The 72,089-nt window shown below is 40.1% G+C and overlaps 1 protein-coding gene across 3 annotated transcripts; it reads right to left on the reverse strand.

Moving 5' to 3' along the window:
- Window positions 1-1,966: 1,966 nt before the first annotated feature.
- Window positions 1,967-29,583, reverse strand: USP38 (ubiquitin specific peptidase 38). Of its 3 annotated transcripts, none has more exons than XM_068402829.1 (10): window positions 28,822-29,583; window positions 27,660-27,795; window positions 23,008-23,137; window positions 22,653-22,754; window positions 19,640-19,798; window positions 18,346-18,539; window positions 17,684-17,771; window positions 16,764-16,870; window positions 14,308-15,658; window positions 1,967-4,849 (listed from the first exon to the last, which is right to left on the reverse strand). In XM_068402829.1, exons 1-10 carry the CDS (start codon window positions 29,504-29,506, stop codon window positions 4,688-4,690), a joined length of 3,114 nt encoding a protein of 1,037 aa, XP_068258930.1. In that variant the 5' UTR covers window positions 29,507-29,583; the 3' UTR covers window positions 1,967-4,687. The 3 variants fall into 3 exon arrangements, with proteins under 3 accessions (XP_068258930.1, XP_068258929.1, XP_068258931.1); XM_068402828.1 differs by having other exon boundaries at window positions 17,684-17,777; XM_068402830.1 differs by lacking the exons at window positions 27,660-27,795; window positions 28,822-29,583 and having other exon boundaries at window positions 4,504-4,849; window positions 17,684-17,777; window positions 22,653-22,726; window positions 23,008-23,095.
- Between the last annotated feature and the right edge of the window lie 42,506 nt (window positions 29,584-72,089).

Below are 72,089 nucleotides of genomic sequence, written 5' to 3' on the forward strand. Positions count from 1 at the left end.
CAAGGCACGGTTCACAGGTGGCAACTGGTCTTCCAAGTTAGTGTCTGGGGAAGCCAGCCAGCGAGTATCCCAGCATTTCAGTGCACATGGTAGCATGCTGTTTACCAAGGCGGCAGTGGCAGGTTGTGCATTCTGACATGCCTATTTCAGCACTTTTACAACTGATTCCTAAAAATATTACCCGCACTGGAAAAAAAAAAAAAGGAACAAGAAATGTGTATCCTGAATCCACATACCTGCCTAGAATCCAGCAGATGCCAAAAAAAATACTTCCATTTTAAATAAGACAGCAGCATATTGTATTTAAAAACCTCCATCTCTGCTTCATTCTGGCTAGTTTTGTTTTCCCTTTGATCTGGATACTTTCATTCAAGCAAAAGCAAGACTCACAGTGAACAGTGAGATGCATGTGCATTTACCAAAAAAAGGACAGAAAGCATGTGTGGTAAGCCAATGCTAAACTACACATCACAGCCAGCATACTGATCACAGCCAGAGCTCAACTCACAGGCCAAGTCTCTTTAACCCACTTGCTGAAACAGGGATACTCGCTAGTTCTTAAGTCCATGCAGAACAGTGTTGTACACAAGCCAGCAGCACACAATTTTTGGTTCTCAACTGTTACACTTGACCTGACACCTATGTGATTTAAGGGCATATTCATAGCTATGAATTCAGATTAAGGTAGACCTATGCTGACTGGCTGTAGGGAACATGCAAGTTTTTAAGGTCATGTATTCTGATCTCTTGTTTAGATCATAGATCATTTGCTCACCCATTGAAAAAGTACAATAATTTACATTTGATTACAGCCTACTGAGGATATCAAGTACTACAACCCATTACATCCCACAGCACTTTTTTAACCAGGGAACCACCCTTGTGTTAGAAACTGAGCACATTTCTTTGGATCACAAGTCTTACTAGCTTCCACTTCCATCCCTTCATAATTTTTATGCCTCGCTTCCGTAAGTCAGACACCAACACCCCCCAAAACTGAGAAGTCAACCTTTGTTGTTGTTGTTGTTATGTCGTAGTTTAGTATTCCCTTCATTTACACTTCAATCTTTGAGCCTTAAAAACACAATTGGCAATGTGTCAAGATGGGAAGCCCAACAGAAGAGCAAAACTCTAAGAAAGGACTAGAAAGGACCTCTGGTATATCAAGTTTAGTTGCCTACTATTCAGACACCACTTTGCATTTAATTTCTTTCATAGATACACTTGGCTTTTCCTTCAAAGCAGGTCTCTGCCTGGAAGGCTGTTCCAGAATTAGTTCTGGTAATTAGGAACTTAGTTTTTAATCTAAATCTTAATTTACAGAAAATTTATATCGACTTGCTTTTGTTCTAACACTCCTGTAGCTCACAGTGCTTCTGCCCTTTGCCTGTCATTCGTACAAAAACAAAAGTATTCTGACTCCATAAACAACCTTACTGCTACAGATAAACACACAAAAAAGGCTTACCCATGAAATTAAACTTCCAGAGCACACAGAAGATAAAACATTTAACTTTCCAGAGTAGGGAACAAGCGGCGGGGGAAAAAAAGGATGGAAAAAGAGCTAGGCAGAAGGTACAATTTGTTTAGTTATCCAAAGAAGGCTTTCTCTCCTCATCCTGGATAAATGGGCTTGTAGATATTGTAATCACTTGTTACAGGGGGTGACATTCACAGCAATCCACTGTAATGCTCCACATGAAAAAACTGTACAAAACGAACTCCATGGAAGAAAGTTAATACAACTCCACTGACCATTGAAACAGACCAAAACACAATCTGTCTTGTTAAAAGGAAATATGATTTTAAAAGACATACCATCCTTGAGTTTGGTACAATAGCGTATCCTTCATGAAAGGAAACAACAAAAAAAACCCCTAAGCCTCAGGAACAGGATTATATATTTTGTATCTTTCTACTGATTCAACTTAAGATAGCAAACAAATTAAGAATGGAGCCAAAAATGTCAATAAACAAACCATCCAGCATTCATTCCCAGGCAACAGAAATTGAAGTACCATATGTACATTGTTCTCTCATATTATGTCCAGAAGATAGGAGCATGCAACACCATTACTGTAAACAATGAAAAAAGGTGTACACTTTTAGAGTGCGAAATACTTCTCTACTTTCACCAGTTTTATTGAAACCTTCCAAATTAGGTATGAATCAGTCCACGACGGTTGTCAGGTCAGCAAGCAGACTTGCAAATAGGTATTCTGAATTTTAAAAACTATTTGTAAAACCCAAAGTAACTGCATCAACAGAAGTCAACAAGGGGAAAGAAAGAAGTAGTTATTTTCAGTTTGAGACATACCATCATTTTATACTTAAGGAGATCCAGCCCTGCTGGCATTACTCTCACGAAATTTCCATACTTAACATCTAATTTAGAACAGGCAAACAAGGGTGTAGAAAGCCTTCTAAAAGCTCATGAAATAAATATAGTATAATAGGTATACAAACCTCATACTGCACTTTATTTTTGGGTAGGCTACACAGCTTGTATTTTTACTGTGAGAACATAAAAACAAAACTGACCTTTACAAAATCATGATTTCATATAGAGTGAAAACACTCACCCCTGCTCCTACTTCCTAGTGTTTTAAAATGAACAGCAAATTGATACAGAGAGATAAAATACTCCCATTGTAATGCAAACAGTAGACAGCTTTTTAGTGTGTCCTCATAATTTGGGAGAGAAAAGCCACGTTAACCTGTCATACAAAACATTTTAAAACCAGAGCTAAATGGCAGAGAAGCCTAAAAGGAAAATAAAAAAACCCTCTTAGACTGAAAGTTAGAGAATTTCAAGGCGAAGTAAGCTTTCCAGAAAACCTCATCCAAGCACAACGAAATGAGAATGTTCCTCACACTAGTGTCAGAACATTCCACATTTCCACAGGTGAACCCCTGGTTCAGAGACCTACAGCTGAGATAGCAATGAAAGCGTAGGTCAAAGCCCGAGGTACTACAAATGGTCAAAACAAAACTTGGAAACTATTAAAAAAAAAAATGAAAGTGAGCTGCTCTAGTTTTCTTGAGCAGTAACATATGAACCTATAGCAGAGCAAAGAGCATAGTTTTAGTGATAATATAAAAATAGCTTGCAAGCTAAGTTACCTTTCAGACTAAACTCCATATATTTCATATCATATGAACAAGGTTTAATTTTCTCAAATTTTTTATGCTTTTTAAAGGCATTTTCTAAGAAATTTGTTTATTTTGTAGAGTTAAGCTAACACCTACCAGGTCTGCATGCTTTTTAAGGATGCACTTTGTCACCTAGTAGAATATAAAAACACAGTAAAACAGTGCAGAATTTTGTAAAAATACTTTAAATACATTTATACTTCACTATAAGATTATTCAAGTTAAGAATTAATCACCAGATTCAACAGTGTAACTTCTTGACTTCCGTTATCCACATTGCACATCAAAAACAACGTTGTCATTTCTGCCAAGACTAAAAGAGTGGATCCTCAACTTCTGCTGGCCTAACAAGTAAGCAAACACTGCTCCATAGACAGCACCATTTTGGTCTTCTGCAGAGAATTAAAGCCCAAACTCACCAGAAATTTCTCACTACAAGCAAAATCAGAAGGTAAAACTTCAAAGACTCTTAGAAGCATAGATCCTCAGCAAGGATCAGCACAGGCAGCCTCTCTGTGATTTCACAAACATAGCTCAGTATTTATGACCAGCTTTTTTCTTAGCAATGCAGGCCATGAAAGTTTAGATCACTAGGTGTGTATTTTTTTCATCAAAAAATAACGGGCAACACACTTACTGCATTTCAAGCTACCAGATTTTTACTTCTAGAACCTAATAGTTTTCTATAAATGTATTGATTTCTAATACTGACAAAAAAATAATTGACTACTAACACATTTTTCCCCTTTTCTGCAGCCTCAGGAAGTTTGTTTTAAGTTGCAGTACTGCAAGGCACATACAGAATCTCTTCCTTTCCAACATAGAGCAGATATATTCCCTGAAATAATTTTAAAATCCTCAAAACAATTAGAAATGCTATAAAGTTAACAACTTCTATTTAAAAACATCGTTCCTACAGAACATGCACTTTTTTTGAAAATAACTTAGCAAATATTTATAAATAATTTTTGTCTTCTTTACATTTACACTGGAAATATATTGAATAATTATTAATCTGGAAAGTACTGTATCACGTCACATTTAAGTTATTGCCTTCATTATAAATTGCATCATCTCTGGAAATCCATAAAGATACCGGATTTGAAAATAAGGTGGGGGTGAGAGACTATGTACGCAGTTTAGCCCATGTGAAAGTATTTCCACGTAAAGCAAGACCTTCAGAGTGAAAAAGGAACTTTCTTCATTCAATGGATGAGGACAATAGAAACTGATGTACGTGCGTTTGTTCAGTTTAATGCAGTGCCATTAGCAACTACTTAAAAATCTCCATTTTCTGTCTTTTGGGCAAGCATATCTTACTATAAAAGCAAGTGAATTTTTAAGAGGTAGTTTTTTTCCATTATGCGCTTGTTTATTTCAAATAAAACATAACCAAAAAAAACCCCAACATCTGCTTTTGAATAATGATCAAGTCTCAAAACTTGGTACAATATCTGACAAAGTTCAATATTTTAGTTGTCCTCAGCAGTACTGGGCTGCTTTGGAACCAGTGTATTCCAGGTTGTCTTCATAGTCAAAAGACTAATCTACCAACAGTACTGAACCCCCCCCCTCCTCCTCCACCTGTCGGGCCACAACTTCCTGGGGGGTCATTGTCATCAAATCCATTGGGTCGGAAAGAGCATGAGGCAGAGGCAGCTTGAAGTGCTTGTGTTCGAGCACTAAGCTCTTGCTCCTAAAATGAAAGAATAAACACAAATTAAAAAAAACAACCTCAAGCCTTTGAAGCAGGTTATTTCTAGTAAATTTTGAAACAACTTTTAAAGCAACATCACTAACTTCTGGACTCCTAAGTCTGAACATCCACAGCCAAGCCCTGATGTACAATTTCGTTGAACATCAGTAAGTATGTGTGAATCATAGAATCATAGAACGGTTTGGGTTGGAAGGGACTTTAAAGATCATCTAGTTCCAACCCCCTGCCACAGTCAGGGACACCTTCCACTTAGACCAGGTTGCTCAAAGCCCCATCCAATCTCGCCTTAAACATTGCCAGGGAAGGGGCATCCACAACTTCTCTGGGCAACCTGTGCCAGTGTCTCACCACCCTCACAGTAAAGAATTTATTCCTAATATCTAATGTAAATCTACCCTCTTTCAGTTTAAAACCATTCCCCCTTGTCCTGTCACTACTTGCCCTTATAAAAAGCCGCTCTCCAGCTTTCCTACAGGCCCCCTTCAGGTACTAGAAGGATACTATAAGGTCTCCCCGGAGCCTTCTCTTCTCCAGGCTGAACAGCCCCAACTCTCTCAGCCTGTCTTCACAGGAGAGGTGCTCCAGCCCTCTGATCGTCTTCATGGCCCTCCTCTGGACTCGTTCCAACAGTTCCATGTCCTTCTTATGTTGGGGGCACCAGAGCCAAACACAGTACTCCAGGTGGGGTCTCATAATTAAATCCATTTAAATTTATACTAAAATTGTATTTTATAGCAACATGGAATGTTACTAAAGAATTAGACTGCTGATCAAAAGCTAACAAAACAGTTTTTGATGTACGTTTCACATGAATTTTCATACTAACAATTTTAAGATGCCCTTGTTCTTGGTTGCCAAATAGAAAGGTAAGACCATAAAATCAATGTTAATTATTTGAAAGACACTTTTTTATTCCACTCTAACAGCACAGGGTAACAACGTACTCAGATAAAAGGCAAAAAGATGGACAAGCTATTTAGTTTCCATTCAGTGCAGCTTTTTAACTTTCAAGTGTTATTGCTATGCTAACTCTGTTTTAACATTAGTAAGTCTCAGGAACTCTCATAAAAATCCACAAAAATCAGAGTCAGCTGCTGGAAAAAGTACCTGCACAAGTAGTAGGAACAAGAAAGCATAGCCTGTTGCCAGCTGCTTTTTCAGTGGCTTCTGTGGGTTCTTAGACATCTAAGAAGGGGATGAGCACAGGCTTTTCCCTCATTAGAGAGATCATACACTATTTTTTCTCTGGCCAACTAGCTTCATAAACCTTGCAGCAATTTCTTTAGTATCCCTTTCTCAAATCAGCCAAGAGCTTCAAAAAAATTGAGGGAGGGAAGGCAGGTGTTGGGCTCTGGCAGACAAGAAAAAGGCAGCAGACCTGTACAAGCTTTATTTCCTTAGGAAACAAACCGAAATTATTCAGGTTTTAAGGCTCATACTGATAGCCTTCTTTCACATGACACTTTGTCACTACATACCTCCCTAAAGGCAATGGGAGGAAATTTTAACATGGTTTTAGTCATCACATGGGTCACCTTGAATTGTTCCTTTTCTTCTCCACCTCCTGGTGGAAGCAAGGAACAGAGCCAAGAACCTGGAAGGCTGTATGATACTACCATGAAAGCACTAAACTTAGTCTTGTCCATGTACTTTCACAGGTGCTAAAAATAGTACTTGGCGGTTTAAATTACTTTGCCCTCTCACAAAAACACAGCCTAAGTTTGACACTATTTTACACTACTAAGGACTGAAATGCATATTCATTTCCAAAATTATATAAAAGATATTTGGAGGACGTTGTCTACACATATACACTGGCCATATTCCTGAAAGAGAGTATTAGGCTATCTCCAGCAATATCTGGATTCTTATGTATCTGCTAACTATAAGACACACCAAAAACTAAGTAAATTTACTAGGAATAACAAGGGAATATGAAGAACTCACTTCCAGTACCAGAAATCAACAGAAAATTTTGATTAAAATAGGTCTTGTATAAATAGCCTCTTCAGCTGAAAAACTACACTGCAAAACTGTTTAGCTTAGAACAGAATTTCTTCTCAAAACCACACAGTGGGAGACTCGCTACACTGTACCTGGGCTGGTTTTTCTTTTTTTGGTAAAATATTTCAGAAAAATGTTTGTTTCAATGCAGCACAGTACCAAACCATAAATGGAGTTTTCCTTACACCCTCTCCACTTTCATCCCTCCAGAGAACTGTTTTCTGGCAAATTTATACCTCTTAAACCCCAGTAGCTGAGTTTCACCTAACAAACTGTACTACAAAAGAATATAAGCATCAACAACAGGTTTGCAGATTATGCTGTATTAAATAAAAATCTTAAATTTGTAGACAAAAGGAACACTGTAGAGTCTTACAGCTAAGAATTTTTTTTGCCAGATTTAGCTAGAGAAACAATTTATTTTTATTTGCCTTATTGCAGTTACTGGATAGCACGAGGTTTTGGCATAGCTATGCAGTGAAATGACTTTATGTATGTCTTACTACATACCTTTCACAATGCCGTTAGCAACAGTATGATTGTTGTACTGTCACTAGGCTTCCTTAGAGAGAGGGGACAAGCAGAGAGGAGAAGCACTACTCCAAACAGCAACAACATAGCATCCTGCACATGACATATGTGCAAGGGATGACTCTCAGCTCTGGAGACATGCATCACGTTTGGTGCAGAGTGTAAATGAGCTGCAAACACAGCTTTTGTCAACCACTTAGAAATACTGTTCAGAAGCACCGAGAATAGGATAAACCTCAGTCGTGACCTTAGCGTCATTGCTAACGTGTACAAAACATTTTCTATAATGGATGGAAGGTCTCTCTCTATATATGCACACAAGAGAAATACGGAGCAGTGATAAAATTATCAATTATTAAATTTTCCTGACAGAGTATTAGTATTAAAAACCACATGCTATTTGTGTCTTCAGTGCTAAAACTGAAATTATTTAGCAGCTTAAGATCTTTCATGCTTTATTCCTGTTCACTAGTTGGAGCTAAATGAGCACATTTCTTTCTTCTCTCAAAGCATATATTGACTTAATATTAACCTACATTAAATTGTTCTAGTATAGCATACAGCACTGGCATTTTTGCAAGAAATATTCTTGTTTCTAAAAAAAAAATGTTGAATGTTTTCAGGCTGATTATATTTATCCCAACAAATACTAAATCAGCTAAGTAAAACTTTACAGTCAATACAGTTCTCTGGACTGAGAATAACACAGAGCATCCCCCTCTGCTTTCCACTTGTTCCCAGAATGGGATTTTTAATTTGTTTTAACTGGAGCAGAAGTTACCCATATTGCAGGTTTTGTTATTTAAAGTGAAAACATTTTAGTTTACCATGTGGTAAACTGGTAGGCAATAGTAAAACAAAAGCAGTAAGCCAGAGATTTTTTGGAATGTTTCTTCTAAAAAGTGAAGACTTTCTCAGGACAGAAAAGTATATTCTTAACTTAGCAGGAAAATACTAGTTTAGAGCTCTGAACAACAATGAAATGCGACTTCTCAAAAAAAAAAAAACCTAGTTCAGTGAATCACAATATTAATTTAAGAAAAACAATAAATGAGCATTTCTAATCAGCCTCATTTAAACTGAGAAAAGGACAGGATCTCAACAACTCTAAGATTAGTAGAGCACTGCAAAGAAAGCCAATACTGAAGAATCCAAAATTGAAAGGTAAAAGATCGTAAATTAAAAAAAAAAAAACCACAACTAAAACCCAAACAAAAACTATACACTTGGAATTTTTATTTTTTTTATTTTGAGGAGACTATATTTCTTTTTTTCTTTTTTTTTTTTTAATTGTAAAGGAAAGGTTTTCAGGAAACTACTAACTTGGCTTTCACTTGTAAGCTATAAGAGAAAATCCACGCTTTACATAACCTTCTAGACTAAAGCTTTCTCTACAGAACATGTAGCTGAAGTTATCAAAAAGCAATTTGTGTGTATATGCCAAGTGACTAACTTTTATAAAATCACATTGATGTTTCACTGGTTCTGGGTGTAAAGCAGTATTCAAAAAGCTTAAAGTAACTAACTTCTTAGCATATCCCAGAAATTGCATCAAAATGGTCTTGAAAATGTTATTTCGGACAAACATTTTTAAGAAACATCTTTAAGAATTATTTGTTAAATAATTTAAGAATAACTTAATTATTTAACAAATTGTTTTCTCAATATTCTGATAATGTTGCTTGTTCCATATGGCTAAAGCATCTCTTCAGACCTGAAAAAAGCCTGTTATGCATACTCAGGTAATCACCTATCCTGTTGGTAATACTGAAATACGTGACTGTGAGCATTGGGTTCAACAGAAAAACATGCAAATAAGAATAGTTACTAGGATTTGTATTCTATGTGGATGACACTGTTCCTCCTTTAAATGTTTGGCTTTACATAAAAAAAGTTACAATATCATGGTAGTTGTTATACTGCTTTTCTTTAAGCTTAGATTTTTTTTTTTTTCTTAGGGAAAAAAGTAAACAGATTTTTTTTTCTATTACTCAATTACCTAAATGTTGCTGTAATTATACACCTAAAACAAAAAATAATCTGGCTTTGAGTTTGAAATTTCACAACTAAAGCATTCATGCATCAATGGAAGTCATAGCAATTCTGACTGAAAACATGACTTTATCTTGGAGACAAGTCCACGCTTGGAGTGGCTGGCGAACCCCCTCCTTGTCCACCTCGCCTTCCCAGATGCCTCTGTACAACAGGCACGAGGCTCTGGGTGTGGAAGGCCAGTCAATGGATGATGTGGATGATGGCACATCTACACCAGAGATGTTGCCATGGTCAGAAAGGCCTACCCCATGTATCATGACCACCTCCATGAGGAAGAAAAGACAAGTTATAATTGTAGGTGACTCCCTTCTGAGGGGAACAGAGGGTCAAATATGCTGGACAGACCCCTCTCTTAGCGAAGTCTGCTGCCTCCCTGGGGCCTGGGTTAAGGACATCACTAGGAAACTTCCTAGCCTGGTACAGCCCTAGGACTATTACTCATTACTGCTCTTCCATGTGGGTGGCGATGAAGCTGCAGTGCATAGTCCAAGAGTAATCAAAAGAGACTTCAGGGCCTTGGGATGGTTGGTAAGGGGATCTGGAGCACAGGTTGTTTTTCCCTCTCTCCTTCCAGTTGCAGGCAGCAACACTGGAAGAAACAGACAGACCCAGTCTATTAATACATTGCTCCGTGGCTGGTGTCACTGCCATTTGGGGTTTTTTGATGATGGGATGGCCTACACAGCACCAGGCCTGCTGGCTCAGATGCAATTCACCTTTCTCAAAGGGGGAAGGGGGTCTTTGCTCACGAGCTAGCAGGGCTCGTTGACAGAGCTTTAAACTAGACTTGAAGGGGGAGGGGGATATCAGGCTTGCCTGTGACAAGCTGTGGCATGACACACCAAGGTTACAGGGACAGAGGCTAGCAAGGGCCCTCAGCCTGTTGCTCTGAGACGTGCTGGGTACACTGCAGCACACTTGAAGTCTTACGGACATGAGCCAGGGGCTCCTGAGGTAAGAGGAGCCAAGAGGGAAACACCAGGGAAATACCTCAAAGGAACTCAGGGGTGTTCCTCTAAGAAGGTGACATGGCCAACAGCCCAGCTGAACTGCCTCTATACCAATGCACGCAGCATGGGCAACAAACAGGAGTTGGAAGCCACCGTGCTGCTAGAAAGCTACAACGGAGTTGCCATTACTGAAACTTGGTGGGACAAATCCCATGACTGGAGTGCAGCTATCAATGGCTACAGGCTGTTCAGAAGGGACAGGTGAGGAAGGAGGGGTTGCCCTCCACATCAGGAAATGGATGTGAAGATTTAAAGTGTGAAAGATCAAAGTGTGAAGAGCTGTCTCCAAGAATAGCCACGAGCAGGTTGAAAGCTTATGGGTAAGAATTAAGAGACCGAGGCAACAAAGGGAACCTTGTGGTTGGTGTCTACTACAGGCTGCCCAATCAAGGGGAGCCTACTGACAAAGCCTTCTTACTCCAGCTACAGGAGCCATCGTGCTCACAGGCTCTTGTCCTGCTGGGGGACTTCAACCACCCCAACATCTAATGGAAAAGTAGCACGGGTGAGCTGTAGGCAATCCAGGAGACTCCTGGAATGCATTGAACATAACTTCTTAAGCCAGGTAACAGACAGCCCTACCAGAGGGGATGCGATACTGGAACTGACGGTCACCAATGCAAGTGAGCTAATTGGTGACATCAAGATTGAAGGCAGCCTGAGCTGCAGTGATCACGCACTGGTGGAGTTCACAGTCCTGAGGGATATGGGTCAGGTGAACAGTAAAGTCAGAACCCTGAACTTTAGGAAAGCAAACTTCCAGCTGTTTAAGGAGTTAGTCAATAGGACCCCCTGGGAAACTGCCCTCAGGGACAAGGGAGCAGAACAGAGCTGGCAGATCTTTAAGGATGCTTTTCATAGAGTACAAGAGCTTTCAATCCCCAGGTGTAAGAAATCAGGGAAGGAAGGCAAGAGACCAGCATGGATGAGTGGAGACCTGCTGGTCAAACTAATGGGCAAGAAGGAAATGCACAGGCAGTGGAAGCAGGGACAGGTATCCTGGGAAGAGTATAGGGATGCTGCCTGGTTGCATAGGGATGGGGTCAGGAAGGCCAAGGCACAACTGGAGCTGAACTTGGAAAGGGACACAAATAATAATAGGGACTTCTACAGGTATGTCAACCAGAAAAGGAAGGTCAAAGAAGGCATACTCCCCGATGAATACAACTGGCAAACTAGTAACAGCAGACGAGGAGAAGGCTCAGGTACTCAACAACTTTTTTGCCTCAGTCTTCACTGGCAACCTCTCTTCCCATACCTCTTGAGTGGATGGACTACAAGACAGGGACTGTGGGAGCAAAGTCCCTCCCACTGTAAGAAAAGATCAAGTTCATGACCACCTGAGGAACCTGAATATATATAAGTCTATGGGACCTGATGAGATGCATCCCAGAGTCCTGAGTCAATTGGCTGATGTAGTTGCCAAGCCACTCTCCATGATATTTCAAAAGTCATGGCAGTCAGGTGAAGTCCTCAGTGGCTGGAAAAATGGAAACACTGCACTCATTTTTAAAAAGGGCAGAAAGAAGGACCCTGGGAACTACCAACCTGTCAGCCTCACCTCTGTACCTGGGAAGATCATGGAACAGATCCTCCTAGAAGCTAGGCTAAGACACATGGAGGACAGGGAGGTGATCTGAGACAGCCAGCATGGCTTCACCAAGGGCAAGTCCTGCCTGAGCAACCTATTGGCCTTCTATGAAGTGACTACATCAGTGGACAAGGGAAGAGCTACTGATGTCGCCTATCTGGACTTCTGTAAGGCCTTAGACATGGTCCCCCACAACATCCTTCTCTCTAAATTGGAGAGAGATGGATTTGATGGGTGGACTGTTTGGTGGATGAGGAATTGGTTGGATGGTCACATCCAGAGGGCAGTGGTCAATGGCTCAATGTCCAGATGGAGATCAGTGACAACTGGTGTCCCTTAGGGTTCTGTATTGGGACCAGTACTGTTTAATATCTTCATCAATGACACAGACAGGGGGATCTAGTGCACCCTCAGCAAGTTTGCAGACAACACCAAGCTGAGTGGTGTGGTTGACATGCCTGAGGGACAGGATGCCATCCAGAGGGACCTGGGACAAGCTCGAGAAGTGGGTCCACATGAACCTCATGAGTTCCAACAAGGCCAAGTGCAAGGTCCTGCATCTGGGTTGGGGCAACCCCCGGTATCAATATAGGCTGAGCAATGACAGGATTGAGAGCAGCCCTGTGGAGAAGGACTTGTGGGTACTGGTGGTTGAAAAGCTGGACATGAGCCGGCAACGTGTGCTCGCAGCCCAGAAAGCCAACCCTATCCCAGGCCGCATCACAAGAAGCATGGCCGGCAGGTTGAGGCAGGGTATTTTGCCCCTCTACTCCACTCTCGTGAGACCCTACCTTCAGTAGTGCGTCCAGCTCTGGAGCTCTCAGCACAGGAAATACACGGACCTGTTGGAGCGGGTCCAGAGGAGGGCCACAAAAATGATGAGAGGGATGGAAACACCTCTCCTCTGAAGAAAGGCTGAGATTTGCAGTTGTTCAGCCTGGAGAAGAGAAGGCTCCAGGGAGACCTTATCGCAGCCTTTCAGTAATTAAAGGGGGCCTATAAGAAAGATGGGGACAAACTTTTTAGCACGGCCTGTTGCAATAGGACAAGGGGGAATGGTTCTAAACTAAAAGAGGGAAGATTTAGACTAGATATAAGAAAAATTTTTTACGTTGAGGGTGGTAAAACACTGGAACATGTTGCCCAAAGAGGTAGTAGATGCCCCATCCTTGGACACATTCAAGGTCAGGCTGGATGGGGCTCTGAGCAACCTGATCTAGTTGAAGATGTCCCTGCTCACTGCACAGGGGCTGGGCTAGATGACCTTTAAAGGTCCCTTCCAACACGAACTATTCTATGATTCTATGATCTGAGATTGTTCCTAAAGAAGTCATGTTTTGTGTTACCCTGTGCATTCAAGACAAGCAGTGGCATATCAACAAAGACGGTTAGGACACAAATGCTTTAACTACACAGTCTGAAAAATAGCAGCAGAATTGCAATTTAAACTTTCAGTTCTCATTTATGTTTGTAAAATAGCTGCAGCTATTATAACAGATTTTCCACAGTGAGATTTAGCTGTTCTTTTCTAATTTGAATTTACCTAGTTTTTCAATTTGAGTAGGCCTAGAACTGTTACAGGAACAGTTTAAGCCATCAAACAGCACACAGTAAAACACACTCGCTGTTACACTATCCAAACATAGCAGCAATGCTAAAGCAAACCATATCGAAATGTGGAGAACACTGGGTATTTGTAACAGCAGTCGAAGACGCAACTACAGCTAGGTGAAGTTCTTGGAGCACAGGGAATGTGCAGCTGGCAGTGCTGGTCCCACAGAGGGAGGCAGAATAGGCAGCAAAGGGAAAGCGCAATCATCTTCATTTTAGTGGTTCTAGCATTTGGATATGCAGAGTTGTCTAAATAAGACTTCACTCCAAATGAAAACGCACTAGTAAGAACACCGCTAAGAAGTATACTTTAGCTACTCTTGTAATTTATTGAAGGCAATGAAAATTAGAACTGTTCAAAAAGCTTCTCCTGCACAGAATTACAAGTTGTTAAATGACCTATGCGAGCACCTCCGCTGAAAATTTAAACTGAAGTGAGTTTAAGCCATCTTCCTTGACACTTCCCATCTAATGGCGACAACCTTACTATGAAACCTGTCTAGCAGCATCAAGGTGAAAGAGACTGGTGATTTATAAGGTTAATATACCAGAACATTTAAAAGCTAACTTTTTCTTTTAGACTGTCTCTTGTGAGTTTTAAGGAGACCACTCTTTATATACAATTTCCATCTTACCTGCAAGTACAGTTTGTTATCTTTCGTAATTGCATCCATGAGGTCTTTTTGTAGGGGAGGGTCTCCATTTACCCAGAGTCCATTTGCTGAATTGGTGCTGAAGCCACAGGTACTATTTTGTTTTTTGTAAAACAGAACATAAGCAGTGTCCTTTGGAAACCTACTGGTAATTTTCTGGACTGACTGAAATGAGGTAAATGTCACTCTGCTGTCATTGAACAGAAACCATTCTCTTGGCATCTCAGTGTCCAGCTCATTTTCTACAACAGTACAAGGACTCTCCTCTGTCAACAACTTATCCTGAGGAGAAACTAAAGAAAGAGCTGTAGACTGGTGGCAGAGCCCTGAAGGCCCTGACCCAGTAACATTTCTAGCATAAGAATAATAATGTCCACTTTCAGAGGATACACCAGAATGCACCACCACAGAGCTTAACACGTAGGGCACCAGTTGTGGGCAGGTCACTTCTTCAGCACCTGAGGGTTTAAGTTTTTTAGCAAGATTTTCTCCAGTATCAGAAATCTCAACACCACCAGACCAACCCCCTGAAACTACAGCTAGAGGGGATGTTGCTCTTTTGACTGGCAGTTCCAAAACAAGTGGCAGAGACACATTGTCCAAGATTTTGCGCCTTATATGACACTTTGGATCATATGAAAATCTCAGAAGAGTGAGAATGAGGTATTCAGGTTCCTCAATGATTTGCATAGTTTTCTCAGCATTCTGTAGAGAGGCACACTTTTCACAATAATACTTATTGTCTCCACTGAGGATCTCAGGTGCCAGAAAATAATTCAGTAAGTCTGTAACTGACAGGGTGTTTTTACCTACTAGCCTCTGAGACATATCCCTATTATCTTGAACTTTGTTGAGTTCAGAATTTGTAGTATTCTCAGAGTTTGGCTCAGTAGAAAAATCTTTTATGGTTTCTTCATTCATTACTGTGTCACATCCACCATTTACTTCCAAATTATTGAGAGGTGTTTCTCCAGCAGAACTAGTTGCTAAAGTATTAGTTTGCACCACGTAGTCATCTTTCACCTCAGAACGTTCTGTACATTTTGGGCCAACGTTCTCCAAGGAAGCTGGAGGACAGAAAGCCAGAGAGAGATCTGTGAAAGCTTCTTCCTTTTGAGACACACTTTTGCAGTTCAAACAGCATATAGTAGTCTTCAGTTTTCCTCCAAACATCTTCTCTATCAAAGTTCTTTCTTCACTCTCCTTACAAGACGCTTCAGCAAATACTTGTGCTTTATGGACAGCTTCTTGTTTCTGGGACTCTTCATTCATTATACTTTCAGAAGTCTTTGCTGAAGACAATGCTTTCAAGGTTCTTTCTTCTTCATGCAGCCTGAAGACAAAGAAAAATAAATCCAAGTAGCTGTGTTATTTTCCAAACAAATATTGCTGCACCATTTTGGACTTTTTTTCCAGTTATGCTAAAAAATGTAGATGGTTAAGTGACTAGAAGTGTCTTACGTTAAAAAAGCTATTTATTATTTTTTATATAAGCAAGCTGAACCATACCAGTCACAAAAACAGAGTATGAGAAGCACAAATGCATTTCATATGGTTTCATTATATATAACAGAACACAACAGATATACTGAGAGAACTGGCAAGTATTAAAAAACATAACAAACAACATTTTTCTTATTTACCATTACATTATCTGAATAAATCAGTTCTCCAGTTGGCTGGTTCTGTATGTCAGATTTTGCAAGAGAGCAAGTAGCTATTTATGTAGTGCCAGACTATTTCCAAAGAAAAGAAAAGGTCAGGATTTCATAGCCAAGAAAGTTAAGAAGCTACAGCAAGAAAAAAACAAACCAAAAAAGAAACCCAAGATGGAGGGTGGCTGGGGTGGAAGAGAACACTATTTCACTATTGAGATAAACTTGTCCAGAAGTGGAATGTCTCATAAAGCAATATTGCTTAAGCCACATCTCAGCGAGCCAAAATTAAAGCGGGCTACTAATAAATGTAGCTATTTTTTGTTTTATCTGTGCCACAGTTAATTTGCTTGTTTATTAAACTGGTTATAAGTGCATGCACATCTCTTTGTGACTTCTGACCTGTATGAAATATAGCTGTCTCCATCAACACGAAATTCCAAATGCAAGACTAAACTGCTTTCAGCAACCACATTAATTTTACGACGGGACCATGACTCTAACATAACACCCAAGTTTAGATTTGTAAAAATGGAACATTACTACCACTATAACCTGCTTTAAATGATGATGATACAAGACGGTATCCAGACTTTACCACAGATTAAACCCATGAAGAAAAGTGTTTCATAGACCATACAGAAAACCAGAAACAGCCACGAATGAGGCCCAAAATTCCTGGTCCCCACTCATGCAGTGGAACTGTTACATGACTGCTCTTAAGAGTTCAACATTGTGAGACAAGACTGTAGATCATTCCCATTAATGGCACAATAACTGTACCTGTCTAGCAGGAATCTGAGATATTCTGAGCAATCCTGCTGGGATCGAGGGGTGAACCATGGTGGTCTGGAAGCCTCAAAGAAAATTCTAGGAGCATATGCCTCCCTCTGTTCACGTAAGAGAGGGACAGACAAAGTTACATAAGAACTACTTGAAAAATTCGTTATATTATTTTGATATTGACCACTGAACTTTAGACTGCATTATTCTAGAGGAACTATATGAAACACATGATGCACATAAACATTTAAACCACTTAATCATAGGAAAAGAGAGCCATTAATTTTGTAGTAATCACCTCCAGTACAAAGATAAAAGTAGTGGAAACTGCAGGCAAATATTAAATGTGTAGTAGTATAAACGAGATGCATAATAGCAGTTACTGTTCTTGCTGGCAAGCTTAAAAAAAAAAGTTTTCTTTCTTCAGAACACCATAAGTACCAATTAGTTTTTAAGGTGATCCAGCATCATCCCCTTCACAAGTTTACTGTTATTAATCAAAGAGAACAAAAGTGTCTTATGTCTTTCTAGCACTAGAAAATATTCTGAATATTTAATAGAGTTCACTTTAGAATTTGAACTACAATAGAATTTAGTGTAAAAAACACTGCAGAAAGTTACATAAAGCCAGCTTGTGTATCAAGTCCAGTCTTATTTGGATTTTTTCATTTTGGCTTCTCAAAGAAAACCTGTTACTGCCCATTTACAAAAACACCACAATGCCAAGATGTTCCACTTATGAAATACAGATTTCTCCAAGTTCATCCACACTACCTGAACATTTGGAGGCAGATTCATTCCCCTACAAGCCTATCATTTTTAATATATTCAAGAGGACTCCCATGGCATCATGTTTGTCCCTAACTTTTGATATATAGATCTAGGCTTAAAAACCAGTAAACGAAATAAAACTGACATACCTGGGTATGGGCCAAAAATGCAAAAAGATGCTGTAATTTTCTCATTAGTGAATTACACCCATTTAGATTCAGAGATAAAACATGTCTTCTGAAACTTGCAGGGGGGGGGCAGGGGGAGGAGAGAAAAGAGAGACATTAGTTTCCTTGCTAGATTTCTAACAACAATGCAGTTATCATTCCAGCTCAGATAATTACTTCAATTTGAAATAAAGCAAAACATGTAACGCTTCCCTTCAATACCTGGATTCTGCTCTAGTGCAGATGCAAAGCTACTGTACAGTAGGAACTAACACTGCAAAAAACTATTTCTTTAAACATTTAAATGTGTAAGAATGGGCTATAGACAGAAAAAAAATTGTTTCAATAACTTCCAGATTATAACAAAAGCATCACCATAAACTTTTACAATACTGAAGGGAGCAAGGACAGTGTGGAAAGAGGGACTCTTGACATTGGACAGAAGGATCAGGATTTTAAATGGCTAAAATTACAGTTTCACAGAACTGGACTTCAACAAAGCAATCAGTAACTGAGTGCAAAGAAACCCACTCATCTCTAGCAAGCTGAGAGACCCCAGGACATGTTAATATTCTGTGAAAAGCAAGAATGCAACAACTGCAATAGGTAATTTGCAATGAAAAAAGCTGTTAAAAAGGACTTACTCTGTAGCCATAAAAAGTGCCTGAATAACACTGTTCATGTAGCAAGTATTTCCTAGATTAATTAGACCTGTCTTCCCAGTTTCAGATTTCCCAGAAAGTCTAGATAAACACGATGGCAAAGAACTGGATTGAGAAGTCCACGCACTCTGACTGAGAATCAACTTAATCTTCTCTTCAGTGGGTTTGGGCATATCCTACAAGAGAAACATTTAACACACTTAATAGGTTTTTGTATTTGTTTTTATAATAGGTCCTGCCATTCAGCAGTCTCATATCTTCACTTGCTCCCGTATTCTTCTTCAGGGTCTTGATAGCCTTGAAGATACAATTCCCCCCAAGCCCTCTTCTTCAAAGCTTTCTTTACTCAACTCTCAAACTGCAGGAATAAGGGGCTGGTGGTCACCTTTGACCTGCATATTCACAGAATCCTTTCTGCCACCCAAAACTACCTCTCAAATTTCAAGCTTTAATAGACTCCTAAAGCATCCTCTATTCTGCTAGAAATACATTCCTGCTCTGTCAAATCAAAATGTAAGAATGAAAGAATAAAGTCCAGAATACTTGTAATTAAACTGACAGGGGCTTTTTAAGCATCAAAACATTTAACTGCAATACTACTGCCATAAAATCAGGCAGTAATATTTGAGTGGTTTTCTGTGGTGTTTTTTCGGTTTTGTATTTTGTATTTTATTTGTTTTGGGGCGTTGTTGTTCAGGTTTTTTTAAACTTTTTTTTTTATTTTAAGTGCATTATGCACTTGAATATTTATCTAAAAAAGCCAAATTTTGCTTTGAAACAGCATAGGCCAGCATCCTTTACCCACAGAGGCAATACTGACTGCAGTATTAAAACATAGTGCTTAATAGTGGTGTTTTGGAGCTAGCCAAAGACTAACACCATGCCAAGTACTCCTCAGAACCTACTTCTCTTCAATACTATCAGTGCTCTGAACTTATATTTGAAGAGTTAGTTTCTAGCTTGGGTTGAAATGAAATGCCTAGAATAAACCTCACAAAAGTATGTTAATAGTTACGTGAGGCTTAAGAAATTAGATTGTACTTTTAACAAAGGATCTCATTTCAGGCTTTTCTTAAAGTCTGGTATAATCATATCATGGACATTCAGGACAATTTTTCGAGCATATTCCAAACAGCTAGAATTGACATTAGATTATGTGGTTAGCTCTTTTCTTCCAGTGGAAGTTCTAGAGAATTTAGGTCTATGGGATTATAGCTTTCATATTTGGGGAAAAAAAACCCAAAAACATTCTACCCTCTTAATATTCCTAATATACCTTAACAGCTTCCAGAATGGGTTCATAGAGCTCTGGAAATCCTGAATAATGATACATCATACAGTGTATTAACTCAGTCAGCTGCATCAAAAAGGCTGTACTGAAAGGTAAGCCATCTCTTTTGAAGGAGTGAACCAAACTGACCACATGTGGGACAATCTGAATGGGAAAAAACAAAAAGGTGTTAATTGCATTTTTCCATGTTTTTTGTTCTACAAACAACCTTACTGTTTTACACATGCCAAATGACAGGGAACCTTTTATTCTTAAATAATAAGTGGTTGAGAAACAATGACTGGAAAAACATGCATTATTCTTTACTCATGACAATTTTCAGCCCAATTAAAACAGCCCAATTAATTATTCAGTGCTCTCTTTAGCTCACATACCAAGTTTTGGAACTTTATGAACTTAGAAAATGCGTGTTAAGATTTTAAATAGTTAAGTGTCTGAAGTACTCATCTTAAGAATATTACAAGCAAACATTTTGCTTTTGTGCCACTACTAACAGTGCAGTGGTCCTGTTCTAATTTCACGGATATAGTTTTTAAAACAAACCTCTCAATTTTCCTTAAACAGAATCCAATGCTTGGGGTCTGAAGCCAATGAATACATTCACACTATTTCAGTTTACAAGATGGGAACTGGCTCACAGCTCCACCTAGTGAGGGAGCCAGGCTCAATAAACCAAGACAGTAATTTACTATGAACTAAAAAAAGCTTCCCACAAATATGATAATCTATTTGAGGATTAGTTCAGATTCATTACTTTCTAATGAATAGAATAATATTCTAATTCTAAATTGTTTATAAATCAGAAATGTTTACTCTACCTCCCTCCCCTTCTTCAGCACAGCTCTGTCCGTACTTTTAAATGCATGAGACTTTTTTACATTAGTCTTAAAGCATCACACGGGACGTTATTTCAATGCAGTCCCAAAGAGCAGGGACTTCTCACTGAGAACCAAAACATTTTAGACACCTCTGTGTTTCCAAGTGATCAAAATGGATTAACTGTGAAAGTGGATGAAATAATTTCTCATCACAAATTAGCTTACAAATGTTTTGGTGGTAAGAACATGAAATACAGAACAGAAATTATAAGAATATCATAGTTTTAGGAGAGTATACCTATTAGAGGAATCAATATACTTCAAAACAACAAAGTAAAAGGGGTCAGGTACAAAATACTCATTTGCTGCTTTTTCAAACATCAGTTGTCCTCCAAGTATAAGGAATATTTTTACATCTCTGAGAAACAAACTCTACTCTCTTGGTAAGCAAGATATCCACTGTTTAAAACAAACCCACCAAGATTAAATGTTCAATGTACTACAGAGCCAATAGTGAAATCTGCAATGAAAAACTTCCCTCTTTCACTTTACAGATGTGGGTACATGGCAATAAGTAAGTAACTATTGAGCTCCAAGAATGAGATTTGTATAAAGTAGATCTGAGATATGATAATTTTGAACAGACAAAGCATGTGGGAAGAATACAAAAAGTACAGGTTCTCAGCACTCTCAAACTGACAGCCAAATTCTTTCTTGCAGCATGCTGCATAATACTGAAAGTTACACTTTGAGTACATACAGAGGTATCACTTCTGGCTGGAGGTTGAATTAAAATTTTATACGTCAGTAGATTTTAGAATTCCATAGTACATATGGTGGTAAGTTCTATGTCTTAAGTGCAAGACAGAGTGTTGTTCTTCTATTAAAAAAACTAGTCATTTATGCTAACAATGCTCAAGTGTAGTGAATGGGAATGTTAACTCAGATGCACTGCAAAATAAATTCATTTCTATTTATCAAATGTGCATTTAACCATTTTACATTCAGACCATTTATTACAGAAAAGTAAACAAGAAGTTTAAGTGCAGGAAAATGTTATAGGATACTAAATGACAGCAGTAGCTCAAAAAATCATAGTGAAGAAGGCTGTTTAAAATGGAGGGAAAATGATCACAATAAAGTCCTGAAGACAGATGTTTATGCAATACTGCACGCAGCCTATGGCAGAAATTTTCCTTGTCAGAGCAAACACCTATTTCTAGAATAAGTCTTCTCATATTTTACATTTTTCTCCTGAATGTTTTGTCTCTCTCAGGAACAAAGAACAAAAGCAAGACAGTAAATATATGAAATATTTATGTTTTGAGCATATTCAAGGCTACTTGGCTATCCTAGGCCAAGATTAGGGCAGCAGAGGGAAGAGTGAGAAATTGCAGACTTCTATGGTTAAAAAACAGTGTAACAGGCATAAGGCAATTACTCTGACACTAATCAAAGGGTTTGTGATCCCTTCAGGCCTAAGAGCCTTGGGGACAGCTTAGAGAAACTATACCAGGCTGTTACTATGGTTAAGTCTGAAAGACCCATATTTAGTTAAACTTTAAGCTAAACACCAAGAACAGGAAAGGCACTATACATCTTGCCGTACTAATACGAATGGTCATTGTCACACCCTACTATCTACTGCTTTAACTGGTGAACTGCATTTTGAAGACTGGTCATTAAAAACAGTATCCTTCAGTTTGCCCATATGTATATTGAAACACAGATAGCATAACGTCCTTAAAATGAAGTACTTCCTGGTCTCATGCACCTATCCAGGGTGACTAGGTTATACATAGCAGATAATTGGTTCTCTCTTTTCCTCAAATAGTTGTGCTTGAGAATCTACTTGCAGTCCAACTTTATCAGTAGACTTCACACCACATAAAATGGATTTCCAGAAGTATACAGTCAAATATAGAACGCAGCACCCAGATACTACTGCCAGAAATATGTACATACCAGGAAGAACAATGCTCACTTCCAGTTACAGATTAAGTGGTTGAACCTGGAAGTGAGAAAGCCTAGTGGTCTGCGAACCACAGAAATCTGATTCTAGAGCCTTGAAACAAAGAGGAAATCCAAGCGCATCAGTTCTGTTACTCCTCACACACACTTTAGAAATCACATGTGAATGACATTTCAAAGAATTGAAAACCATTTCTTTAATAACTTACCAAATGAAAAGCTTCTGGAGAATGCTGAAAACTAAGTAACATGTGGGAAAGGACAGCAAGGGCACCAGGCCTCACTAGAGGAAACCAAAGTCGATTAAAGACCTAAAAAAACCCACATTTATTTCAGTAAATCTAGAAAGTGAAATTTCAGTAAAAACGTAAACAGATCTCCAAATCCACAACCATTTGCAACAGACAATCATTACATGCAACTGAAAGCTGTAGATACATTTACATTGTCTTTGCAGAGTAATAAGATAATATCTGTTGCAATACAAAACATGCTGCACAATTGCACAGCTGTTACAAATCCCTTTCCCTCTCCTTCAATTTTGAATGTTCTTTTCCAACATACCAATTCAATCTTAAGCAGAGTGACATCAATGAGGATGGTAAATTTCTGGACTGCAGCCAGTCCTTTCAGCAGTGCAATCACCCATGTTTCCACATGCTGAGCCAGAGGCCAGGACAACCAGTCAATCATTCTGAAGGATTAATGAAAAATAAAAAAATAAACAAAAAGACCAATATGCCACCAATTTTAATCTCAACAAAAAGATTCTATATATTACCTAGATAGTTATACACTTACACAGAGACTCACATGAAGTAATGCAAGAATGTCAGGCAAGTAGTAAAATAATTTGGTTATATCTCAAGTTATTTAACTCTGTAATTAATAATGATCCATTTAATACATTAAAAGTAAATACAACCTCTCCAAAATACATAAGCATATAAAATTAAATATTATGTATATTATTGTTACTTGTTATCAAAGAATATGAACCCTGTTTTTATAGGGTTTTGTTTTGCCACATTTTTATTTTGTGGCAAAAAACTTACTGCTGAAGGTGAAAAGGTGCTTGTACCTGAGAACCTCCCCTCCTAAACCTTTTACCCCAAACCAGACCAAAACCAACTATTAAGTTTAAATTTGAAAAGTAAGCCTCTTCAACTTAGAGCTACATTCCTGGAAGCCAGCTCAAATACTCCCAGCTAAAAAGGTAAAATCTAGTATTTTTAAATACACTGCAGCAGGTGTTATGAGGATCTTATAATAGCTATCAGCAGCCCAGGGTCTACATATGCCCCAAAAGGAAGAATTTCACTACAGCTAAGAAGGGAAAGTGAAGGGACTTTATCTGTGCCTAGACAATACAGTGAAATATCAGCAATGGAAAATAGGGGTATTCTATCATTCTCAATTAATAGACAATTTACACTGATAATTAAGGCAGACAGGCAGATTAAATTCTAGCACAGAACTATCCGCACATGTAACATTCAAAGGTTTCTCTAAAATAAGGAACCATTAGTACTGCCTTTTTAACGATCAAGCACAGATCTTACTGGGTTTTTTCCATGCTACTACAAGAAGAAACTTAGGAAAAAACCATGGTAACTTCATAATCATTGCTCTGAATTTACACATTGCTCTCATTTCCTCAAGATATTAAATTCAAACATGTTTATTCTGAGCACCCTTTTCATATACTTTCTAGAATGGGCTATCAAAAAAGTAGGCCAAAACTACTTTTGCCTGCAAAGAATTAACCTTAACCTAAAACCAGGCCCCAAACCTCAAAGTCCTATCATCTTCAAAACCCCCCGCCCCAGTTTGCAGGCTTGATATTTTTTAGCTGTGGCACAAACACCTACACAGTTAATTTAAGCCTAATGACAATATATTTAGTTTTCTTAATTAACTTTTTAGACAAGTAAAGAGCATCCTGTAGAGCCCTACATTAGAACCACTGTTCTAAAATACCTGATTATCATCTTTATACTATGTGCACTTTCAACCACACTGACCCACGAACTCCAAATGAAAAACAGTGCTTTTTGGGTGGGAGCTGGGGCTCCCTGTGTTCCATCCCATTGCTCTGGTTATGGGATGGGCCATCTAGTCAGTATAATTAACTACTCAACTATTCGACATCATTACTAATAGGACAACAGCTATTATTTCAGTATGATTAAACCTTGTAAAGAGAAGCCTCCTTCTCTGTGTAACTGATACAGATAGAATTCCCATCCTTAAAATGTGTTTCTGGTCTTAAAAGCAGAGTCAATGCTCTTAAGAGCAGAATCAAAAGCCAGAAGAGGAAACAGAAGTAAACTTGCAGATGTGCTTAAGACTGTCCTAAAAAGCATCACATCTTAGTTCTGCTGGGTGAAGATTAGACATTTTGGTTACTAAATCCTCCCTGCATTGCATTTACTTGGCTCCTGCTCTGTTGCAATCGATGACTGCATTTTTAATACAAAGGCAGATATTAATATGGGACATTATGATCAAGAAGAAAAACAGAGGATTGTTTTTGTGTTTGACCAGATTAAAAGAACCTTACGGGCCTCAAGAGGACCTTCTGTCTCACATCACCCTAAAATGAGCAGGTCTGCTATCCATATATGTGCCTAACAAGGACAGTATTTCTGATATAAAAGTTTATCTCTGCAACCTCAGTAACTTCTTTCACAAAAATATCTTCTTAGCCACATCAGACAACGAACCTGGCAGCTCATGTTCAAATCCCTCAGATTAGAGAAAAAAAAACAAACCAACAACAGAAGATCCTCTGACTACCAGGCACCCCCCACCCCCCAAAAAAAACCAAACCAACATCTTTTACAGTATTTTACATTTTTACCAACAGGGCAAAGGCCTTGGTCATGTCTGGAGTTTTTCTTAGCAAAATTTTCAGTTTCTCTTAACAAAGATACTTGGGTTAAAGTGCAAACAAGCATTATACTTGTCAGGATACTGAGTATAAGCAGTCAACTCCCTCTGAGACCTCTGAAGTAGACCCTTAGTCATATATCCTGGAAGTGATTCAACAGTTTTCTGCTTTTCCTCTCTTATGCTTCAGGTAAGGTTTCATGAGACAGCTGAGCCAATTAAGAACAGCTCAACGATGCCAAAAAGCAGGCGCCCTTTCTTATACAAACCTGTACCTAATATAACCCCCCACTGAACAGATTCTATTTATTAGTCTTCTAATTACAGATTATTTACTACTGTGTTCAACTTTAGACAGACTCTGCAGTGTCATGAAAGCTACCCTTAGGAAGTGAGCAACAAGGTCCCTGATTTGCAGTCACTAAAGCTCTGCTGACTCTCATCAGGAGACCTTGTTGTGCCTGGAGTTCTGCATCACCTGGGAGTGATGCAAGCCTGATGACAACATTGTCATTTGATGCTCCAGACATTCCAGCTGCATTATCCTCTTTACAATGACTCCTCTAAGCCAGAAGAGAGTTAATTACTGGGTTGCCAGAGGTAGAAAAAGCAACTGAATACATTGTTGACAGAGTATCTACAAAAATAACAAGGGGTACCTAAAAAGTTAGTTCCATGGAACTGAACTAGAGGCTCTTAAAAATCAAGTATTACTTCAAAGAATGAACAAGGCAAGTAAGATTGCACTGCTCTTGCAAAAACAAGAGGAAAATACCCACCACATAGCTAGTATTAAGAAAGAGTACTTATTTGATAGTAACAGCTCCTATTACACCCAAAGCTCAGCACTGCATTACTTCCCTAAGCAGAGGCATACAAAGAAGCCATTCTAAAGCTACAATTATATGATCACATTGTGCTGCAGCAGGTAATACAACATAAATGTTAAAATTACACTAACATGAAAACTAATCACCAGCACATTACTGGCAAGTTATTAGCATGCACAAATCCTTCTGAATTTCTCAGCTTTCAATTTTAGACTGGGCACACAGCTTTGTCAAAATCTGTTCAGTCAAGCAGATTCTTTTAAAGTCCCTAAACAATGTCTCACACCAAATTACAATATTAATGCTGCTTCTTCTCATTAATTATGTTCTCAAATTAAATACGGCTGCTCAATTTAATGCAAATACAAGGAATGTTTTCAGTGTGAAACCAACTCAGTATTTCACCAAGATACGTAAGTGCTACACTACATGAATGTTTAAGTATTACACTAAACTCAAATGGATGTATTTAAAAAAATATAGCAGACATTAAATTCTTTTAGTTGAAAAACTTCTCAAAAGTCATTTTTATAAACATTACAAATTTCTACCAGCCTCCTGTTTAACTGCTTTACTCATTTTTCTACCCTTCAGTGCTCAATAACAGCTTCTTTCACAGGCTTTAAAAAAAAATAATTCAAAGCATTTCAAGAAGGTCTTCATCTTTCTCCCACTGTCATCTTTCTGCATCACTATTATTCACATATCTGAAGATAATAATCCACATTGCAATCTGAATCACAGTCTGTTAACAGTGCTGCTAATCTCAATGTTTACTCATGTTTAGAGTAGTGACAAGAAGCATAATATGCAACTGTTTTTACATCCTTCCTATTCTTCTATTATTCAAAGGACATCCAAAAATCCTGTGGAGGCTTGAGCAAAGATGGAAATAGAGGCTGTCCCCTGTGAATCCTACTAAAAAGTAATGAAGATATCTAAGCAGAAAAAAACCTCAAAACTAAGTAGCAAAAGTCATTTCCAACAATCTCCTCTCTTCAGAGGAGGAGATGATGAGTGAGACAATCATGTGAGAGTGCCACTGTGCTTCTTGGAAAAGCAGAAAGGTTGATCTGAAAACAAGGCCTTGTTTCTCTGCTTGACTGTAAACCCACGAAGTTTCCTATTTATGCCATCTCCCATAAGGTGGGAGATCTAAACACAAAATGTCATCTAGAAGGAACACAGCTGGCTTCCTCTTAGTTTCTACTTAACCCTCTTCTTTAGCCACCCTAGCAAAGCACAAGAAAGAAGCCACATCAGCAGTGAAGGCAGCAACCTCAAACTGAAACCATGCCAGTAACATCCACAGCATCATAAATATATATTACCTTAACATGCTAAACAGCATAACTTAGAACACCATTTTAAAAGGGTTTTTTTATGGTTTTGTTTGTTTGCATTTTTTAAATGGGACCTAAGTGGCAAATAACTTCAAAAAATACATGAATAAGAAAAAGAAACTTTTCCCCCCTTTACAATGAAATACAGTACCTGCATAGAGCCTGAGTCATACTTGCATCTTTCACATTTGGATCTGTAGTAAGGCTCCTGATGAGTACTGTAATCATCTGTAATGGTATGTGCTGCACAAGACTTGCCAGTGCAACAGAAGGTTCGAATGAAGAGTCTGTAACGGTTGAACATGACAATGTAAGAAACTAAAAAGAAAACCCCATAGAAAAAATATGCTTTATCTTCTATGCTACAACTTCACTATAGTTGTAAAGTTTTGAGACTATGAGTCTATCCTACGTCTAACATTCTATCATCGCAAACCAAAACAAAATTAAAGTTTCAATGGATTAAGAACAATGAATAGCGCTGAATTAAAAACTCCTTTCATTCATCTAATATCCATGCAAGAAAGTGACAGTCTGTCAACTTCCTCCTTCACCCTCAAAGAAACTAAGAAGTGGGTTTTTTCCTAAAAAGTACCCCCATACAATTGTTTATGATACTTCATGTTAAGCCTGGGGATCCAATGAAGCTGATATTTCCCATGTCCTATCTCAGCAACTGTCTGCTAACCATACCAGTTATGGTAAAATATGTTATAATGTTAAGTTTCCCAGGTGCCTCAAGAGTAAAGGCACTTTCCAATATGAGCTAATACAGTACTTCATAATTTCTGAGGTCAGAAAGGACCTATTTACAATCGCATCTACATTACTCAGGCAGCGAATCCTTCCTACAATACTCGTTTTAGATATTCCTCATATATGCCCCAGTTTTGTACACTAAACAGTTCCACTACCTAAGGTATCCCTGGGGAAGGAGCAAAGAGGAAGAGTAGCTTCTGATACTGAGAGTTTTAGTTTGTCCTAAGGCAACACCTAAAACTCTGTTTCAGTATATTATTTAAAGCACTGCAACCCGAGTTTTTCCAAAAAACATGCTGCTCTGCAGCTAAATAAATCACCATTTCCCCTCTAGCTTCTCTTTTGGTCGGGGTGAAGCCTTTGCTTTCTCGACAGCCAGAGAAGTTGCATTTTAGCATCCGGGCGGGCAACCAACGGTCCCAGGGCAACGCCTGCAACGCGACCGATGCTAGCGGCAGGGCTTTTCCTTTCTGTTGGCAAACCCGCCGCTCTCCTCAAGCGCCCAAATTACTGTGCACTCCTCCCGCCTCCCCTGCCTGGCCCTCGGCGCTCACCGGCGGCGGAGATGACGGCGAAGAGCTCCTGCAGGGATGGCAGCAGCGTGTCGGGCTCGGCCTTCCAGACGCTCCGCAGGAGCCCGCTGACCTGCGTCACCTGCGAGACGTAGAGGCGCAGCTCGGCCTCCCGGCTGCCCTGGCTCTGGAAGTGGGCGATGCTCCGTACCAGCTGCTGGCAGAAGGCGAGGGAGAGCTTCTTGCCGCGGGGCAGGCACTGCGGGAAGTCGCTCAGCAGCTGGCAGAGGCGGGCGCAGAGCGGCGGGGCCGGCCGCTCACACACCAGCCGCAACGCTTCCACCTGCAGCAGCTCGAAGAGCTCCAGCACGGAGGGGCAGCTCATGATGAGGCGCAGCCCCGCCTGGATGTAGTCGAGGATGGCGGGGTCGCGGTTGCTCAGCTCGCCGTAGCCACGCTGCAGGAGGCCGAGGACGAGCCCGCGGTTGAAGAAGGCCTCGAACTCGGCGCGGTGGTAGCGGCCGTAGGCCTCCAGCACCTCCCGCCCCACCTGCCGCTGGAAGGGGTCGGAGCCTTGCAGCACCAGCCGGGTGCTAAGGGCGAACATGGCGCGGCACTGCGCCTGGCTCAGCGGCGTCTCCGCCGACTCCACCACCCGCCGCACGATCACCCGCTTCAGCGGCAGCGGGTGCGACGAGCTCACCAGCCCCTCCAGGATCTTGTCCATGGCGGGTGCTCCGGGCGCATCGGCCGAGCGGCGGCGGCGGGCCAGCCCAGGCCTCGGCGGAGGCGGCCGCCGCCGCCTCCCCCCGCCCCGCCGCGCTATGCCGCCCCGACGGCGGAGGCCGCCCCTCGCCCGGGCGGCGGCGGCGGCGGCGGCGGCGGCCCCGCTCCCCCGCCCCCGGCTCAGGCAGCGCCGCGGGCCCAACGGCCACCGCCGAACGCTCCCCGCGCCGACCCGGAAGCGGGGCGACGCAAACAGGAAACCGGGATGCCGGGCAGCCAACGCGCAGGCGCCAGCCGGCCGCGGCGCGCCTGCCTCCTCACTGCGGCGCCGGCCAATGGGGAGCGAGGGTGGGAGAGAGGGCGGGGCGAGGGGCATGGCGGGCGGCGGGGGTCCGCCGTGAGGGGATGGCGGGTGACAGCGGCTCCGTCAGCGTGGGGGCTCCGGGGAGCCGCGCAGTTTAAAGCCAGCGTGTGCCGTTCGGCTTTTACTTGCTCCCCCGCGCACACAAGGTCCCGCTGCTCACCTGGCCGCTCAGTCTGTAGTCACGGGGATACCCCGGTGTGGCGAGGCCTGTCCCGCGTTCAGTCTGCCTGCGCAGCCCGCCCTCCTGGGACGGGTGTTTAATGCTCTGTGTATCACTCGTTCTTGCCTGTAAGTGTACTTGTTACCAGCAGCACTGCCTTAGAGAAGCCTTTGCCATTTAACGGGTTTAACGGAGTCGCAGTTACTGTCAACACACCCAGCACACCGTGAGAGTGTTCCCATCCTCACTTAAGCCTGTTTATCCCTCATTTTGATCCAGTTTAGCTCCAGTTGCCAACATTCAAATTTTGTTGGTAAACCTTGCATTTTCATACCAGAATACGTTTCCAGCATGATTAAAAAAGAGTTCTGCAATTTCCAAGGACTGAATATTATCTCTTGAGAACTAAGTAACAAGAAACGTCACAAAATTGAATCAAAACCATCATCGTCAGTAAGCAAACCGGAAACCAAACTACTTCCGTAATCAAATAAAATCCTTTAGGCCAGCTCACTGGTCACATAAGCTGGGTGTGCTGGCAAAGTCCTCTACTTGGTTCTCTGTTTCTCAATACCTTCATGCTATGTGGATGACTAATACCTGTAATTCAGCATCAGGAAAGTATGGAAGGTGAACCTTATTAATTCCTGGTAATACCTGATGTGTAACAGGTGCAGAATCTGAGCTGGAGCTTAGGTTGCCAACAGATACTGTTAAGGGTAACAAAAAAGATCCACAAACCCTACAGGGACAGCAGTAAGACACTACAGCTGTCAGAAAGAAAAACATGAAACCAAGAAGTTCAGCCTTAACTTAAAAATTGAGTCCACTGTTTACAAAACATTTCAAATGTTCATGTAACTGCTCAGATAACATTAACTTTGCTCCTCTGTGCTCTGGTTTTCTGTTTGCTTCTCACAGATGTAAAGTCTACTTCTGAAAATCACTGTGCACCAAAAAAAATTGCAATTGCTAAGTCATTACATTCCAGTATAAATTGTGTTGGTCAAGGGCTTTTTTCTGAGGACTTTACAAAGTTCAGAGACTGTTGCCACCAATATCTTAATTACCTTTATATAGTGTATTGTATTGGAATGGTATCTACATTAAGTTTTTTTTTCACTAACTTTTTTTTTTTCAAAAGGACTTTGTCATTAATATCCATAAAAAATTAATCTTGAAGAAGGTGCTGCATTACGTAGCCTGTATACCTGTGGAGCTTAATGCTTTGCCTTTTGTGATCTGTACCAGGAATGGTTTAATTTTCTTAAGTTCACTTGTTTTCTTTTTTTTTTTTTTCTAGCATTGTTCATGATATCTTCTGAAGCCAGAAGGGGAGAGGAGTCCACTCAGGAGCCCAACCAAAACTCTGAAAGTAAGGGGAAGGACTGAAATCAAGATGCCAGAGACACATGTATGGAAAGGGATAAAGTGAGACCTTATCTGGAGAGAGGATCATGTGGAGAATGGAAGGAGAAGGAAAGTTGGGACGTGTCAGAAACTGCAAAGGTACTCAGATATGTCAGGGTGTAAGAGAAAGAGAATAAAGGAGGAGAAATTAAGAAAGGCGGGTGATATGGCAGGCTTATGGGGCATATGATGGAGTACAAAAAACAGAGGGATGATGAGAGGAGCAGTGGCCATGAATAGCAGAGAAGCAAATGTGAAGGAGCTGGAATGGTCATCTGAAAAGCTGGAGACATACGGATGGCTTGCAGGCACGTGAAGATATGGGAAATGTATAAAGGGTGAGCAGCTGCAGATTAGCAGGATCAGGTGCTCCTGTGAGCTAGGAGATCAAAGGTCTGAGCAGGTTTTCAGTGCTTTGTCCTTTGTTTACATAGCGCTGTGGATGGGAGAGGAGGCAGTGCCTGCTGCTTGGGATGAGGGAACAGCCTTCCCAGCAGTCCGGGAGAATTCTGCCTAGCAGCCTGGTCGCAGCGATCGCTGCGTAGATGAGGCAGTTTCTCCAAAAAGCCACAGAAAGGTCTGAAAATCTACAGCCCCAACAAAAACTAAAATTGATAGTTGGAGCTGTATAGTTGGAGGGAGGGTAAGGTACCTCTGGCACAGGAGCTTGGAAATAGTATTCTTGTTTGCATCCAGATGACCAAGTATATATACTCCTTATTTAATGAACTTATTTCAAGTAACAGAACTAGCAATGAAAACCAAGTGGTTAAGCGTTATAATGGTTGGTTGAGTCACTGAGTATGCTTATGACCTCAGGGCTAAGAATAACTTGAGCTGTGGGGATGATCCTAATTACAGACTTACTATTAGATATGCCATTATCAATATATACTTATGATCTAAATTTCGAAACACAGACTGTTCCTCTGTTGTGCGTGAAATCTAACCCCTATATATAAACATGTTACTAAGTTGTGACAGAATGAAAAATAAGTTATTTCTTCAGTGAATAAAATATATCTTAAAATATTTTCTTGGAAAATGTAAAAAAAAAACCACAGTCATGTTTCATCAAAAACAAAGTTTATTGGCAAATCTGAATAATTACTCTTACTGTGAAAGAGCAGAAATAGCAGCAGAAGGTTAACCATGGTGACATCTGCTTAATGACTCAAAAATCTTAAAGACGGTAAGGCAGAAAGGAAGCTTTTTACTAAGAACCCTGGATTAAAGATATCCTGTCAGCCTACAGACATTTTATACCTTGTGCACGAGATGACTGCTTTCTAGCAGAACATTTTGTAGGTAAGGGGGCTATCCTGCAGGGCCATCCTAGGGGCTGGTGAGGCTCTAGATGCAACATTTGCCCATTCCCTATGCCACCCACACGAACAGGTCTAACATGCTGGACTTCCTGCTGATGTACGGCGATATCCACATTGCACGTACAGTGAATTCAGTCTCCCTGAGAGGCAGGATCCCCATGTATCTGCAGTAGGTTCAGGGTGTCTGACTTTGAGCATCATGTGGCTTGGCTGTGTGGTTGCATGACTGCTAAATCTAGTGCAAGATGGGCAGCCAGAGCCAGAGGGAGATGGCGAGCAGGCCTCCCTTTTCAGTCACAGCTTGCTGTTAGATCAGTTTCACCGTAACATGAAGCTGCACCATGAGTCAGGAGCTTCTGAGCGCTAATCATGGCTCTGATATCATCAACTTCATTGGTGGCTGCAAGCAGCTTATTTAACTGGAGGGTTGGTATCTGTCAAGTATAAATAGTAGTAGCAAGGTACTTGAGAGCACTATAAGGTTCAATTAGATAATGTTTACCATGTATTAATTAAGTATTTTCATTTTCGAAGTGTTGATTAAAAATGCCTGAATGTTGAGTCATCATGTTCTAGTTGTACGCTGTCACATGTCCCAAAGGTTTATTCATCCAACAAACAACAGGGCACAGGTTTATTTATCCAGAAATCAAGACAGCAGAGCATGTGGCCCCAGTGACTTACTGAAACCTGTTATCACAATGCAAGTGTTTGTTTTTGAGAAGAGAAACTTTGATTTGAAAGAGCTGTTTTCTCTCCTGCGGATACAATCTGTCATGATTCAGTTTTGCATATATAATATGTATATTTGCCATGTCAAGGAGCAACATCTGACTGCATGTGACTTTATTACTAATTCTGTATTAGTTTTCCTCTGTTGTAACAGCAAGATGTTGCAGAGATTGCATTTGGTATTTAGAAGACCTGTGTAGTAATTGCCTTGAAAACGAGGGGCATCCGTAGTTTCAGCCAAGTAACCGACTATTAACAACGGTGATTAAAGGCTGCAGTCCAGCAATGGTGGGAGGTCTAGGTAGCTTCTCAGCATTCACGTGGCAATAATCTGCCTGGGTATTAGGTTGAGACACTAAACAGTTTAAGGACACTCAGGCCTCTGTTGGGATTAAAAGACATACAGTGTGGACTGTGGTGCCAGAAAGTTGATGTCTTAAAAGGCAGGCATATCTACATGAGATGAACTGATAGACTGTATCTGCCACTGGAAATTTCCAGGAATAAGAAGCATCTCTCTGGTTCAGCATGGCTCAGATTTAGTTTGTCTGAAATACTCTTGTTTAGACTCAGGCTGCTTTGCTAGATACATCTGCCTTCTTTACTCAGTACTCTGTCTGAGCAAGGGGTTCAGCTGTTCCGCTGTGATGAGTGTATTCTGTATTTCATCCTTTTACTCAAAAGGATAACTGGCAAATCTTGGTGCAATATCTTTCTCTCAAATCTCCACTACACGAATAAACAAAATTGCTTGTTACCAAATATACTCTTCACACTGATGTCTATCTCATTGCACACCCTAAAGAAAGTGAATGTACTAGCCATAGTGAAACAATGGTGGTTAGATTGGTATTTGGACAATTGGAAACTTAGCTGTGCATTAGACTCTCCTTGATTGCTCTTCATTCATGTCTTTGTGAAATTTAGGATTACGTCAGTGAAATCCCACAGAGGTCAGGAGGGTTTAAGGTACCTAGACATTCCTAGCAACTGCCCAGAGGCAATGTATATGCCAACAGCTTGTGTTTCACCGGTAAGATATGCATAACTTTTCAAAGCCCTGACAGTCTAAAAAGTGAACTTTGGGGGGCTCCATATCTCTTCCTTCTCTTGCACTGTACAAAATGTTCACAGTAAATGTCCCAGATTTTAAAGTCGACAGAAACTGCATTATGTTTAGGATGTGTAAGGCTAGATGTTTAAATATGGAGAATCAGACTAAGCTATGCCAAATCCCCTTGAATTTGTGCAATCCTTTATCTATTTTGCTTGTGCAAATGCCTATTTTGCATGCATACATTTGCAATACAAATGCAACTTGAGTGTGTTCATATGAAAATGTGGCATTATGTAGGAATTTATATGCAATGATACAAAAAAATTTGTAATGGTGATCGTCTCTTTCAAGTACAGACTCGTTTTAAAACAAAAAAAGCCATGCCTATATGAAGAGCTTCCTTTGATAAATGATACATTTGATAAAATTCAGATACCTGCTGAGGAAATAGCCTGTTTATAGAAATAGAGTTATACATCAGCCCAGCTACCTGACAGAAAGTAATAAAAGTAGATTGCCTGCAAGGTCATCTGTGACTCAGAAATTAGACAGAATATGGACTGTGTAAGTCAGCTGTGAGGCTATGGCAGAGAACGATGCATAGTTCATCGAATCTGCCCCAAAAGAAGTGTCAAATATTGCACCTTTCTCTAGAAAGAAAAGATTCAGTAGGTGAAGAAAATATTAAGCATTGTACTTCACTGTGTATTATGCACAACTGACTTAACAGGTTTTTCACTGTGTGATATTTCTAAAATTTTAGTGACATGTTTGGTAGTTGCACATGCATCCAAATAGATATATATTCTAATTTGTAAAAATATGACATCATACTTCATTTGGAAAAGTAGCAGGTTTAGCTTAAGTTAGACCACTGTTTCTTTTTTCAGTTTTTAATGAGACCCTAGGCAGAACCAATACTGAAATCCTTACAGCCATTGGCTGACACTTACAATGTCTGCTGCTTAATGAAGGAGTAAATTGTATCATAAATCTCCTATTTTTATTGCCATTTCTTCATATGAGGAGTGCAAATCACCTTTCAAACTTATGGGTTTCTGCTGTCTCCTTCTTCATATATTATCCATGTGTATTGTAAAGGATACCATAAAAGAATGTAATTTGTCCAAGGCCAAATATCAAAGATGTTCCTGCTATCAGATCTTCTGGATATATATTTTATGGATAATAATTTGAAGGAATAGCTGAGGACCAAATGCAAATTATCATTAAAAACAAATCCAAAAATACATGGAGAATCCAGGGGAAAAAAAAGTAGGAAGTTTCACAGAACAAAAAGTTTATCTCTGAGAGATATGACCATGGCTTGATTGGTGTGTACCTTAAAAGAAGTGCTTCACCTTGTTAGAGCCTGGGGATTTGCCAGTATTAAAAGATGTATACATCCTGTGAGGAATCAAGCATCTCTGTGTACCTTTTCTATTGTTAGCTTACATTTATAACACTTTTTTCACTAACCCAGCATTTTGGCTCGTATGAAATCCTTTGCCCTGAGCTAACAAAACAAAATGTTTCAGTATATGCCTGATAATGTGGCACGAAAGAAGTCCCATTGTTTTCAGTGGGACTGCTGTAATGCTCCACTGGCCATCATTGCCTGGAACTTTTCTGCTCTACTGACATGTGCAGACTCCTCCTAAGAGAAGTAATCCACTGTGTCTTGCATCTTTGTTTGTGTCTTGTTTTGCCTTGCATTTGCTACAGCATATAAGATCTATGCACCATTTTTAAACTCTGAGGTCTTGGTGCTTTTCTTCTCTTAGTTTTTTGAGGGGTTTGGTGTTTAGTTGTTTTTATAGCTTACAGAGAGTCTAAATTTTCTTTTACTTCCATGGTGCTGTTATTACCACTGGTCAGGCTTCACACATTTCATGGACTGTATGACTTCCTTTGTTCCAATTATCTTACCAAAGATTAAGCCTTGGTTTTCCCAGGGTCTGAGAATTTTGTCCCAGGTCATAACGGTGATTTTTCTTTATCCACTTAAGCCATCAAAAATCCAAAATGGGTTCGTCAGTTGTAAATCAGTCACAGACTTCTCTTTGCATCTTTCTTATTTGGTCTCTGTTTAAAAATATGCTGCTTAGACCTTAAGGCAACCTTCAGATGTCTACAGTTTCACCATTAGCTCCCTTTTGACTCTTGACTCTTTCCTGGCAGCTAGTTGCTTACAGTTGTGAAGCAAGTAATTGTTTGATTTATTGATGTTTCATTTTTAAAAGAGTGTCAGTGCTGATGAGTCCCAGCTCAATATTTCCTTGGTTATGCTCACAATACTCTGAATTATTCAGTAAACACTCTGTGTCAGAAATGTCTGACAGAGGTCCCTTTCATCCTCAGTCATCATTCTGACTGCATCTAACGTACATTCCGTGGTGGAGATACCCAGCTTAGTTCCAGCCTGAGCTTGTATGTCTGCACCCAGCCTCAATTAATAAGCAGTGCAATCTTTTCATTCATAGGGGCACAGCTGGGCTGCTGCTGCTTCTGACACTGGAGATCGGTTGCCACCAGTTTAAGTATCTCTGCACTATGGTTTGTTATGGGGTAGATAGGTCCTTCGTTGCCTAAAGAAAGTCTATTTGAAATTGGCTTTCAGAGCCCACCTGCAGAGTCAAAGCATCACATCTCTGAAATCTCTACCTCCTGTCAAATCCAAGTGAAATCAGCCCTTGTATTCTAATGCTTATGATGAGCAAGAGGAGGGCAGACACGTGGACATGACCACATACGCCTTGTTTCCTTGGAACACTAAGCAAAGGTGTCAGACTTCCAGCTCAAGGAATCCTGAAACACTACAGAGATCATGCACATTGTGTCACAGAGTGAGTTCACCCATCAACGAAGTATTGTGGAACAAGGAACACAGTAGCTCTGGACAATAACAAGGGACAGAAAATAAAGAGTATTTTATGCAAGCATGCAATCATGTTTAATGAAACAGAAGTCAGATGCAAGACCCACTAGCAAGGATCCTCCAAAATCAGGGACAGCATAGGAAGTGCATTATGTTGGTCTTGTACAGACATCCTCGAAGATTACACACTTAAGTGAGCAGATCACAAGGAGTAATTTAGCCCTAAGACACAGTGTAGTCACACTGGTAATGAGAATGTACAATTAGTTTCTATCTTCTGCCAGAAATGTCAATGCAGTTTAGTGATTTTTTGGAAGAGTTTGCACAGATGCTCTTTAATTTACCTATTAGATTGGGTTTTTTTTTTTTCTTTTTGAATTCAGCTCCAATATTCAAATCCCCAGAAGAATTCTTAGCAACAATGTAATACATCTAATTCAGTTTATTTTGGTTTGGAATCTGTGATAATCTTCCAAAATGAGCCAGCCTGTCCATATTTTGACACTTTGTGCAATGTTGCATGCACTAATTCAAATGCGTAACAACAAAAGGAATTGTTAACAGTTTTTGGTTTGAATACCTGGATTTTTTAGTAAAAATTTGGATCACTAGGAAAATTTTCTGTACCTCAAGCTTGCTTAAGATCCATGAAAAAAAGAATTGTGGGGTATAGAGAAACAACGCAGGGTCAGATGTGTACTCTGAAATGTGAAATTGTGTAAACACATTTTTATTGGAATTCCATTTTAAATTTCAGCACAGATGGAGCCTGTAATAATTCAATAGTGGTGGTATTTTGTCTTCATCTTAAACCAGGATCTGACATGTTCTTTGCTTACAGTAGATGCTGAGGGGAGCTTAGGTTAATGTGTAAAATAATTAGTTCTCTGAACAGTTGGGCACAGTCTCAATCAGTTCCAGTTTCAGTATCAGATTTCTTTTAATCAGAGGGAAGTACAGTCTTTTTCTGATGCTCTGTATGCACTGAAATTGGTTGGAAAGAAAATGCTTTGAACAGTGCAGCGCAGAAGCAAATGTTCAATGTTATAAATAACATGATTAGACAAATATACTAAGCTTGTGGAGCTTACTTATATTGAATCATGTGTCAGGGTGTACTATGGACTTTTCTGCCCTGATTTCAATGATCCCGTTCTTCTGGGAGAGGACCTATTTAAAGTAAGAGTTCATTTCCTGCAAAGCATAAATACATCTAGAAAAATAATTTTTTTTCTTTATTGAAGACAAAATTCTCTTACTACCTATTATCTACAATATGAAAAAATGAAAACTCATTACTGGTGGCCCAAAACTTTAAAAAAAATGGGGCAGATCCAGCCCCATCTTTTTAAAAAGTACATGGTTACTGACAGCTTGACATAGAACTTGCCCAAATAAAAGGAAGACAGATAGTTTTTTTCCCGTAGTTGTTACATGTGTTTGAGTATCTTCATTTTCCCAGCATGATTTAAAGGCAATAAGAGAATCGCAGAAGGTTTATAGTGTCATAAACTACTGTAGGAAAATCTGGATAACAGAGAGGAAAATTAATTTTTATTTAAGTGGCTATAAATTGCTTTGGGTTTGTTAATGCTCATTTAGCTTAATGTAGATCAGACACCTAACAAATACATGGGGCATTCTTTCTGACAAAAAAAATGCCATTTCAGTTTTTCGGCAAAGATCTGGCTGAGGTCAGTCCCCCGCGGAGGGCTCGAAGCTACTTGCTACCCTCGTCGTCCCCTTAGGCCAGTCACCTTCCAGTCTGGCTACTCACCAGTCAGAACTTCAGTTCTGACATAAGGATTTTTGTCTCATGTTGCTTCTTGCACTGCTTGCTATCGCTGTAAGAGTAACAGCTTCCTAGCTCATGCTTCCTGAGTTTGCTGCTAGTATTTACCTCCTGTGCATCCGTATTTCTGCTGGTGCTGGAGGAGTATCTTCCTCTCAGAGTAGATCAAGGCAGGTTGGAAGGGATTGCCAAAAACCACTGCCTCTGAAGGCAATGTCTGATTGCACAGAGCACTCAAAATTCTTGTTTCCTATCAGTATTAGACAAGTTCCCTTCAAAACTGAACCATGAGCAATGAACATCCTCTTGTCCTGCAACCCACCATGATAAGGGGATGGTTAAGGCAGCTGGCACACTTGTGTTCAAGCAGTGCTGCAAAACCAGATATCCCTGCGTGAATGTGCTCTGTTGGGTACTTGTGAGTCCTGCTTTCTACCAATACTCCACAAATACCTGTGCTTTTGAAGGTAAAAGGCCTTTACTGCTTGGTCATTTAAAGTTTGTCTTCCCTACTGTCTCATAGAACCCTTGCAAAAGACAATTGTGGCCCACAACTTACTTGTGAAATAGACATCACTGTAGACAGTCTAAATGATTCACCAAAGGCCGCAAAATGATTTTACAGCATCTGTGACTCTCAGAGAATTATGCTTGACATTATCTGGTAAAGCAATTTGATTTTGTTTACATTGTAATTTGTCTATATTTTAAAAGTGGATCAGGAGGACAAGAAATTACACCCTGCACTTCCAAAGTGCTTTATGAGTATCAGCCTTACTAAAAGCCAATAGGGTGCACGTTCTAAAATGACTTAGGTACTTTTGTAAATCCTCCTCTGTAAACACCTAAACATGTTTCCTGATGAAGCTTCATCTCACATACCCTCATAAATACCTGCAAAACCACCTCATTCTCTTTTCATGACTCTCTGTCAAATTACCTCTTGATGTGATACCTACAGAAGACCTCCAGTTTGCTTTCTGTTATTGTTCCTTGTTTTTACTGCTCTTGATTGTCTTATTATTACTTCCATGCTCCATCTATTTGTTATCTCTTCTCTCTTGGCTCATATTTACATTGGCAGTGTTCAAGAACTGGACTACTCTTTCCATTTTGTGCTTTTGCAGCATGTACTAGGGCATGGCTTGCTTCACAGTGAACATTTCCAGGAATGACAAAATAATATGCACCAACTTTGCATGGCAGGGAAAAAGTAAGTGAGTATTACATGAACAGAGGTACATCTGGCAACATGTAAGTAGGGGACCCCAGGGACTGTTTGCCACTGCAGTGCTATGAAGAGCTTCAGAATGGGGTGGAGATTACCAAAGTCTTGTTCATAGTTTTGCCTTAGTATGGAGGCTTCTGTCCTGACATTCAGGTTGCAGAGGATGTGCCAAGAAAAGATGTTTCATTATAGTGGAATAGTGTAGCATTGGAAATAAGTATAAATAGGGATGTTTAAATAAAAGGAGTTGGGATTCATCTGGAAAGAATGAAACGGAACTGATTTTTGCTTCATTTGGATAGTTAAAATAGGAAAAAGATAACCATTATAGTGCCAGTGACACACTTGCTAGCACAATAGAAATAATCAGGATTCCAGTTTAATGAGATATTGTAGAACGTGAGAATATTTTGAAGTGCTAATGAAAAAGAGAGAAGTGTTACGAGCGGTAGAAAATGGTAATTGGTAGATAGTAACACATTTAAGGAATAGTGACAGTCTCATATGAAAAAGCATTGTGGGAATGTTGATTAGCTTAACTGGGACAGGAAAGATTTACAGAAAGAAAGGATTCAAAAGAAGAGCAGCCTTACTCCTGTCCTCGCAAAGCATGGATTAGTATTAATTAAAACTGAGACAGGACAAAGCTTAGGGCATGCATAATAGCACAACTCTTTTTATGTGCAACATAATTCCTTTCTTGTCCATGCAGCCAACAAAATATCCCCTGAATGGCATTGACCAACACAGGTGAGTGATAGGTGAGCGTAATACTGCAGAACATTTGGAAGAATTACTAATTGCAGAGCACGTTGCATTGTGCCTAAGCGGTTGCATGGGTAAAGTGTTCATATCCCAGCTGTTGGTTTACATTGTCCTCTCTGCATGCTAGGTGATGGGGGGAAGGAGCTCAGTGCCCACAGGAAATGTATGTTCAATTCGCATTTTGTGTAACCACTAGCATAATATTTAAGCCCTCTATACCTTAGTTTTTCACATGAAACTGAGAATTATGATGTAATACGATGCTTCTGGCATGGCTTTGTGCATCATATTTATCTAGATAATGAGACAGTCCTGCTCGCAGGAGCTTTCAGTAACTGACACAACTGGATCCTAGTCTGGGCTGACTGAGTGTGATCCAGGTCTCAAACTGCCTGTTACAGCCTGCCCTCTGCTCTGAGCAGCTGCTGTGCCTTTCTCAGTTTCAGCTGGATTAAATTAACATGTTTCTTAAATGAGCTCTACAATCCCAGTTCTGGATCTGGAGCAATAGTGATAACCTGCTTTCTCAACAGGCCCCGAACAAGTGTACCAATAACCATGAAACCATCTTTACCTTTCAGGGAAGACAGTAAGAATCCAGCCCTCCTGGCTTTAGATGCAAAACAGCAAATGATAACCTGAGCTTCTATCTGGGTGTCTTTAGTAAGATCTGTGTTGTTCACACTAATCACTGGCAAAATTCGTACCATCTTCAGGAAGCAGAACTAGATCCACTTTTTCCTTTAATGTCCATAGGCTTCTCCATTAATGTGACAGATTTATAATTCTGCAGATTCCGGGACTGCACTTTTACTATGAATTTTGTGCCCCTAATTGCTTTCAGCTAAGTAGGACTCCCATTTAATCTCAAAATACTCTACTACCAATTCAGCAAACTCCATGCAATGAAAACTTTTCCTTTTATTTGTTTTTTATTTTACTTATTTATGATACTGAAAATACTTTTTAGAAATGCATTTAAAATAAAATGAAGATTTTTTTATTCAGAACCATCTGATGCCATTGTCCAAATACCTTATCTTGCTTGTCATTAATATAATTAATCTCTTAAAACTGAACTAAATCACCAGATTCATCCTAATCATTATTCTCTGATTTGTCAGCTGAAGTTGGACCACATTTAACGGTAATGCTATGTAAAATGTGACATCCTGGGAATATATAATGTATTTCTGAAGGGCATGATGATAATCAGATTTGTCTAGACATGTAAAACACATTTTTGATGCCATGAATTCCTCCAATTAATTTCATGACTTTTCGAGGCTCGTGATAATTTAACTCAGATGTAGTGTGGGAATTAGAAATGGTAATAGTCACAAAGTTTTTAGCAGAAAAGTCACTGCCATCTTAAAATAATAAGGCCACATCACCACGTGTTGTAAGTATTATCAGTGTGTTATTTCCAGTATTTAATGTAATCACTAAGCTGTTTACTTAATGCAGGTACTTGTCTGTCTGAGGAAGAATAAATTTAGACATCAGCCAATATAGTGTATCAACTTGTTACTTAATGGCATACTTTCTTCTGATACCCATGCAGCTGTGAGCTTTTTCAGTCTGTTACACTCTCTCATTCTGATGCAGCACGCGCTGGCTGCAGCGGGAACTCGTGCTTACACGCAATCCCTCTTCAGTGTGGCTGAGGAGTAGCAGAGCAGGTCAGGATATCCATGATTGTCCATCACAGGTCTGTTCATCAGGAAAATAACATTGTCCAAAACAGCACCGGTTGGCTGGTCGCATGTTTTAAAGTTGCAAAATGAGAGGTACCACAATGCCAGTTTTTAAGCTGGTCAGTGGTGTGGCCAGTCCTGCGGTCAGATGTCTGCATGTTGCCACCACTTCAAAGCCATGGAAAAAACACTGTTTTTCATATCTGTCTCTTCAGTTCCCCTCTCTTTCCCCCCCCAGTCTGGTGTACGAGCAGCTGGCAGAAACATGTCTCTGTTGATGAATGTGTTCATCTGAAGCACTGATGACATTTCATTTGTCAAGCTGAGCCTTTTCCCATCCCAGTTTGAGTTTGGAGTGAGCTTTCTCCATACCTCATTTCCCCAAGTGGAAAAAGAGGTTTGTCTTTCTCTCTTTCTTCCCCTCCACAGACAGTCCACAGACAATATAACAAAATGTGAGCTGGCACGGGAAACCTGGGTGTGCTGAGCATGGCCGTGGCAGGCTGAGGGCAGTCTGTCTCTACTGTCTGCCTGTCTGTCTCCATCAGTCAGCTTGTCTGTCTCCACAGGAACAGTGGCCGTCTGAGAAAGGTGGGCTGTTTTATGGAAAGGGCAGCCCCTGCCCCACCAACACCCCAGCTGGGCTCGTCTCCAGCCCCCCAAAGCTGCCCAGCTCCTGGCTGGGACAGTGGGATGGGCTCTGGCTGCCAGACCCTGTCCTGACGGACCCACTGTGGGTAGCCCCCACTGCCCCCAGCTCCCATTCCTAAGGGGAGCAGCCAGCTCTTGATGCACTCAAAAAGAGCCACCCAGAGAATAAAGGCTTGGAAATCACGGTGACATTTAAAAACCAAATATCCATCACTGAAAAATATACTCATGTCTTTTTTTTTTCTCCCAGGAGAAACTTATAACAATATGCTTATTCAGCTCGACTGTATTAATGTAACTGCTCGTTGCTGCTAATAATAATAACAGGGAAAATTACATAAAGAAAATAAAATTTGTCTTCCTTTTAAAGGTGTGGCTTGAAAAGTTTTGGTGTATGAAATCCAGTTCTAGCTGGGAGCTGTCTGACTTCCCTGAGTAAAATAAGACCACCATGGAAGTGTGGTTAAAAATCAGGAGCAAAAAGTGTGACCTAGAAGCTGTAGGGGAGACAACACAGGAATTAACTGGAGAAAGCTCCAAATGGTTTGATCTGCTGGGGGTGACCACAGGGCAGGTTTTCCAGGAGGCTCGTCTGCTTGGCAGAGTCATCACCAGGAGACCTCAGTAGGAGTCTAAATACCAGCCTGTCAAGCCAGAGTGCATGAGCAGGAAAGACAAGACAGGAGGTGAAGAGGTTCCCGCTGTCTTTCCCCAGCTAAAAAGTAAACTGTATAAAGGGGGGCGATTAATTTCTTGTAGAAAGGTAAAATATCTCCATAGAATAAATGAGGAGAGAATCTTTTAGGCAAGACTGGAATGATTGTTTCTCAAAGAACAGATGAAAATCCTAAAGAATGATGGAAAACATAATCTGAGGCTTTGACAGTTTGGGCTTGAGCACTTGCAGTGCGTTGTGGGACAAACGAGTCTCCGAGACTCTGTGGACAGCCTCAGGGTATCTGCAAGACAGTTTGTTCTCTGCAAGGATGGTGGAGAGAGGGAGTGTTCCCACAGCACCTGGGGTTTCTCAGCATAGGGTCTATCTGTACATCTGCTCAGGGAAGATGGTAGAAGAACCAGCATAGCCAAAGCTAAGCTACACGATGTGTCTTCCCCTTCCACCCCTGTGCCCATGCATAGGTGTCAGTGTCATTGCACCTGGGGAAAAAAAGCCTGAGTGGAAACTTCACTTGTCAACTGTCTTCCTTCAGCAGTACCTTGGTTTGTTCACCTGCCTGGCTGCTTGCTTGTGGGGTGCTGCTAAAAGTGGTAGTCCTATCTCCTCTGATGAATGTTTCAGCAAGAAGATTTGAAGATACAGGCATTTTTTATTGTGAAGTTAGCATCTGCCAGCTTGAATGTATGGTGCGAAAATAGCCACTCCCCACACCAGACATCATATGTCACACTTATTCTGAGAGTGAGGATGCAAATAGTTTTCCCTCAGTTGACAGGAAAACTTGGGGGTTTGAGGGATCTCCCCAGGGAAGCTGAATATCATTCCCTGGGGAATACTGGTGGACCTTAGAATCATCATCAAAATCATTAAAAGTTGTTCCTGCTCTCTCAAGATTAGTCTGAAATGTGGGACTTAGTAGACCACTGAAAAAGTTTTCCTTGTTTTCATAGGAGGTCCTGAGCTATGATATTGTTCATACTTTCTGGAAGAAGAATCACCTCTTCAGTATAAAAATAAATTAGGTTCCTTTTCCTTCAATTATATTGTTACAACGCGTTACTCCAGTGTTCATATAGGAATATATTAGTAATGGAAAGTACAATTATAAAATCTCTTGTGTTGGTGCATGAATAAAACCATCAAATAAGACAAAGTGCTAATAAAATCTTACACAACTTAGGGAATATTACTGTAATAACACTGAATGAAGAATAAGTCATACATAGCAAAAATACAGTAATATAATAAAAATAATATAACTATAGTTAAGTGTTACTTAATTAAAGCCCTTTCCCTTAATGTCATTTGATTATGCTCCCATTCCACCAGGGGTCAAATTCATCCCTGGTGTGACTTTGAGAGTGTGCTAACAGATGGATTTTTGCCTTTGATTAGGGCTACTCAGAAGTTTATGTCACGCTGCTTCTGAAGAAGTTCTGAGCACCCTCTTTTGTCATTTGTGTAAACCTGAGCTACAGTTTTTCAGGCTTCCTAACGTCATCTCCCTGCATGTCCCTGCTCCTTGTGCTCCTCTCCTTGAATGTCTTCTAATGATACTGGCACTCCTACAGAAACAGAAATGTTTGCTTAAACTCTGGCAGCAGAGTCATCCTGTTATCTGTGGAATACTCGTATCAGTAGATGGGGCTGGACCACACAACAGGAGCTCGTTTAGGTACACTGGGTACATCCACATGAGCACACGCATTACATTACTACGGATCAGGGGAGCGCATTTGAAGAAAATCTCCTGCCAGTTGTCCCTGCACACCGTGCTTTGGTCCACACCACAGAGCGGAGGGGAGAGCAGTCCTGGGTGGTCCTGAAGGGACAGAACCTTTCTATTGGCAGAGCAGAGCGTTACATTAAGGACCCACTAGCAAGAAAGACTGCTTGCTGAGCATGCTTGAGGTAAAACTGATGAGAGGTTGATCAGAAATCAATAAGCCATTCTTTGTTTAAATACCACCTTTGTCTCCTACTAATCAGCTTGACAACTATTTCATAACTGTGAAATCGAGCACTTTCAGTGCTACCCCAGGATGTATTGGCTACAGTAAGAGGTCTGCATGTGCAGATTACTCTTTTACTAGGTGTGTTTTTTGCCTTCTCACCAAAATAAACAAACCATCACTTGCACTCATTGAATTCCTTTTATGTTTGTTTTGGTTACTTGGTAATTTATTCTGTATGACTGATGGTGTTTGAATGGAATAGCTGTCTGAGTTCATTAGTCAAACAAGGAGTAGGCTACCTGGAGCTATCTCCCCTAGACTGTAAATGTCTTGCTAGCATTAAAACTCTGTTTCTACCAGTTTTACTAATCCCTTTCATGATTTTCCGTTCTGTTAGACCATGCTGAAGTCTTCTTTTTTCATACGAGTCTATCTCCAGCTTCACAGAAATTGCCTTATGGTGTTGGGACCTGGCATTATTTTTATTGCTTTAGTAGCTCTCAAAAGGCATGGTGCCCCAAAGAGCAAGCAGTGGGACTTATACAGTACATCCTGTAAGCTTTCTTGTTTTACTTCTGATCGCACAGCAGAACATGTGAAAACATAGTATTTCATTTGCTGCTTCTTTATTGCATATATGTACTGGACAGATGGATATTTCAATGATTCTTCCACTATAACTGCAAAATCCTTTCCCTGTTCACTTTGCCGGATGATTGCTCCATTTAGCACACTCTTGAGCTTGATTCTTCACTTCCAGGCTAATTATTTTACAAGGTGCAATGACTAATCTAAACTGTTATGTCAAACTGTCAATACCTAGAACCCATTTTTTTCCCTTACAGAAACAGCAAACCAAACATTCAATGGAGAAAAATAATGTAGAGGATGTTCAGCTCTCATCCAGCTGTCATTCATATTGCTGTGTGAACCAGGTGACAAAGATCAGAGATCAATGAAGTAGCACACTGCGTGTCCCATGTCTTTTTGAGTTTTCCTTGACTCTTTCACTTAATTATCTATGCTTTTTTGCTACGGTAACATCTGAGAAGACCTATATTTACCCACTTTTAGCTATAATCTCAGTTATATGAAATACTGCTTCAGCAATGTTTTCTTTTAAAAACAGCCGTTCCCTTTTGCTGCCATTCCATATTCTCCCTTGGGCTATATGAGCTTTATACAGAAAATAACTTGGCGTCTCTCAACCAGTGTTTTTTCTCCTTGTTTTCTGAGAGAGGTATTAACTTCTTTCAAGAACTTCTTTCCAGGGACTGAAAACTGATTAAGATATTTTAATCTTCTCTTTGCTAAAACATTCAGACTAAAGGATGTAGATCTCAGTATTAGTAGTAAAAACTTTTTCCCTGCCAGGCAGGTATGTGTCTTGCAGTAGGCTGATCAAAGATGCCAGTATGCAATTGTGAAGTCTGTGTGTCAGCAAAGCCTTAGGTAACTTAAAGCCCTTAGGGCTATGTACTTGAAAAATATATTTTGGAAGAAATTCTGGATGCAAGTAGCAAGGACTATTGCAATGCCATGGTTGTCTAAAGCAACAAAAATGGTCTTGTGTTGTCCCCAGTTTTTGCTTCAATCACTGTTAAAGGGAGCCGAAAGAGTGCATGGACTCAAGGAAGGCACAACTTACAGCAAGGGAAATTCCAGATAGACTCTAGGAAAAAAGTGAGGTTGGACAATCATTCAGTCAGGCTGCCCAGGAAGGCTGTGGAATCTCCATCCTTAGAGATATTCAACACAGGACTGGATGTGACCCTCAGTAACTTGGTCTAGTTTTGAAGCTGGATCTGACTTTGAAGTTGGTGATGCTCAGTGCAGTGGACCAAATGACCTCCAGAGGTCCCTTCTAACCTACATGATTCTGATCCTGTGGTTTTAAAACATCTGATGAGTTGGAATGAGAAAGTAGAAATTGGGAGGGTGAAGACAATGCTGGTTTTGCTGCCTGCTGTAAGCATTTTTATTATGTTTTTATTCTGTCTTGGGCTATTACACAAAATTTAAGGAAATGATGCATGTCCAGATGACTCAGGTACACAGTGCATACAGTAGTACAATGGCAGCACATTTCAAAAAAGAAGTTTTTGTTTAAGTATTCGCTCTTCTTAGCATGCATTTTGTTGAATCTCATTGAATTTAGTACCATTAAGAGCTAGATCTGTAGCAATACAATATTGAAATGTAGCAGGAATATGCATAAAGATAGACCATTTAGAATCTATCTTCCAAAGAGACTTATCTGTAAAAAAATATCAGACGTACTGATTACAATATCTGCGTTTGGCATGGTTGTATTTTCTCTGTGGAAGCAAAACTAGATGGGATTTTCAGTATCTTTGGTAGCCGGCTTATCCCTGATGACTTATATACGTTCCTATTGTTTTTTACATCCATCCATCGATGAGTTGTTTTGTAACTCAATCTCCAAATAGTTTCTGGCTTAAAACTCTAAATTTTGGGATGGAATAGTGCTTTAAATGGAAAGTTGCAGCCCAGAGTAGAAGAGAAACTCAGAAAGTACTGTGGTGATTATGCTGATTTCTCATGTTTGATCATCTCATTTGTTTATGAGTCTTTGAAAATAGTGTTTAAAATCCTTGGGCAAGGGTGGTAGGATGGTGGTCAGTGATCTAAAAATAGCAATGAGAACATGAGCAGATTTAGCAGTGACACTGGTGATTCATGATTTATCTGATTCTTCCACTTCAAAAAATATTTTCTTGCGTCTCTGTGTGGCATCATCTTACATCTTCTCTCTGAGATCTGCTGCATTAAAAAATCAGTAGAGCATAAAGTTGTTCCATTTTCAACATAATAGGAATCCAGATTTTTCTGGATTTCATATTTTTAGGGACTCTGAGATCTCTGATCGTACATTTGTAACATTTCATTTTCCTTTCTACAATACTCTTATGCTGAAATAAGAGATGCTATGTGAAAAGACCTGTAGTAGTAAAAATTGAAATTATTTATGCTCCAATCAGTATTTTTCCTCAGAAATGCTGTGCAAACATAGCATCACATTACAGCCTTTCACATACCCACAAATATATTGCCATTCAGTGATCATTTTAAGGAAACTCTCTAAAGTGACATTTCAGTGTAAATTTATGATTTATTAAAACATTTGAAATGCTCTGCTAAATCACTTCCCTCTTTCCTTTCCCTTGTGCCTTCACTATCTTATTCATGTATAATTCCTTTCTTCCTTATATGAAAGCTCTCTTTGCCATACAAACTGTGAAATTGTTACCACCAATGTGGTTACTACTTCTTTGATCCTGAAGGAGGGATGAAGGCATTGAAAGAAATGGGAAATGACTACTGAGAAGTAATTTTAATCTACTTAATTAAACACAGCCACACAACAGTTACTAAAATGAAATGACAGTGTAGTATTTCCAGTGGATATTTATGTTTATGGTTCTGTGTCTATGTTTATGGTTTAGTGGTTAAACCAGTAAATACCACTGTCTCTGTAGAGGCAGTAAAATTGAGCTGTTTTTTTCACTCCTCAGGGTGATGCCCTATTTCCATTACCAGCAGAAGAGTTTCTGAAAGGAAGGTGTATGCTCATCAAGATCACTGTGCTGTTGATCTTCCTGTGGGATGTATAGGATGCTCTAGGGTGATCTTCTCCAGCCAGTACTCCCAGCTGGGCTGGGCTGGGCCAGACATATGCTGAAGGAAAGGCCCCAAGTGTCATGCAGAAACGTTTATTTCCATGATTTTGCACAGGAACGGAGGCTCCATTTTTGTTTGAGTAAGGGTATTGGTGGCCAACTCATGGCGACTCAAAAGCAAGTCAAGAGCTGTACTGATTATTGTGTTTTCAAAGTTGAATTGTTGGCTTCTGATCATCCTAAGACCAGATATTGAGATTTGTGGCCAAAACTTAACTCTGATCTCATCAAAGACAGTGAGAGTCCTGCTGAGTATAGGAGGACTCAGATTTTACATGTAACCACAAATATTTTCTCGCCTGCTTAACCAACTGACAGGAGAATAAATGGGTTAGACCCTAGGGGTGGGAAGGTTGGCTGTAGGTCTGTAACTTCTTTCATTCTCCCCGAGTTTGTTAATTAAGGGAATTTTGGAAGCTAAGAAGCTGTTAAATGAAGAGCTGCTATGGCTACTCTCCCTCCTGAGTTCCCTTTTGCTGAAGAGGGCTCTCTCCTCCCTCGCTGCTGAAGATCGTTATAGGAAGGCTCGGCAGTCCTCTACTGTAATTGTCACCTTATTCAGTGAATTTCTTACATAGTTTTTTCAGAAGCTACTAAAATGCGTGTGTATATAGCCCTGGAGCCCTAGTTCCTGTCTTTGCATTTACAGGAGCAGCTGTGTTTAATTAATTTCTGTGACTGGCACACAGAAAAAAACCCACATAAAATCAGAGGTAAATAAGCATACTTTCATCCTGAGTCTATGTGGAGAAGTAGCCTTTATACCTCATTAACAAAGTCTCTACTGCATGTATCTCTGCTGGATAACAAACGGCAGCCAGAGATGTAAAGTCTCTAACGAGTGACAGTCCTGCACTACTGAGAAGCCTGCACTGCCACGAATGAGAACCGGGAGCGCAGGGCTCTGAGCACCCTACGGCACCACTCTTTAGGATTTCATTTCACAATATATCAGACTTCTGGTCTTGGATTCCAGAGCATGTGCTCGTACCTGTTACAGCTCTGGAGTCTGACATGAAGAAAACTTGCTTTTGTCACTAAAATTCAGCAGAAGTGACTGATCACACTTCAGGAGTAGATTTGTTGCTGAAGTAGGAACTATTTTTGTAATCATGTTTTCAGAGAACCAAGCTAGAAATTATTTAACATTGGCAAGGTAGACATATTTTTATGGTGGGAAAGAGCTCATGTTTCTTTGGTTCTTGGTGATAACAACCTAAAGAGACTGTTTTTGTGTATTTAATATAAAAAAACGAATTCCTTTTATCATATCCCTGCAAGTGAGTGCTGAATAAAATCAAAAAAGAATGTGTGCATTTTTATAAATACATGGATCAGTTGGTATTGTATTTTCCATTAAAAATAAATCAGATCAAATGCTGCTTATGTCATCATCTGTTTCTGAGAGTGCAAATTTGAATCTCAATAGAAAAAAAGTGCAGTGCACCTGTTTCTCCCAGTTCAGTCGGCTTTCCATGAAATGTAGCTTGGCCTTCAAAGCCCATATACTGGTCATGGTGCTTAAGAAGCAGATAACCTAGCTAAAGTTTCATAATCCCATCCAAAGGGTCTGTAATTTGGGTGGCAGGAGAGAAGGGGAGGTAGAGGAGGAGAAATATTTTTAATTTATAAACTAACACATCGATACAAATCTTTTTGAGACAATAAGCCGGGTTCCTATTGAAATCAGCTGGACCTGCACGTGTTTCAGAGGCTCTTGTGAGTAATTGCCATGTTGAACCTGTCTTGGAGGTCTTGTTTACACTACACAGTAGCTGGGTGCTGATGTATTTAGCTTTCCGTGTGTCATTTCAGATGGTTCCTACTAACTTGGGCCCTCAGGTGATGCTTTATGGCAGCGAAGTTCCCAGGTAACAGAACACAAGATAGGGATGGAAAGTTGTACAGAAAGACTTTTTTTTTTTTTTTTTTTAAACATGGGGTTTCCTTAAAAAATAGTAAGCAAAGCCCTGTTATTTATCAAATCCAGATACAATGTACCTAATTGTACCTAATTACAATTGGAAAATACCTTGGTCACAGTAACCTCTCCTCCAACAAGAAAATCCTGACCCTGCATCTGAAGCCTCCAAGCCATTACTGCCTGGCCCAGCGGCAAGGTTGTGGGCTGAGACAGGGGCTGCTTTTTGTTCTGTTGTTGTAAACATTTAGCAGAGTTAAGTCATAATCCTGCAGCAGTCTGATATTACCACATGATATTGATAGGGTGCTTAGTGGCAAATAACATACAGATGGAACGAATCATCTGTGATGCATTTTTTTATCACCACAATCATTTTTGTGTGATGTGGTTAGGTTTTTGCTCATTTTTATGACCTTTTGTTTTTTTTTTTTATTTTGTCCCAGCTTATTTTTTCTTTATCTGTCATGATCAAACATTGTATTAGTATTATATAAGCATTTTAAATGATAGTAATTTGGATGATTTAACAAATGTTATGTGTAGTTTCCCTTGTTCTTTCTATTTATATGGTTGATGAAAGTTGATAGTAGAGGAGTGATTTACTAAACGCGTCTGAGGATTATACGATGCTTATTAATCAATGTCCCATGTTGCTGTTTTACCAGCAAAATGTGAAGTACAAAAATTCAGTATAAGGAAATATATTGAAATTTCTTTAAATCGTATGGAACATAGCTATGCTAATCATAATAGATGATAGAAGAGATGGATGAAATAAGCTGAGTTTATCTGCCGGCAAGCACAAGTCAATTAATCAAGAAAGTATGTTTACCATATTTCTATTTCTGCTATCCAGAAGTGAAAACCCCAGAAGGGGAAAAAAACCCATATCTAATAAGAAAATGCTTCTTTTTATAGGCATTTTATTTCCCCTTTCACAAATCTCTGTAATTCTCTCCGGTGGTGTGTGTAGGTGTTTACAATACTCGGAAGGAGCACCTCCTAGAAGAGCTTCTGGCAGCTGGGAATTGGCTCCAGTGCACACAGCAATGTTATCAGTGCTGTAGGTTTAACTGCAGTACTTCATGCTTTCAGAAAGCAATATTCAAACGACTTGTTGGGATAAACTGTGTATTATGCATTAGCTGTTAGAAAAGCTGGCACTGGAGCGAGAATGCAGACTCTGTACAAATATCCCTTTCTCCCTTTCCTGGCCTTCTTGGAAAGGTGGAGACAGAAATATTTGCACTTTCCCCTGGAGATTTCAAGGGGTGAGAGAGTGCAGCGAAAACTCACTTTTTCCTCGTCCTTCTTGTGCTTTTGAGACAATGACTCTAAAAATTTAAGTTTTATGAGGTAGTTTGTAAACCTTTGAGTATTACTGGATCAAATCTATTATTTTTGGACTCTGGCAGTAATTCTTAGTCCATGACCCGTACAGTCCAGCTTATCTGCAGTTGCCTACAGTCACATTTTCCTACTTCCAATTCAGACAACTAAAACCCTACTGAGTACTCCCCTAGCAGCCCTCACATAACCAGCTGCTGCTGCTGTGACCACCTTTTGTGACAACTGTAGGACTACAGCACAGGCGGTACAGATGTGTGCCTACAGCCCCATCTTTTGGAATTATACAGTGAGATAAAGTTGTCAGCGTTCACTTAGGAAACGTTAATGGATACACGTAATCCTTGTGAATACAAAGAATATCTCTGAAGACACAACTCGTGTGACTCATGAATACAGTGACCTTCTGAGGACATGGAAAAGTGGCTTCAGGTGGTACCAGTCGTCCCTTTCATTGTAACTGTCTCCCTCTACTATGTTAAATGAAGGGCAGGAACAGGTATGCGTAATGGCCATAATGTGGGAGTGTGCATGCAGAAACACTTTACAGATTCCATACAGGGCCCAGAATGACATAATTTTTGCTCTGGAAACTCTTCAAGTACAACATGGAGTTATTCTGAGAGAGACTTTGCTTGCAGGCTGCTGAGGCAGAATAGGTGGACTGAGGGCTAGTAATGGAAGAAATAGCTGGAATAATATGAAACCCTAAAGTACAGTAATGAGATGTATTTTCTAATGTAAAATTTTTATGATGGCTGTTTTTTGGAGTAGGATGAAATCCCGACTGAATTGCAATTGGCAGTTTGTCATAGCAGCTCGTCCTGAATTTCTCGTAAACTGCGACAGGGCTGTTTTGGTTGAGGGTAAACAGTCCCCCAAAGGGAAGAATGGTACTAACGTGCTCCTAGCTCTAAATCAGAAAGAATTGCCTGTTGTCCTTCTTTAACTGGAATTTTATTCTGATATAATTCAATCTTTCTGACTTCCATCTTTTTTCTCCAGATAATTTTACAGAAGCACGTGTACTCAAAGCTAATCAAAAACATTTTATACATTTGAAACAGTTTTTATAAAGAAACAAATTTCTGTCTGTCAGTTCTTTTCCCCTCTCCGTTATATCTTTTACTTTGAAGAAACTTTATTTTAAAGTGAGGATAATTATTTTGGAAAGCATGTAAATGTCTTGTTGAACAGCTGCAGAATGAAGTGTCTTGGGTTTTGCTCTTATTTAAAATGTCTTTGCATAAATTATCAGAACTGAAACGTTTATAATTTATTGACATGTTTAGACTGTGAACTTGTGTTACAAAAATTGTGATTAATTGAAAAAAATCACAACAATTTGCCTTTTTCTCCCAGCTTGGAATTAAACCACTGCATTTTCCAGTCAACACTATGTACTCTTACTTTAGAAAGAAGAAATGTGGAAATGGTTAGGCATAACAGCTACTGAAATTCTCTGGGATGCCTCTGTAAATTTATTTCCTTTTCTATAGTTTCCATCAATTGTGGTTACATTTTGTTTTGTTGTGCTTTGGGACAAAGAACATACTTGGTCATGGCAGCTCGCTATTTTACAACATCAACAGCAGCAAAATGTTGACTACCACAAAATTAGACTAAAGCCCACAAAATTAAATTATAATAATCCCTGTCTTTCTGTCTGTCTGCTGCTGTGTGCACTCCCACCAGCCTGGCCCTGGGAGATTATTATAATTTTGCCAGTCTTTCCAAATTTAGACCAAATCAGTCGCAGCCCCCCATGGTAGGTTTGCTACTGGGAGTTTTCTGGGGGGCTCTGCACTCTCTCGTGCTTGGCACTGCACAAACACACAGTGAGAGTTTGTGCCTGACCTAAAAAACTACCTCAAAGCTGCACAGGCAAGTACGTGAAGCAGAAGCTGGAGCTGAGACTAATTAATCTAGTGCGGTGACTCCAAACATCAATTAGCTGGGAATAAATTTTAATCCCTGCTTGAGCCAGGCAGAATTTCATTTGGTATCAAGAGGTGACAGGCTGTATCGTTCATTTGCCACACTTTGTGTCCTGGGAAGAGGCTTATTATATTAAATCCTAATCTTTTTGGGTTTTGCACAGACCCAGTCACCTTGTTTCTGGGAATACAAGCAAAGCTGCCTAGGACAAAGGGTGCTCAATGTTATTTCTTCGTTTTTGTCGGGTGCCACCCTTGTCAGTAGCACCAGTTTGCACCCCAGTTTGTGTACTGGTTTGAGGTGATTGGCCTTCCAGTGCTGGGGTGCGTGCTGCAGCCTGAGAAGCACAGTCCCAGTAAAGCATGGAGGCTGACACAGCTCATCCTTAAAGGGCTGGATGCTGTTAGTCAAAGTAACAGATGTACAGCAATAAAAGATATATTAACACAAATTTTGAAGTCAGACATTAATTCAATGTATAGGAAGCAAATTATTCTAGAAGCATCTGATTTGACTTCTCCTCAGTCTGTGTGAGAGCGCTTACTGGCCTGTCAGTCCTGGTTTCAATGCTGTCCAAATCCCTTTTAGACGTCCTTTTTCTGCAGAACTGGGGAATAATAGTTACTGTGCAATTGAATGTAGTGTCTTGGGTAGTGAAGGTCAGAAAAATATTAACCACAGTTGGCGGAACAGCTGGGACTTGAACAATTAGCCTCTAGACACATAGATAAAGCTCTTTTCCTCAAAGCCGTAAGACATTTTGAGGGGGATTAGTTCCTCATTCTCATTTTGCTTTGCCAAAATTGTGTGAAGGTTGCAAGATTATATATAGCAAAAAAATAGCCGATAGCAGTGACCAGAATTATGTTACCTGTGATTAATAAAAAATGACAACACTGCTTGTATGTGGCCTATTTCAGCGTGAGGAATCCAAAAGTTGCAAACACAGAGCCTGATCGCCATCCCACTGGTATCTATGGTGAAGGAGTCATCACTTAAGCTAATGCAGCTAAAGCAGCTAAGAACAGGCTGCTTGCAGAACTAGTGTATAGGCACAATTAATCTTCCACTGTACTTTAGCCACGACCTGTTTGAAACACTAAAATCCAACAGTTTATGGCCTCACTGCATAACTGTGCAAGACAGAGGTGAGGAGCATCACAGCCTCTTCAGTCTGCAGAGGGAACAGGCCCTCCAGCTGCAGCCCGGTCAGCGTACTTGTGCTAGACTGCTTACACTTAATATAATTTCTGTAAAATAATGAATAGTAGTTGGTTCAAGACTTTGGGACAGAGATTTTCTTTTCCTTTGGTTACTATCTGACCCATCAGGGCCAGAGGAGCCATCTGTGAATACAATTTGTGGGGCATGGGCCCAAGCTAAGTGACCTGGAGGAGTTTCCCCATCAGCACCTGCTTGCCGAGGGAGTCACGAGGAGGTGGACTAGGGTAAAAGTAAAGCCCTTGTACGTGGCTCTGCAGGGTTTCTGAGGTGTACAGCAGTCTGCAGGCCAAATGGGATGATCTTCTGGAAGTTGGAGTAGTTGATAATTTGCTCTCATTTATTCTAGGTTTAATTTTTAACCTCCAAAATGGCCTAGACTCTGTAGGGAAAAAAATAAAAGCAACTATTAGCCATACAAATTCCTGGGTCTTTTGTTTTTCTGGGTCCTCTCCAGCAAGTACAGCATGGCATCATGTCTCTTAGTTGGTTTATTTTGAAATAAAGCACCTTCAGCAACTCGATGCCCCTTTCTCACAGCACTGAGGAAGTGATTCATTACTGACTGGGAGAGAGGACACTGTGCAATTGGTATCTGTTACGACTTGATTTCTTTGTGCTGTTTCATTTACTTTTTTTCTAAATAAGAAAAAATTCTGTGAAGTGGGGGGGCGGGGGGGGTGTCAATTTTGTGATCAGATGTAGCCTGCAGCAAATAAACATAGAAATGGTAAGGAAGACCTTATATTTACTCTCTGAAGCTTTTTGCTCAGTATAAGATAAAGGTCATTCTGGAGAAACATATCAAGAATTATAGCAAGGCTGGCAGACTTCTCACATAACCAGAGAACCAGGAGGTTTAAAAAGGATTTAAAACAGTAAGGGGAAAAAATATTCTAAAATATTATTAGAAATCTGAGAGTTCGCTATTTGAATGTAAGGACAATCATCTGGGTCATGTCTTCTGAACTCAGCAGTACACACACTGCAGAAAGCAGAAACTGCCCTCTTCTCCCGGGCAACTAGCGATAGGACAAGAGGACACAGCCTCAAGCTTTGCCAGGGGAGGTTCAGGTTGGACATTAGGAAGAATTTCTTTTCAGAAAGGGTTATTAGACATTGGAATGGGCTGCCCAGGGAGGTGGTGGAGTCACCATCTCTGGGTGTGTTTAAGAAAAGACTGGACATGGCACTTAGTGCCATGGTCTAGTTGTCAGGGTGATGTCAGGGCAACGGTTGGACTCGATGATCCCTGAGGTCTCTTCCAACCTGGTTGATTCTGATTCTGTAGGTGTAAAATGATCTTTCCTGTTACTGTTTAGAGATGCAGCACTATGAACCCACCCCTCTCCCCTCCCTTGTGTTTTCCAGACACATTGGTGAAGTGAGATGATACTTAGCAGGCACTTATATGCTGGATTGCAAAACCAAACATATAGCTGAAAGAACAAGCCTTAACAGATACAAGTGATAATACCAATTTCTGAATCACTTCCTGAAACCTCCTTTTCCTTTGAGGTGTCTCATTTCTGCTGAAATTGGAAGAACTGGAATGAAAGTTATTACAGAGGTCACTGTAATCAGGAAGTGTAGATTTAAAAGAGAGACCTTTAAACATTGACAGGAGTGTGTAAAATGTGCTTTTCATCCCCCCCCCACCTTTGTCTGATTCAGAATGACATTGATTTGACATTGATTTTCTTCTTTGGTAGTCAAAGTTTCAGAGTTTGTCTACTAACCAGTACACACATTGTGAGGGCAAGGGAAGCTCTGATTTTGAAGCTGTTGGCTTCTTATCTGGTAGGCGGATATGCAGGATCAAAAATCCTCTGGTCATAGACAGCTAAATGGATAAGGATTGGAGATACAGCACCATTTTCATCTGATTGACAGAGAATCTGGTGAAAAGTCGGCCTTGGTCATCAGCCTAAATCAAATTAGTAGCTTAAGAGTCTCCTTCCTGTTCTAATTATATCACAAAGAGCACCACCATGACTGTTGTTAGTTGCTACTCTTTCTCACTGTGCAAATGCAAAGGGTAAAATGACAAAGCAGGGTGCCCTTTGTGGGGGCAGCAGCCCGGCTGGGAGCATTGGCTGAATTGTTCCTCACGTTTAGTTCTGCAGAAGTGAGCATGATCTGCCTCACCAGCTGGTGTGAAGGCCTTCCACGAGCAAAGTGGGTAAAGAACATGTAAGAATTCGGTTTGGCACTTCCAGAGGATGCCTCTGACCTTTGAAATGGGATAACGCAGTTCAGAAAGGGTGTTTACAAGCTGGTCAGAATTCAGCTTGTTTCAGCTCGGATCGGGCTTGCATTGCCCACCTTGTAGCACTTTATCTATTTATAATCTGACAGCTTTGAAAAACCTCTAATGGTATGGTAGTATTTCTGAATCAGCAGATAATGACAAATCTAACTACTATCTTTACTTTATTTTTGAGATGAGCTCCTAAAATCAAACTTGCTTTTAGGGTTTGCTGGAAAAACACAGGCTTGTGTCAGCCACTCATTTCCCGATGCAATGGGTACTCTGCACCCTGGCCACTGGGGTACATCCTCCTTCCCTCAACAGCAAACTACACTATTTCAAGCGTTAGTACTTTCTTATGGAAGGGCCAAAGTAACTGAGCTTCCCCAGCTAGCTGCTAGGTCAGCTTTGGGCCCTTTCTTCTTCACCGGTATGGACCCCTGACCTTGGGTGCCAGGGCTGGGGTGAAGCAGGGTGGCCCCCCCTCACGGTCAGGCAGTGCCACGCATGTGCCACGGGCGTGTTGCCATGTGTGCTTTTGCACCCGTGCCCCTCCCTTCACAGCTCGTTGGCTCTGGCTGATCCTGCCAATACTGTGAGGGTGGCACTGCTTAACTTTTAAATTAGGACAGGGGAGAGAGGTGAGAGGGGTGAAAAGGCAAGCAGTTTAGGGTCACTTTAGTGAAATTAAGCTGTAAAATTGTTATATTTGCATGCTAGATCCCACATTATGTGCATGAGAGGTTCCAAGAGCTTTTTGTCTGTATAGCACATGACTTCTCCATGGTTTAGGACAGGTAATGTAGCTTCACTGCCACTTCCAGGACTCTAGGAGTGCAGCTGGGTGCAGGACAGCACAGCTAAGACTATCAGGGCATGCCTGTCCTTGTTCCTGGTGATGCTCTCGGTTGCAACTTGATGCTAGGACAGTCTGAAAACTGCTCTAAAAGATAGCTCACAAATGTGTGACATGACTGGCCTAAGAAGAAAGCATAAAACAGTAGGAAACTACACAGGCAGGCACTAAAAATTGGGACCATAGTGCCTGAATGTGTCAGTAGGCAATAGTACCAAGATGTTTATATTCCCATGCTTGTTTTCTATTTCAGATTGATAAATGTCACATTCAGTTATTCACCAAAGTTAATAAAAGATGCTGGTAGCCGGCTTCGAGACTTCATTCCTTTATTCACAGAAGATGTTCAGCAGAGGCAGCGACAATGTTCACTTCCTCTAGACAGTTCTTTCAAAGTGCCTTTATGCTCAGTCACCATCTCTGAGTCGTTAAAGGGCAGTTCAGTCACAGTGTTTATTGAATCCTTGCCCTTTCTACTTAAATTGCCTACAGGGAAGGCAACTAATTCTGGCTTTTTGGCATGTAAACAGTAAGGTCTGTTTTTATGAGCACCCCTTTTTTTCCCTCCAAAAGTTCTAACTATAATTTAAATAAAGTTTTTCATTTTCCTTAAAACTTTCTCTACTACAGTAATTTCCATATTACGCTGAAGTATAAATTGTCATGACCAGATACTCTTTGCTATTTTACAGAGGTGTTTTTATTAGGAATAGCTCCTAAGTGGGGCATGGGACTGCCTCCCTTGCACAGAGGCAAGAAATGAGGAGCTTCTGCTTGCTTCCAACCTTGCATCCAGCATCCTCAAGCACAGAATGATGGAGAATAGAGCTCCATCCCTCTAACATGCTGACTCATTTACCTCTGGTCAGTTGGTATGTAAGTCAGTAGCATTTACCTCCTCAGTGAAGCATAAAAATCCTTTTTTTTATAGCTCACAGGCAACAATATTTCTCCTCCTGCAACTGGTCATGTACCTAGAACATAATCACATTCTTAGCAGTTAATTTTAGGAAGGAGAATAAATAGTGGGCTGTGAAGATTATCTGTATATTTAGCATCTTGATATACTTCAGTTTTGTTCTCAAGTGTTCATTATTTGCCAATGGTAGATAAATGCTTTTTTTTTTTTCCCCTGTTAAGTAACAAGACACTCAGTTGAACAGCTTATTGCTCTTAAGAAAGTGACTGTAGAGAAAAATCACTCAGAATTCAGGGAGGGCTAGCCTGTTTCTGGCTAGATTTCACTTTCTGTAGTGGGCTTATATGTTTTCTGCAGTTTATCTGGGGCCAAGCAGCCATTAAGCAGAAGGGATCTTCTCTTCTTTATATTAATTACTGAAATAGCCTTGTGCAGAGCACATTGTAGGAGGAGATATGTGCCAAGTAGCGAGTTCCTATCCCACAAGTTGTAGGATTTTAGAGAACATGAAAAAATAAATACAAACACAGAAAGTTGAGGGCTTGTATTAGCTGACATCTTAGGAGGGATTTTATGTAAATGGAGTCCATTTCATTCACTGCAGTCTCTGTGGAGAAAAAGTCAGGAAAGATCCAGGTCACCATTGCTCAACTCTTTTTATTGATAGTGCAAGGAGGGTGTTAAACGATACCATTTAGATTTAATAGCTTTTTGTATTTGCTCTGCAGCAGTTTAGTGTTAGTGCAAACGGATGTACTTGTTTTCTGGAAGTGGCAGAGGCTGTGGCATTTTGTCTGCTTCCTCCTTTGTGTTGCTTTCCTTTTATTTTCACATCCATAGTTCAATACAGATTTGACTTCCCCTCAATGTTGAACCTAAGCCAGCCTAACCAAAAGGAAACATGTTACCACAGTGAATATGAGGCAGAAATCACCTTTCCATTGAGGGAGATCAACTACTTCAGGAAAAGCAGCAAGCCAAACACAGCACTGAGGCAGTAGTTCTAGGAGGATGGTGACCAGCACCTGCCACCACAAGGAACTCCATGTTGTCCCAGCCTCCTAGCCTAGGCCTGCCACATTAATGTGGATCTGTGGCTTCCAGGATGGAGCTGGGCTGCACCCCATCAGCTGGAAATATGGGTAGGCGCACTGGGACTGGCCTAAACATGCGTGGGGAGACTTACCCCAAATCCTCCTTATTCTGTTATGGAGAGCTCCACTAGGGCTCTCCGTAAGGAAATGGTCCCTCATACCACCCCAAACTCCACACAGGACTCCTGAAACCTCACTGTCCCATTTCATGGCTACCTGCTGCTCAGTCTTTCCTTCATTTTTGTTCCTCTGATCACCAGGCAGGGATCCCACCCAGCTGCTCTCCCTGAAGTCCCTCCAACATCTCTGCAAGACTTGCCTTGAGGACAAGGCTTACCACCTACAGGAAGCGGGATGTAAGGCAGACCATTCTTCACCTAGAGCTGTCCTTAAACACCCAGTGCTTAGCCTGTTATGCCAGATAAACCTTTTCCTTTTATTTGTCTACACTGTAGTATTACATGGATTAAAAAAAAAAAAAAAGGAGAAAAAGCTTTCTCTTGCTGCTTTGTGGCAATTTAATTTTCTTTTACATATTCTAACACCGATAGATCCTGATCAAGGAGTTGAAACCTTGTGTTTTGTTTTCAGTATTCTGTGAGCAAAGGAGTAAGTCTGACTGGTATTGAAATAAAGAGGAGTCTGCTTTCCAAGACCAAAATAGTTTATCATCCTCTGCCCTTCTCAGTATGTTCTCAGCTTTTAGCTCTTCCCTTATTAAGGGCTGCTGTGCATAACTGGTTTGTTGCTTACAGGCAGAGATGTAACTCTCGGGGTGGTCGAGGGGTTCTGGTCCTCTATCCATTTTGGACTTATATTTACTACTGCCTTATATTTCTTTTCTTAAGTTTCTAATTGCCATTCCCAGTTTGCACTGTCATTATTTCCCCACGCCTTTTACCTAGTGCTGCCGTGAACTCACCACAGCAGTGATTTAGGAGCTCTCCTACCTACCTGAAGTTTTGTGGATGAAATCAAAGATACGTCCCCATGTGCAAGGCTTGGGGATTGCCATGCTCTCTGCTGCATGAGAGGAGCAGGCATTGACAAGCATCCAAAATGCAAGTGCCCCAGAAACTGCTGGAAGAGCAACAGTTAGACTCTCAAATACTAGGGGAATAATATTTTTGGTGCCAGACAGAAGGCCTGATAAGAGGAGATCTGAATGAGTTTTGACCTCTGACTTGTCAGGTTTTGTCCTTCAGTTAAGACCTCCACAGAAGGGCATTCTTCCAGAATAAACTTACTGATAGGGAGAAAAGAGAGATTGCAGTAAAAAGAGAGAAGAAAGGATTAAAAGGTAAATAAATAAATGGAGAAAATCATCATCTTTTCCCTTTGAACCTTCCACCAAATCCTTTGATCTGTTTTTGGAGTTGTGGTCTCTCTGCTGAGATAGATGAAGAAATGTCCCTTACAAATCTTTGCAGAGGTATCTGTTTTTTGGTTTGTTTATACCAGACAGCCAAATTCATGATATTTATTATTCATTGTTTGCTCCATCAATATACTGGACCTGGGGAAAAGGGGAAAGACTAGCAGTTGTTACGCTAATACAGCTTGATTAGTGTGTGAAACCAAAGCTTAAAATCAAGTGCATCCTATCATTTTGACAGTTGGCCCAGCTACTATAATGAAATCCTTTTCCCGGTCTATGGCATGATGCTAAAAAATATTGTCAATTGCTTAGATTTCAGCTCAGGATTATGTTTTCATTCCTATTTATGTGATAGCTGTTAAACAATGTTATGAGATTTTACAAGGACCAAATCCTCCACATGAGTAGCCCCGCTGAGCTGGATTTCAGCTCAGTAATACAGGGGTAAATGCAGATTAGCTCCTTCAAAGGCAATGGAATAAGTCCAGATTTATGGTGGTGTAACCAGGTCACTAACATTATTATGACTATTTCTGTGAGGGGGGAAAAAAAAAGACAAGCAGACATTTGCTTAAACTCTCCTGAGAGACTCTGGAAGAAATTGCGTTGAGGCTATCAGATGCGATGGTTCAGGAGGAAGATAAAACTGACTGCGAAGGTTTTGAACCCACAGTCATTAATGAAGCAAAATTTCCAGAGATCCCCAACAGGGAGTTTAGTGAAGCATGAAGGATCTCAGTATTATACATAGGTCTGTTGTCAGAACACTAACAGAGTAAGTGCACAGGGAAACAGCGTGACTGCTGTGAGCAAATTCACGAGTTGTTTAGGAGAAACAGTACATGTAATAGGTAGGAAACGCAGACTTTAAAGCACTGGGTTTTACTTTGCATTTTAAGTTAGCTTACAACCCAGCCTAGCATTTAGATCACAACACACTCGCCTGAGAAACTACTGCCTGGGAAGACAGCCAAGAGCTAAGAAAATTAGCGAAGGGAGAAAACACGTTCTGTAAATGTTGAGCTTCAAAGAAGGTATGCTCTAGCCTGGTATTTTTACAATTTCCTTGGGACTGATATTCATATCCTTAAAGCAGTATGCTTTTATGTGAACAGCAGTTACTACTTCTTGATGAGAAGTGAAAGGTTTTTCACCTCTGGTTCCTTTCGCTTTATTTCCTCCTGTGCTCATTTCTCCTCTCCCCATGCCGGTAACGGGTTATACCAACTGTTTTACAGCAGTCTAAGACTACTCAATTCAAGTTAAAATCTACAAGTCCTTTCTTCTATTTTGTCACTGACTGCTACTTTAAAAAGGAAATGTAGATTGGGTGGTCTGCAGTACTGTTTATTACTAATCTAATTGTAGAGAATACTGTACAATTAGCTTAGTAACAAACAGAACTGTAGTCCGCTAAATACTGTAAAATTAAAAAGTTCTAGAAGGTTTTGGTTCTGCACCTTATTAGCCTGCCAAGATGAATAGTTATATGCATTTTTTAAACAAAAAACACATGTCATTACAAGAGTAGAGCTTGGATAGAAAAAGTCCCCTTCAACTGTGTTGCATAAAAATGACTGAGGAGAGCGTAGTGTCCTCTGAAGATGCAACACTATTTCAGGGAGCTTATGAGGATGGCTACAGGAGAATTCCACTTCGGACAGCAAACGTATTTTTAGGAACGGAGTTATAGGATAAAGCATAGGGCTGCTAAATAAGAATGTTCGCATCGTTTAGTATCCTGTAATAAGATAGGGGAAATAAACTGGAATAACATGGCTGATCTAATTTGAACTTACTGCTCAGAGGTGTTCATAGATCTTTCCTGTAATATAAATCACATAATGCTATAAATCAAGGACTATAAAAGGTGAATAAAAGGAGCCTAGGTCACACAGTGTTTTGTGAAGTGTGTGAGCTCCAAGCTGCTTCTTAAAGAGAAACATCTGAAATACTACCTCAGTTGAATTAATTGAAAGTCTCTCTAAAGAAGTGTAACATTAAATTTGTTTGTACTTCTCTAAATTGCAAGTTTTATGCATTAAATTTGAGCACGTTCCGGAAGTTTGGCCAATGAAATAGTCCTGGGGTATTAGGAAATTGAGGTATTTTACAGGGAAATGAAAATGTATGCAAAATGCCTGAAACTTCAGAATGTAAAAGGCAAGGGAGGAAGGGATAACTCTTGCAAACTTACCAGAACTGGCAAATTGCTCTACCACTGGCACTGAAAGATTGTGCTAGCATGACCAGTGATGAGTAAAGCTTTTTGAAATTGAAAATAATAAAACCCATTCCCATTCCTGCATGGGTCGCAAGAAGTTGAACACGTTAGATGCTTAAACACGGCAGAAAAGTTGTCTTTTCTTAAATGATAAATTGCTTTGCAGCAGAGAAACCTCACACAAAGTGGTTTTATATTCCTATTTTCTATAAAATATGTGATTGGTTTTATGATCATTTTACTTTATTTTATTGCTTTCATATGGATCCTTGTAATAAATTTTCAGCATTATTTTTACCAGTGGAGTAGTAAAAAATAATAATAGAGTTATATGGTTGCTGAAATGATTTATGTTTGCATATGTATATATATTATATATTTTGCCACCCAAAATCATTATTAATTTATTACCTTAGATAGAAGGCTGCTGAAACAATAAATAGAAACCCTCTTTGAATGGCTTTATCACTTTTTAAAGAGCCCTGAACACAAAAATATCCAATCAAGGACGTTTACAGAACACACGCTTTCTCCAATAAAAACAATTATAAAAATAAAATAATACAATTATAATAAAATATTATTATTGTAAATAACTAAATATAATAATTGCTATAATATTTATATTTTTATATAATTACCAACAACAATGACGTAAGAAAATGACTCTAGAAAACTAGGTAGCACTGTTTTTTCTGACTGACCATCACTCTTTCTGTCCACAGGATGCAGGACTAGTTTCAGGTATAAAAGAGAAAGAGTTCTGCTCATATCTGATGCCAGTGAGGTTCTCCTGGTGTGCAGCACAGCCCCATCCCACTTTTCCCTGCCTTTGGCACAGATACTGTGCTGTAGGTAAGCTACAGTACCTTTATGCCTACTGAAGGCTGCCTGTGGTAAGATTCTTCTCTAGAGAAGTTGGTCCGTTTTTCAGTGTCTGTTCTTTGCAGGTGCCCAAAGGGGATGGAGCAGGCCAGAGGCTGCATTATCATTTTAGACACTTCAGTAAGAAAGAGATGCATAAAGTTCCTGCTACGATGTACAGCAGGGATCCCAGATTTAATTGGCCAAATGTTTTCACAGATGTGACAGATTAGAATTAAAACCTGATTCTTTTACATGAGCACAACTTCACGAGTCAGAGACAAGGAAAGAGCTTTCCCCACGTGTGAAACCTTGCTGCGTGGTTAGGCAGGTGCCTTCCCCAGGGCTTCTCTGCTGCCTGCGGTGGGCTCTGACCCTCTGCCCTCACCACACACTTCTGAGGAACTGCCTGGTTTTGCAAGTGCTGTTAGAAACAAAGCCCTGTACTGAACTCCCACCTGAGGTTTTCTTCTGATCAATTGTCGTATGCACCAGATGGATGGGAAAAAAAACAAGGCTGGGGTATGTAGGGTGGCTAGATATGTCCAGTGGGGTCGTTTTAGTGGACTAGTGGACACAGCTGTGGAGAAGGAGCCTCTGTACTCAGTCTCTCCCCCTTCCCTAGCAATCTCTGTGGCCAGCAGCCTTTGATCTACCCTTGATGCAAACGCTTTTAGGTTGTCACACAATGTCTGCAAGAAAGAAGTATTGCTATGAAAGGGATATTCCTTTACATTAGACAAGCTATCATTTTTCATCTTCTGTCTTGTATCGCACAGTGGAAACCATCTACTACAAATTTGTTACAGAATTCAAAAACTTTGTGCTAACTAGAATCCTGGCTTACTGTGTAAGAATGAGAGCAGGGAGGAACCTGTTGCAAACCACTGTCAGGGAGGGGGTTTCTATTTCACTTTTTTTGGCCAAGTCGCCATGCATGTTTGACATGTTAACAATCACATTTGACATGACGTCAGTCACATTTGACATGACAATCTTCTTCAGATAAATCTTTCTTTCCTAAAAAGGAAGGGTTTTGATACCTTCAGACATTCAGGTTTTTTGTCCTTCACAGAAGACATTTAAGAATTCACAGCTTCAAGTAATGGCATGAGTCTACAGTAAGAGTCTAGCAGATATTAAGATGTGTGTCCTTTGCCTTCAACCACATTTTTTACATTAAAATGAAAACTGGATTACTATTGTGTGGTCTTGTAATTTAATTTTTTCCCTATGCGGTGCATTTTCTAGTCTCTGTAATATTCATTGTACCTTGCAGAGCCTAGAAAATTAGGTGTTTCATGCTCAGGTAATCACTTTTGTGGTAGAGATGGATCTAAATAAAGACTTTTATCCGAATCACAGACACTTATACTCTCTTCTTGCATACTGGTCACATTTGATTGCATTTAAACTTAGTTGTTGATGACTATTGTCAGAACAGGCAAAACAAACCCTGTGGCTCCTGACTTGCTAGCAAACAGCATTCAGCCCTGCTGTGCTGCACTGGCTAGAGGAACTTGTGCTCTCTTACAGTTATTGAACTCCAGGGAGGGGAAAGCCACTTGCTGTAGAGAAGTGTAGAAACTCCCCCCCTGCATGATGATCATCATCATTTGTTGGTCCTTTGCACCTCAAAAACTCAAGCCTCAAAGTATACTTTTTTATTTTCTTATAAACTGAGCCCAGTACAAGAAAAGTGTCTGACTGTTTGGCAAGTATGCCAGATGTGCAGGTATCTGGCACTAACATACACGTCAGAACATGTTAAACAGTTTGCCTGCTTAATACATAAAGAAAATCCCCTAAGGAAAATGTCTTAGTTTTCACCTGTGATTTGAATTACCATTGAGCTCAGTCCTATCGTCTTTTCCTTCTTTGCTGAGGAGAAACTCACGTTTAATTCGATGGGCTGTTGATCTGTTTAATCAATCTGAATAAGGAAGGCAGGATTTGGTCCAGTGACTTTAAAGGATAAAAGACTCCTAAAATCTGTAACCAATTCCGTGTAGATCTCAGAATAGACCAACAAGTATGATATTTTGTTTCAGCTTTTGGGTTTTCTTACTTCATGAAAGTAAGGGTTAGAGTATGTGAAGTAAAATGGTGCAAAGAAGCAGTGCTGTTCTTCATAGCCCCAGTACAACTATTGCATTAGCAAACTTTCCAATTAACCTATGATCCACAGCTTGATGACGCAGTGATCACTCAAAGATGTTGCAGCTGTCCCAGAGGAATCTAAAGTGTCTAAAGTGCTAGATGCATTTATCACAGAGTCCACTTTCTCCCATGCCAGATACCGTTGTTAAGTTCATTCTCCATCTGAGTTAATGGCTGGTTTAACTAAAATGCATACTCAGGCTGAATGGTCTCTAGAAAATGTGACAATAAGTGAAGAGAGCCTCTATGATGTGGGGTGCAAATGCACACATCGTAGCCACTTTAATTTAGAAATAGCTCAGGCAGAAGTAGATACACAAGTGAGGCAGAAGGTAGGTGTCAGAAAAGACGAATAGTCTTGTTCACCTGCCTGTACCCCAACCCAAAATCATTAATACACTTGGCTGCCAATCTTGCATCTGTTTTTAAAAGATTTTGATGCATCATTAAGCAATCCTCATGTGTGAGCTACCAGCTTAAGTCAGCCTTTGTTTGAAGAAAAACAGGCTGCTGGACTCCACTTAGGCATTTTTGTACGCCAGAAACCACAGCAAACATGGGTAAAACCCCATATTTGTGTCTTAAATCCCAGGTTGCTCTTAAAGGAAGCACATAATGAATGATGTACAGTACAAGAAAATGGGATGTTCCTGTTTGGCACTGCTGGGCCGGGTAGGGAGCAGAGGCAGCCCACAGTAGCCCTCTTCTGCCTGGCACCGCTGTCGATGGCCAGCCGGCGTGATGGCAAAGTACCCACCGGTGTCTCAGACAGAGCTGGAGCAGCGCTGTGTGCCCAGGGGCGAGCGCATGCATTGCTGCTCTGCGCCCCACCTCATTCCCCATCCACCAAGGATGGCAGGGACAGGTTAACGCCCAAAAGCAAGCAGTCCAGCTTCTCTGTTTTAGCTGAGAAGTCACCTAGTGCCCTCAAGTGAAACAAACGAAACACTTCTAGACCAGATAGTCTGACGTTGGATAACAGACAAGCAGTAATATACATCTTAAATAAAGAAACAGGCTGATTTTTTTTTCTAAAATCTTTACCAGTGTAAGAGTACGTCAGCTCTGGGATGTTCTGTTCTCCTTAAATACTTGTTTAATACTTACCTTCTGTCTAAACCATTTGAGTAAAAACAGAAAAATTTGAAATATTCAGGATCAACTTCAATTTTTTTTTTTTTTTTTGGGGGGGGTGAAGCAGGCACAATCAGCCATTACCATGTTAAAACCTGCTGTTTCTCTAATATTTGATAACTAGTCCTTGAATCATCTGATCTGCTGAGGAAAATTCTTCCAGAATTTAAAATCTAACATTGCAAATATATCAGGTCACAAAGATAACAACCATCCTAACTGGAAATCACCTTTTGTATTAATTTTTTTAGTAGAGATCAGATTATATCAGCTTCTTAATAAGAAATTTAAGGAGCATTATTCTCAGACCAGTGAGTTGCATATTGACTAACATTTACCTTGTTCCTTTTTTTTTTTTGAAACTAAATTATACTGTTCAGAAATACCAGGTACATATTTTTATAGGTCTAGCCTTATGTGATGTTTTTGGATTTAAGAACCTAGAAACTGCAGAATACTATGACCCCAGTTATCCCTGATGCAGTTCAGCTGAAGGAATTAGAATTGCATTGGAGATTAACTTGGAGCGAGTTTCGATATCACATGTTTCTGCAGCAAAAGGTAACCTATTTGGATATTTTTAAATTATTGAAGTTACTACAGAGCATCTGCTAAAGATTATTTTTTTTTTTTGTTATTATATTATTTTTATAAATATTACAAATACTGTCATTTTCTGATTAACACGTACACACAAGGAAGTCATATCCACTGTGAATCTGCATTGGGTGAATTTTGGACCTTAAAGACAGATTTTGAAAAAAATAATTTAGTTGAGGGATTCTATGATGCTAAAGACATGAACTTTGAAGACTTAAAGCTAAAATAGCAACGTGGTGATGCATTCTTAATTCTCACCAAAAAGACCAGCAAATTTAAATCACTATTTGCCTTTTTGAAATTCAGCATCTTTTTGTCAAAGAAGCTACCAGGAGAAACTAAGCAAGAGTCTTGGAATGCACTGAGTAGTTTAAAGCCCACCAGGTTTTCTCAAGACAAAATTATTTCCTTACTTCACTGGAGAGTTTACAAGCAGCTAACAGGTAAATCTTTTTGAGTTCAATGTCAAAGCTCATAAGATACTACAGAGAACGGAGGGACTTCTATTAAAGAGTGAAAAAAATTAGTTTGCCTTTTCTGTCTTGAATATGATGATGTGGTAGAAATGGCTACAAACTAAAAATTGTGAGGTGAATGTGGACATCATAGGAGCATGGACAAGGTACTGAGACCATTGTAATTCTGATCAGTGTCTGTTCCATTAATTCTCATATAATAATTTGTCATTTAGTTTTAAAGCAACATCTCTTTTGGCTAAATGCCTAGAACTATCAAAGAGGACAAAGCTCACGAGTGAGCTAGTACATTACATAAATGTAGAGTATACTTGTAGAGTATAACTGCCCTCCATTAAATAATTTCACCGTTCTTGACTGATAAGCTGTGTGCTCCTCTCTGGAAGCCCCTGTGGGGCACGGAAGGATGAGATGAAGTAGGATCCAAGGTGTGACAAAAATGACTTCTCTAAGCACTGAAACTAATGAAGTCTAGTTTTCAATCATAATTGGTTGATTTTAGCATAGATTTTAGAAGGCGTAAATTTAATGAGATGTTTTCCCCATTGTAGCGTTAGTTGAAACTGTGTTTGTCTCTCTGTGCCCGATGTAGATTCTCCAGTGTCTAATAATGTGTGAGCGCATGTTGTTGTCTTTCCCTCAGTCCAGGCTCTGAGTAGAGCTTCCTTTCTACTTGACTGTCTATATTAACAAAACTTGTAGAAGCCAAATCATTTTGGGGATTCCTTATTCATATTAGATTAAATGCGGCCAGGATATGAAAACAGTATTGAATGAATAGAATGGAAATACACACACAAGTACATATACACCTTGAACTTGGAGGCCAGTTTCCACATAAACCAATCTAACGTACAAAAAATGTAAATAAAAGATAAGTTTCAGCCTATGGGTCGGGTACAAGGGAGGGTACAAGGAAGTGAGAAAGAGTAATGTGCATAGTTCATGCACCATAGCGCGTCTGCACAGACTACAGCCAAAACCTGGTACCTGTGGCGGGACCTTGTGATACAAACCTCAGCTTTATCAAGACCGCAAGGAATTACGCACATTGAGAAATACTGATTGCACAGGTGCCTAAATTAAGGACATAGCTAAAGTATAACAGTTATAACAGTTCTTCCCTTTGGCTCAGGTGCCTAAATTTCTCTCCCCGAAACCCTGGATGGAGCAAGGGATCTAGGGCTTAACAGAGCCAGAGCCCAGCAAAGAGGAATCAGGATGTGGCTGGGGCATGGGCAACCATGGGAGGCACATCTGAGTCCTCAGGTTAGACATAGTTTAGCAGTGTATTTTCCCTGTAAAACGGAACAATCACAAAAGGAACAACACACTTCACAGTAGGATATGAAACCTGTTGCAGTTTTTTTTTCATATTATGTAAAATGAAAGTTGCCTGCCTACTGCAAGTTGAGCTTCAGCTACTGTTGGCTTATTGAAAATTCTCTTTGGTTTGACTTTGAAAGAGTCCTCCAACTTGCATTTTTATATTTTAAAGCAATACTTTTTTTTGAGCTAGTTATTTTACAGTCTGAGTTAATGATGATTCATTCAGTTTGCATTTCTAGAGCATTTTGTGCTGAAATTATCACCAAGGTAATTAAATGTTTGTTACCAGGCAATAATAAAGCATAATAACCTCTAGTAATTATGAAGGCCTTAGAACCTGAGGTTGAGATCAGCTAGCAAAAGAAATGGTTGAATTTAGAGAGTAACATATTTTCTGGAAATACATTCTTGCCTCTGTGCCCTATTTTAGTAATTACATTTGAGTAAAATTTCTTTTTCGTGACAGCAATAT

Source organism: Nyctibius grandis, chromosome 6, assembly GCF_013368605.1.
Source record: "Nyctibius grandis isolate bNycGra1 chromosome 6, bNycGra1.pri, whole genome shotgun sequence".
Lineage (NCBI taxonomy): Eukaryota > Metazoa > Chordata > Aves > Nyctibiiformes > Nyctibiidae > Nyctibius > Nyctibius grandis.

Coding starts and splice junctions, on each gene's coding strand:
- USP38 (XM_068402828.1), bottom strand. CDS start 29,506: ATGGACAAGATCCTGGAGGGGCTGGTGAGCTCGTCGCACCCGCTGCCG. Junction 19,799..22,652: donor CTCCAGAAGCTTTTCATTTG/GTAAGTTATTAA, acceptor TTTCCCATTCAG/ATTGTCCCACATGTGGTCAG. Junction 15,659..16,763: donor CTCAGATTCCTGCTAGACAG/GTACAGTTATTG, acceptor CTTTGTCTTCAG/GCTGCATGAAGAAGAAAGAA.